General features: G+C 47.0%; 1 protein-coding gene across 1 annotated transcript; it reads left to right on the forward strand.

Annotated features, from left to right (window-relative positions):
- Nucleotides 1-13,283: 13,283 nt before the first annotated feature.
- LOC115082700 (deleted in malignant brain tumors 1 protein-like) lies at nt 13,284-59,847 on the forward strand (the record flags this gene model as incomplete). The annotated part of the gene is made up of 7 exons (XM_029586895.1): nt 13,284-13,377; nt 15,154-15,168; nt 28,573-28,611; nt 29,267-29,584; nt 32,527-32,541; nt 58,593-58,631; nt 59,530-59,847. Coding segments are annotated over exons 1-7 (838 nt in total), but the record flags the coding sequence as incomplete, so codon positions are not given.
- Nucleotides 59,848-63,858: the final 4,011 nt, after the last annotated feature.

Below are 63,858 nucleotides of genomic sequence, written 5' to 3' on the forward strand. Positions count from 1 at the left end.
CTATTTAACGCACAATCCATCACAAAAAAAACCTCCATACTACATGACTTACTACTGGACGACAAACCAGACATATGTGCCATAACTGAATCGTGGCTGAAAGACACCGATTCTGTCCTACTTAACCAACTGCCCATCAATACATATGACATCTTCTCCATCCCTAGACCCAAAAAAAGGGAGGCGGACTTCTACTTACTGCCAAAAAAGAACTAAAGTTAATCTCTTATCCTGTGCAAATCAACACGAAATTTGAAATTGGCCTGTTTTAATCACCCAACCTTCAGATCTGTCTTGTTTATATACCTCCAGGCATACTTGAAAAAAACCCCTCTCCCCTCATCGAATGTATTGCTCAAAATATCAAGTTTGACACACCAGCTATTATTCTGGGTGACTTCAACATACACGTTGATGCCCTACCTCTCTCACCTGCCTCTGAAACGTTTATTGCAGCCTTAAAGGCTATGGGATTTACTCAAATCCTGTCAGGCCCTACCCATCAAGCAGGCCATACTCTAGACCTGATATTCACTAACGACTCCATTAATGCCACCTCACCCATCTGCACCCCTATACCTTGGTCAGACCACCACCTCATTCACACCACCCTAACGTTCCAACGCAATGTATCTCAAAAAACAACAGAAGGTAAAACTATTCAGGTGCGCAAGCTATGTGCAAAAGATGAGCTTACCAATGCTCTCAACAAGGAACTACACAACCTTGACCTAACTGATGCTAACACTGCACTCGCAACATGGCACTCTCTAACACTGTTGCAACCAAAATTTGCCCTCTACGCACTAAGAAAATCAAACCCCCCAATACAACAAAAAAACCTTGGTACACTCCCGAAGTAAAAATTCTCAAATGCACCCTTAGGAAACTAGAAAGAGATTGGTGTAATGACCCCTCTCTCTCACGACGTAATGCTTACAAAACAATCTTAAACAAATACCGTGAACAAACTCACAATGCAAAAAAGGAATACTATGCCAAAAGAATTCATGATTTGCAATTTAACGCAAATGCGCTATTTACATATGTAGCCCAATTGACAAAACCCAATACTACACCCCACATGGACAAAGATGCTGAAAAGAGAAGTGAAGAACTTGCCAAATTCTTTCATGAGAAAATCGCAAAAATCATGACCCGATTTCCTAACAACAATCTTCCTGCCAAACCCATCCCCAATATACGGCATGCCACTTTCAATTCCTTTGATCTCACCGGCTTCCTTAGAAATTGAAAACACCATTAAAAAATGAAGCCAGCCACACATCCTAGTGACACTATTCCTACAAAGCTCCTCATATCTATCCCTGAATAATTGCTCCACACATTGCTAATATTATCAATTGCTCCCTTACCCATGGAGAAGTTCCTACACCAATGAAACAAGCCATCATTAAACCCATACTAAAGAAACCCCAAAGCTGAGCCCTCTGACCTCTCTAATTACCGGCCCATTTCCAATCTACCCTTTCCTAGCAAAAATCCTTGAAAAAATTGTAAACACACAACTCACAGATTACCTGGAAAGCATAATTTTCTCGCTCCCACTCAATTTGGCTTTTGTAAGCATCTTAGCACCGAAACCCTTCTTATCTCACTCACCAACGCCATCCTCACTGGGCTTGACAAAGGGCACTCCTACCTCATAGCCATGCTTGATATATCGGCAGCATTTGACACCATAAACCACAATATCCTCATTCCCGTCTCAGTGAAATAGGTATAGCTAACACCCCACTGCGCGGTGGTTTGAATCCTACCTTCAAGATAGACAATACAAAGTCTTCTTCAGGACAAAGAATCTCAACTATACAACATAAACCCATGGAGTACCCCAGGGTTCTGCCCTATCTTCTACCCTTTTTAATATATACCTCCTCCCCCTCTGTCACCTCCTTTCTGAACTTGGGCTCTTGTACTTCATCTATGCTGATGATGTACAAATTGTCATCCCAATTACTGACTCCCTGACCAATGCCCTCAAAAAATGGGAAACTGCCCTATCAGGATATAGCGCACTCCTCACCAGCATCAGCTTAGCCATCAATCCTGACAAAACCGAACTCATGATAATCTCCCCCAACAAAGGCAACACAATGAATCCTCCACAACTCTCACCTCTCCCTTTAGCCATCTCTACTGAACATGTCAAAAACCTAGGCGTCACAATTGACAGCCATCTTAATTTTAAAAACACATCAATAATACTATAAAAGATGGATACTTCAAACTGTATACCCTTAAGAAACTTAAACCCCTCCTATACCAATGTGATTTCCGCACAGTGCTGCAATCCCTACTATTGCTAAACTCGACTACTGTAACGCCCTCCTGTTAGGCCTCCCCAATTCCACCATCCTACCGCTGCAAATGTTACAAAATGCTGCGGCCCGTATCCTCACCAATACAGAAGGTCAGATCATATCACTCCCATACTTAAAGAATTGCATTGGCTACCAGTTGCTCAAAGAATCACCTTCAAAGTCCTATCTCTAATACATAAGACCCTATACACTGAGAACATGAACTGGCTCCAATAACGCCATACAGTTCCGCAAAACACTCCAGAACCCCCAGACCGCACACGCAGCTACACTCCAATTACCCCCCTCACAAAACTACCAGACTCGACACAACCAGAAAACGTGCCTTTGCCTTAGCTGGCCCCTCCTGCTGGAACAGTTTGCCACCTGACCTTCGTCAGGAACTATGCCCAAAAAATTCAAGCAGAAACTTAAACATGGTTATTCTTAAAGCCTTCACATAAAGCAACCACCTTCACTTCCAGCTACTCCCCCCTTGCTTCTCCCTGAGACCAAACTTATGTAAATTTGTAATTATGCATTATCCTTCGAGTTACATAAAGTACTCCTCTCTAATATCTCTATAAAGTTGATGCCTAGTAATCTATTATAACTAATTTATTAATTGTATTTATCATATGTATTAACGTTAATATATTCTTCTTAATTCTTCCTTTTATTTTCCCTCTCCCTCCCCTTCCCTGTTTGCATTCCCTGATCCAATTTTTCCTTGTTATAATCTCCTAATGTCCTTTCTAAGTTGAATATTAATTGTAAAGCACTGCCGCTATTTTCTATCTGTTCCAGCGCTGCTGCTAAAGTTTTGTTGAATGTACACCGACATGATGTTACTAACGAATGTCGGTATATAAAGAACCTCAAATAAATAAAATAAAAATCTAGGGCCCCAGCGGAGTTCTGCCGCCAGAGTTTTGAACTCTATGGCAAATTCAGCCAATGATCTGTTGCCTTGCTTCAATTCCACTAAAGCAGAATCGGCTTCAGACATTTGAGCAGGGTCATCGAAAACGGATTTAAATAAGTCCATAAATCCTTCTATGTAAAGGGTAAACAGTGGAGTGCCTCAGGGATCTGTACTTGGACCGGTGCTTTTCAATATATATATAAATGATCTAGAAAGGAATTCGACGAGTGAAGTTATCAAATTTGTGGATGATACAAAATTATTCAGAGTAGTTAAATCACAAGCAGACTGTGATACATTACAGGAGGACCTTGCAAGACTGGAAGATTGGGCATCCAAATGGCAGATTAAATTTAATGTGGACAAGTGCAAGGTGTTGCATATAGGGAAAAATAACCCTTGCTGTAGTTACACAATGTTAGGTTCCATATTAGGAGCTACCAACCAGGAAAAAGATCTAGGCATCATAGTGGATAATATTTTAAAATAGTCAGCTCAGTGTGCTGCAGCAGTCAAAAAAGCAAATAGAATGTTAGGAATTATTAGGAAGGGAATGGTTAATAGAACGGAAAATGTCATAATACCTCTGTATCGCTCCATGGTGAGACCATGTACAATTCTGGTCGCCGCATCTCAAAAAAGATATAGTTGCGATGCAGAAGGTACAGAGAAGGGCAACCAAAATGATAAAGGGGATGGAACAGCTCCCCTATGAGGAAAGGCTGAAGAGGTTAGGGCTGTTCAGCTTGGAGAAGAGATGGCTGAGAGGGGATATGATAGAGGTCTTTAAGATCATGAGAGGTCTTGAACGAGTAGATGTGACTTGGTTATTTACACTTTCGAATAATAGAAGGACTAGGGGGCATTCCATGAAGTTAGCAAGTAACACATTTAAGACTAATCGGAGAAAATTCTTTTTTACTCAACGCACACGCACAATAAAGCTCTGGAATTTGTTGCCAGAGGAGGTAGTTAGTGCAGTTAGTGTAGCTGGGTTCAAAAAAGGTTTGGATAAGTTCTTGGAGGAGAAGTCCATTAATGGCTATTAATCAATTATACTTAGGGAATAGTCACTGCTATTAATTGCATCAGTAGCATGGGTTCTTCTTAGTGTTTGGGTAATTGCCAGATTCTTGTGGCCTGGTTTTGGCCTCTGTTGGAAACAGGATGCTGGGCTTGATGGACCCTTGGTCTGACCCAGCATGGCAATTTCTTATGTTCTTATGTCCTGCAAAATGGAGTCCTTGCGTTCCCACAAGGTAGATGCCCAAGACAAGGCCCTACCATGCAGGTATGAAAGGATGTAAGTAGTCTTGGAGACAGCTGTAGGAAATAGAGATGGCTGTAAGGCAAAGTCCATGCAGCACTGGTTCAAAAAGCCCCGGGTCTTCTGGATTTCTCCGGAAAAGCGGATTGGAGCTGCCAGTGGTACAGCAGTCTTTAAAGTTACCTCCTGTAACTGACCTTCTTGGTTGGAGGCTGCGTCTTGAACCTTCTGTGTGTGTAGCTGAGGAAATGCTGCAGTAAGTTTCTCCAAGGCGTCTTGCTGCTCCATAATGCGCTGGGCCAGGCCCGGTATGGCCTGCAGGGCATTCAGTTGTGCTGGATCCATGGAGTTAGTAATCTGTTCAGTTCGGAGTTAACAGTCTGCTTGGGATTAGCAATCTGTAGTTATTTAGGAGAGTTGTGGGTGGATCCTTGGACCAGTGGCAGATGACCACGCCCCCGGGGGGGAAGATCCCGAGAGGGACCATCGGTCAGGCTCAGAGTATGGAGACAATCACCACTAGTTCTTTTAATAGACAGTATATATATATGTCTCATAGAAGCCCAGGAGCTGGAATGTATAGGCCCTCGAGGTTCCTACGAAGTCGGTTCCATAGTCGGAGCGCGTCTGGGTGGCAGAACCCCAGAGTTGAGCGTATACATGGAACCTTCTTGTCTGGTTGTAGATGTAGATCATTACAACTTTGCTGTCCATGTGAAGATGGACGGAATGAATTTGAATGTCCATTTCGGCTATCGTCAACTCCACTGTTTCTACTGCTAGCGTCACTCCACAGGATTCTAGATGTGGTATGGTGTGGTTAGGCTGTGGTGCTAGCTTGGCCTTGTCGTGGTTGAAGTCTCCACGCACTGTTCCTTCTGCGTCTTTCGCTTTCAAAAAGCCTACCGCAGCTATGGCCTTCACCAATGTGTCCGAGAAGATGCAGATCTCCTTGCGGCTGGCTGTATTGAGTGGTGTTGGAACGTGGGTGCGTGGTATGTGGAACTGTTTGAGCGCTTTTAGGGGGCTCTTCCATTTTTCCCATTCTGACTTCCTTGCTTGAGGTAGTGGGGTGTCCCACTTGGTGGCACTTGATGAAGGTTCTCTTAAGGCTCTTCCTTGTATCGTGGCTGGAGTCACAAACCCCAGTGGATCGTGCAGGCTGTTGATTGTGGACGGGACACCTCGGTGAGTGTACTGCTCACCTTGGGTCGAGACTGGGGATGTGAAGACGTCATTCTTTGGATCCCAATTTAACCCAAGGCTTTATTGGAGAGGAGGTGTGTCCACTCTCAGGTCTGAGTTCTCTGAATCTCTGGCATGATCTTCTGAAGGAGTTGCCTTTGTTACTTCAGGACTGTCGGAGGCTATTTCGTGGAGCCTTAGACTGGTGCTTGCCAGTATTGCTTCCTCTGCAGTGGGTAAGGACCTTAGCTCGTCATCAATGTAGAGGTCCTTTTCCACGAAGCGTCTGGCATCTGCGCCATACTCCTTATCTCCTTCTTGGGCTGTCCTTCTGAGCCGGGCATGGCCACTGCAGGTGATGGAATGTTCTCTACTGAAAGGGTAGGTTTGTCGTCATCCTTGGCGACTTGAAGCACTGGTCCCCTAGACGTTCTTCTACATCTGATGGGGGGGATGATCCGGCTGGTGGCTGAATTGAGATTCGGTCCTTTGCAGCTTAGGATCTCCTTGGTGCTTAGGTGATTAGGACACAGTTCGGATAGGTTAGGATTTCCATCCTCTGAGACATTCGTGGCGTATGTCTGAATGTTTGGTCCTCTTGTTCGCTTCAAGCCGACTTCGCCGACTATTACCCATCCCAAGGCGAGTCGGTAAGCGTAGGGACCGGCTTTTGGGCCATCACGCATCTCCAAGACCTTGGTCAGTGCTGGTGCGTCTCTGCCCAATAGCAGCAGGATTTCTGCTTCCGGATCTAGTGGTGGGAGCTGGTGCATTATGGACTTTAGATAAGGAAGGTGCCGAGTGGCTTCTGGTGTGGGAATCTCGTCTCTGTTGTCAGGCATCTGGTTGCACTCGATGAGCTTGGGCAAGTTTGACTTGTTGCTGCCATCCATCACTTCTATCACATATCCACCTGCCCTCCTCCCTGTTACACGGGTGACTTCTGAGCAGGTTTTGAGGTTGTACGGAGAGTAGTGGTGACGGATGTCAAACAAGTCGAAGAATTCCGGCCTTGCCAGGGATCTGTTGCTCTGCTCATCTATGATGACATTAATTTTGACTGCCTTCTCAGATGACTCTTCGGGATACACTCTGGCCAAGCATATTTTTGTGCAGGATTTCCCGTCGCTGTTTCTTCCATACACTTGTGTGTATTTGGGGATCACTTCAGGTTCTGGCATTCGCTCATCCTTCTCCTCCCTGCCATAGTCTGGACTGGGGTGTAAGGTTCCCGAAGGGTGAACTCTTGCTTCGCCGGGGTGTAGGGCGCTGTCGTGTTGGTTGCTCCCACACTCTGAACACTTAATGGCTCTTTCACAGTCCTTAGCCATGTGGTTAAATGAAGAACAGCACCGGTAGCAAATTCTGTACTTTTTCAACAGTTCTTTGTGCTCTTTCAAAGATTTCCCTTGAATCCTCTGCACTTTCTGAGTGGGTGAGGTTTTTCCTGTATTGGGCACTGCCGGTCTGGGTCCTCTGCCCTGTCCATATCGGGAAGTTGGCCTGATGTAGATGCTACAGGCAACACTTCCGTTTTGGGCACGGAAATGGGCTTCCTGCTGTCGCCGTGCTTCTTGGTTGGCCTTTCGCCCGCTCGGTGGCTGATTTGGTGTATCTCATGTGCGTTGCATGAGAAGCTAGGGTCATTCCTGTGCCTTGCTAAGTCCCATATGAACTTTGCGAAGACATGGAAAGGTGGGTACTCGTTGTTGTCTTCCTTGTACCATGCACCGTGAGATGCCCATTTATCTCGTATATCACTTGGCAATTTTTTTATGATGATGTTCGTGCCTCGTGACGTGTCCAAAAGGTTGAGACCCATATAAATTAGTTTAGCCTTCGCTGTCTCCACCTCTTGGAGGAGATCTCCCAGTTGTAATTTGCAGCTATCCTTCTGGATATTTCTGGAAAGTTTTCCATTTCCTCGAACCACGCATTCTCTATGTTGACTGGGTCTTCATAGTATTGCTCAAGTCTCTCTCATATCGCTTTTAGCACTGTAGGAAGATTATCTAGGTGGACGTCTTTTAATCTCATCACATGTTCGGTCAATTCACGTCCCAACTATTTCCTCAACAATTTCATCTCTTCGCTCGGGTTCAGTCTCAGATCCTTTGCGGCATCTTTGAAGTCAGATTTCCATGTCCTGTAACTCTTAGGGTGGTCATCGAACATGTAGAGCCCTGCGGTTATGAATTCTTGGCGGGTCATGTACCTTGCTAAGTCTTCTCTTTCTGAAGACTCATCCTGAAAGGTAGGCAGGTTTTGCTGGGCGGATGTCCTGTGGTTGACTATGCACATCACTCCTGTTGTGCATTGGCTCGAGTTGTGATCGGTTAACTGTCTCCAGTTTAGGCTCGGGGTGTTCAGCTGGGGCCCTTCCTGAGTGTGGCTGCCCAGTTTTTTTCTCATTCCCGTTGCCCATGAGATGTTGGGATCCACGGTTGCGTGGAAATGTTTAGCTTGGGGTGTGTGCTTGGCTCATGAGTAGGCTGCCATGTGTCCGTGCGATTTAGAGCCAATGGATCACTGTCCTGGCGTTCAGTTTTCATGGCAATTTGCGTTTCAGGTCTGATTTCTTTGTTCAAGGCCGCTATCTGTGAGGGGAGGCATGCTGCCTCCTGGTGCGAGGGTTGCTCTGGGGGAGGTGGCATTTTGGCGCCGACGTGAGTTGGAGGGTGAGCCATGACATAGTTCAGTGTTCGCTGGACCGTGTCCTGCTGGGCCATAAAGCTAAGTGGGTCCCCCTCATCGCCATGTTTCTGGGCCACGTCAAATACCTTAATTTGGGCTTCAAGGATCGCTGCTTCTCTTTTCTGCTGCAACAAGTCCAGGGTGATCTCTCGTTCAGCCTTTTGGCGCGCTTCTGCGGCAGCTGTAACGGCAGCTGTGGCAGTAGCTGTAGCAGCGGCTGTGGCAGTAGCTGTAGCAGCGGCTGTGGCAGCTGTGGTGGCAGCCGCCTTCTGTTGTTCCTCTATTTGGAGCCCTTCTCTTTTAAGGGCTGCTTCGTCTTCATCGTACTGTATGCGTGCTATAGCTGCTTGGGACTCTGCTCTCTTTTGGAGAATGATAGAGCTGAGTTGAGAGTGGCTCGAGTGCCTTGACCCGCGTGACTTTGCGGACCTTGATGTGCACTTGGAGGTGCGAGAGTGCTGAGAGCCGGTCTCGCTTGTTGGGTGATCCACTTCTGCACTGTTAATGGTGTCCATTGCCATTTCTTGGCGTATTTGGTACAAGTTCTGTTGGCGGTCCTTTTCTTCAAGGCTTTCTGGATTGTTAGTTCGTGTCAAGAACTCGAGATACTCTTTTGTGATGAGCTGATAGGTTTGGAAACGAAGCCACAGCTGTTCTATGTGGTGCTTGAGATGGGTGGGGCTTCCTAAGATTTTCTCTCTTTCTTGTTTAATCTAATGCCATTCTCTTTCTATACTGTTTTCATGTTGCCTTCATCTCTCCCTTCACCTCTCTCCCCCATTTGCTGTGTGTCATTTTCTAATTCAGTGGCTTTGGCTGGCTGTTCTGAGGTGCTCTGCTCTTCCAACTCAGCCATAATTCTTTCTGTGGTTAGGTCTGCTCAAGCTGAGCTCCTGGTAATTAACACTTCAAAGGTCTGTCCTTTGGTGATTGCTCTCTGTTTCCTGTTGCGGAAGCCTGGCAGGGGGAGGGAAGGGCTTCTGCCTTTTTGGCGGCAAGGTGTGTAACAAAGGGATGGGGGAAGAACAGAGCAGCTTTCACTATGTCCTTTCAGTCTCGGTCTCCCAAGTGGCGTGTGCTCAGTTGAATTCAGTCTACACACTCACCAGTGTTTTGCTTCAGAACCCTTTAATAATTCTTAATAAATCTCCACAATTATTCAGTTTCTTTTTGTCAGTCTTTACTGTTTAGTCAGTAAAGTTGGCAGAGCTCAGGTTACTATGACAACTGATTGCCCTCTGCCTGGAGCAGTGGTAGAGGGGAGGAGGGATCTGCTCCTAGAGGGGGAAGTTTGAATGGGCTTAAGTACCGTCGTTAAGTCCTTTTGTCTGAAACTGGCAGAAGTGCTCTGAATTTTTCCCCGCCAAGCTCAGGTTACACAAAGCCAAATGCTTCTTTACTGCTCCTAGTATTCCTTGCTTACAGCATGGGCTGACTTTTAAATCTGCGTTTGCTACTTAAATGCTTTGCAGACTCAAAGTTAGTCCTGTAGTGTAAACCTTTACATCTAGGGTTTTTTATGCTTGATTCTTCCCACACTGTGGGCAGGAGAGGCTTATTCAAATGTAAGGCAGTCTTTAACGATTCCTGTTCAATGCAAACCTTCTATAGCAGGCTGAAATCCCCGTTTCAACGTACTGCATATTTCCTAGAAAGGCTTTCAGTTCAACAAGTTTCACAGACAGTACAAACAAATTTTACTGAGTTTCTACTTGCTGTTTTCTCACTTGTTCTTATCTCCTGTATGATTTGAGATTTCACTTTCAAACCATTGGCGAGTTACAACTGAAGCTCTTGTAGATACAGTTTTCTTATTTGCTGTTATCTAATTAGCCTTTTTACTGTGCTGGCTCAATAAGAAATATACGAATTTCCCTCATCCAAACAGTTGACTCCTCCCCTTAATCAGGCATCAGGCAAAGATCTTTTAAGTTTGAAATATTTATTGCACAGATAATTTTCATTACTCACAATTGTTGCTACCAAACGTGTATATGCCCCAGGCATAGATCTTTGTAGCTGGAGATAGGCAGGAGAAGGGAGATGGAGTTTCTTGGGATTCAGGATGAGAAGGCAAAGGGTTCTGAAGCTGATTAGTCTTTAGAATTAAAGCGATGAGGAGAGGTGTAAAAAGGCTAATTGTATTTCAGAGGCTGCAGGCACTTCTAGCCCTTAATGCCACCTGGCTTAGATTGACTAACAGTCTTGGGAAGTGATTACAGGAAATGTCCCAACAAACTGTGGCTAGCGGGCGAGATCCCATGGTAACGAACCTAGGATCCATGTGACACGGGAGGAATGAAGGGCAGTTCCTTGAGCCAATAAGGCACTTAAGAAGACTCAAGTTAGATTGAGAGGGCATGCAGACCCTTCCCAATGAGAGAAGCAGGGGGGAGGGAGTTTCTCTTAAAGGCAAAACTCCCCTTAAAGGCAGGGCTCACAGGCTTTTATCATGGGTTACAAAGAAAGACCTACTAGGCACAGTTAAACTGCAATGTATATACAGATATCAAAATGTACCCACTGCTGGGGACAGAACAGTAATCTACCAATTTATCTCTAAGATAAGCCTGGAAGTCTGTGTCAGCAACTAGATGAGAAAGGAACCTCCACCTGTGTGGCCTACCGCCATCTGTTCCCCATTTCATCTCCATCCAAATCATGGAGTGATCAGAGAACTCTGGCAGTCCGATCTCTGCACGTTGTACCTGGAAATCTATCCAGGACATGGTCATGTGAGCCCGGGAGATATGAGTGTTGTCGGATTCCTCGGGGTGCAAAATTCTCTAGATATCTAGGAGTTGCAAATGGTTGCAGAGAAAGGAGATCCCTTTATTTTTTTTCCCATCGTTGCAACAGCCACCTGTGATGATCTATCCAGGATGGGATCAGCCACACAGTTAAAATCCCCCCGCTACCATCAAGGGACCCTGGATCACTCTTACAAGATCTTGCATGAGGGAGGTAAAAGATACATGCGAATAAACGTTGGGGGCATAAACACTGCACATAGTAATAACTCGACCACTAATTCTTCCCACTACTATGAGATAATGTCCCAGTGAATCCATGGTGGTGGAGATCCATTCCCAAGCCATCTTCTTCCCAATCAGGACCGCCACTCCCCCCTTTTCTATGCACTGCTGGAGCACAGTAAACTTCTCCCACCTTTGTCTTTCTGTAGTTTCCGATGTTCCAGTGAGGATAAATGTTTCTCCTGGATACAGGCAACCTGTGCTTTATGTCTACATAGGGAAGCTTGCAATTTCGTGCACTTCACCGGGGATCCGATACCAGCCACATTCCATGAGACTATCCGAAGATTTTCACCCACATTTAATCCAATACCCAAGAGACAGTGCAGACTTATATTGCCATTGTGAAATCAGTAGGTGCCACTCCCCCCAGCCTAGGAGCCGAACCTCATATAAACCTCCCATTAACCAAGACACAGTGAAAGAGGAGCCGTGCCCCCATATTACTGAACCACATCACAGATCCCCAATTCCTACCTCTCCAGCCCTCCCCCTTTGTCCCCTCCCCCCCCCACGTCCATGCTTACTCCCTGTTCCCCAATACAGAAAGCCTCTGTAAATTGGAGGTATGGAGACCACATTATTATCCGGACCAGTCTCTTCCCCCCCCCCCCCCCCCCACCTCAACAAGCAAAAGTAACCTATGAACATTCTCATAAAAAAAGAACATTTAGCAGAGATATTCAGAGGCTCTGAATATCTGCCTGGAAACAAGCACCCTAGAGGTACAGCGGGATCCTGAGCCATGGCGAGAGTCCTGCACTGGCAATCCGCTCGCGTGATCGGTCCTGGCAGCCCTGTTCATGTGTCTACTTGAGATTCCGAAACCTGCCGGGCACTGTCCGCCGTTTCGAACATGCGCCAGGCGCCTTGGTGCTCCAGCCTAAGAATTGCAGGATATTGTAACGAGAATTGAATGCGTTTTTCAAATAAGGTGTTGCAGATTTTTGAGTATTCCCTGCTCTTCGAGGATACTGCAGCAGAGAAATCCTGGAAAATCAGTATATTAGAACCGTCATATTCCAGGGCTGGTTTTTTTTCGGTAGGTTTGTAGGATGAGCGTTTTACGATCGTAGTTCATAAAGGGGCGGATTTTCAGAGCCCTGCTCGCGTAAATCCGCCCAAAACCGGGCGGATTTACGCGAGCAGGGCCCTGCGCGCCGGGAAGCCTATTTTACATAGGCCTCCCGGCGCGCGCAGAGCCCCGGGACTCGCGTAAGTCCCGGGGTTCTCCGAGGGGGGCGTGTCGGGGGCGTGTCGGGGGCGGGCCCGGTCGTTGCGGCGTTTCGGGGGCATGTCGGCAGCGTTTTGGGGGCGGGTACGGGGCGTGGCTACGGCCCGGGGCGGTCCGGGGGCGTGGCCGCGCCCTCCGTACCCGCCCCCAGGTTGCGGCCCGGCGCGCAGGAGGCCCGCTGGCGCGCGGGGATTTACGCCTCCCTCTGGGAGGCGTAAATCCCTCAACAAAGGTAAGGGGGGGGGTTTTAGACAGGGCCGGGCGGGTGGGTTAGGTAGGGGAAGGGAGGGGAAGGTGAGGGGAGGGGAGGGCAAAGGAAAGTTCCCTCCGAGGCCGCTCCGATTTCGGAGCGGCCTTGGAGGGAACGGGGGTAGGCTGCGCGGCTCGGCGCGCGCCGGCTATACAAAATCCATAGCCTTGCGCGCGCCGATCCAGGTTTTTAGCAGATACGCGCGGCTCCGCGCGTATCTACTAAAATCCAGCGTACTTTTGTTTGCGCCTGGAGCGCAAACAAAAGTAGGCTATTCGCGCGCCTTTTAAAATCCGCCCCAAAGTGGGCTATTACCACCCTTGGCCTAGCCTTGCCAGGCAGACATGCCCCTAGCCTAGGGCCCTTTCCATGACGCATTGCCCCCTAATGTTCTGGAGCCCCAACTCCTCTAACAGCCAGTCCTCCAAGACGGGGGCCAGGTCACGATCGGGAATGGAGTCAGGTAGGCCGATGAACCGCAGGTTGTACCTGCAGGAGTGATTCTCGAGGTCCTCTACCTTAGCTTCCAGGGCCTTCACCTGCTGTTCCATGATATTTTGTTGCTGCTGCTGTTTCCAGACCCACTATCCAGGTCAGAGTGTCCTCCACCTGCTTCCTAATTCCTTGTAAGGTTTCATTGCCCATTGATATTTGCTGTGATAGGGCTTGGAACCTGGCATCCAGCGCCTGTACCACTGCGATGGTAACTTCTTCCACCAAGGCACTAGTGGTGTTTGTCCCGTGCTAGCCCGGGCTCGGCGGCCCGTCGGCCATCTTGGAGTCAGCTGCCTTCCCCATGGGTTTCTTCTCCTGCTGTGACTTGCTTCACATTGCGTCGCTGGACTGCCAGAAATCTGCCAAGTGCTTTTGGGTCGCCATGAGGAAGATGGAGCACTGTTTTTTAGCACCGGGAAAGTGCTGAAAAGTGGCGATATTTGGCCCGTTGTGGAAGGGGGATCGGGAGCGGGTAAGGCGCACGTCTTACCATGCATCGGATCACGTGGTATCTTTCCTGTTATTTTAATGTGAAGGAGAGGTGTTTCCGGCAGTGGAAAGTAGATAGTTTTTGTTGAACTTGGCACTATTCAGCAGGTGGCAAGCACAGGAGAAAGCTCTTTGTGGCACCTGCTACTCCTTGATTGCTAGAAGGTGTAGGAGACAGACCCTTGTGGCTTTTGCCACTTCTCAGTGTGTGGCAGGCACAGGTCATAATAAAAACGTTTTCCAATACATCAAAGCAGGAAGTCAATGAGGAATTTGGTTTGACTGTTAGATGACTGAGGAAGAAAGGAAAAGAAATAAGAACACAAGAAATTGCCATGCTGGGTCAGACCAAGGGTCCATCAAGCCCAGCATCCTGTTTCCAACAGTGGCCAAACCAGGCCAAAAAACCTGGCAATTACCCAAACACTAAGAAGATCCCATGCTACTGATGCAATTAATAGCAGTGGCTATTCCCCAAGTAAACTTGATTAATAGCCATTAATGGACTTCTCCAAGAACTTAACTTATCCAAACCTTTTTTGAACCCAGCTACACTAACTGCACTAACCACATCTTCTGGCAACAAATTCCAGAGCTTTATTGTGCAATGAGTGGAAAAGAATTTTCTCAGATTAGTCTTAAATGTGCCCCATGCTAACTTCATGGAGTGCCCCCTAGTCCTTCTATTATTCGAAAGTGTAAATAACAGATTCACATCTACCCGTTCTAGACCTGTCATGATCTTAATGAATGTAAGGGGCCAGGATTTCTTACCCAGTCCTTCCCAGTGCCTCTCTAGGTCTTCTCCATCCTCCCACTCCCACTCCCCCCGCTCTCTTCAGGGGACAATTTGAATCGAGAGCCAGTGAGTTAGGATTTTCGAGAGATTGCTTGTGTCCCATTTTGATTTCTGCGACCTGTGAGATAGAGAAGTTGGGCATGAGGAAGTGGTCAGTTTTGGGGGGTTGCATTGTGTGTTTGTAGGGGTTGGGGCTTTGGCAGAGGAAGCGGCAGGCCAGGGTCTGCATTCAAAATGAAAAGGAAAATCCAGCATTATTGGGGGGTTTTCTCTTGAAATGGAAATTAATTAAAGATTGTTTCGCTGCATTTTTCTTCTCATTTCTCAAGATGATTACTTAAATGAAAATATTCAATGTGGGAAGTAAAATGCATCTCCTGGAAGACCTGGAGTGTGTGATTTTCCTGGGGAGGTTTCTCTGCACACTGACATTTTCTTTTCTTTTTATCCTAACAGCGTCTCAGCACTCGGGTAAGTGAAGGATTTAACATTAAGGCTTTTCCCACAGAGAAATCTCATCTTCTCTCCATCACAGGCTAGGATAGTGACCACATCATGAGCTTCCTAATCACTGGGGTCACTAAGCTACTTCTAGACAGGATGATGAAGGCCTGGTATTACCCTTTTGCATTTACATTTATATGTATTTTGTGTCTTTTTCCTTATAATAATAAATAAAAATAGTGTAAATAAATTTACCAAATCAGAATCCAACTTCTCAGCGTAAAAGATCATATGTACCACACACAATTTAGCACATAGGAGTAACGGGAAATGTTTATATTGAGTTGTGATCCTTTCATGGGCCTCTGGCTCGTCTTTCTGTGGATCACTAAAGGAATAGGTAGAGGAGATGTTGAGTGCACCTGACACAGAAATAAGCACAATATTTCCCAAGCTGGAAAGAGAAAACCAGAACCCTGTATCCCCTCTGTAACCCCCTCTGAGTGCTTTCCCATTCCCTCTGTATTGATACCGAGATCGGAGGAATCGCACCTTGAGATAAAAGAGGGTCTCACACAAAACATTATCATAAAACCGACAAATGTTTATTCTGGGATTCCAGCTGTCAGAGATTACAGGATATTTAAATCTGATTAGATAGGGGTTCATAGCTGTTGTGGGAATGCGGGCAGCGGACCCATCTCTGATTGTAACGTGTGCCCCTGTGCCACGACGCAGCTGCAGAGGAGCTCCAGCAAGCGCCGAGGCAGGTGAGAGGCATCCGAATGTAGGCTGGTGAAGCTGGACCTTGACCACCGTCGCACTTCTGCACAGTAGAGAGACCCAGACAACGCAATGTTTGGTCTCATGAGTGGTCCTCCGACTACTCCTAGCCCTTTCGGACCTGCCATGTGGAGCAGCAGCTGTAACAGGGCAGATAATGGTTGGAGGATGAAAACCTCAAAACGAAGACTAGATACATGAGCGCTTCATGGACACTTGATTGAAGGTTGAGACGAAGATGAAGTCTTGTATTGCTTGAAAAGTACTGGGTAGGTACTGTCACATCACGCGCCTTACTCAGACGATGAGAGCTGGTTGTGGACCATGCTGACAGGCACGCCCTACACAGCCAGTCAGGGCTGGTTGCAGACCACGTTGGTGATTCCCCGCTCAGGTTGGTTGGAGAAGGTGAGACAAGACTCAGGATGGTTAAGGAAAGTCCGAGGCAGGGCTCGGATGGGGTTGAAGAAGACCCTATCCGAGGTGGGACTCGGATAGGGTCAAAGAAGGTCTGAGGCGGGGCTCGGATAGGGTAAAAGAGGACTCCGGTTAGCTGAAGAGTCAGTCTGAGAAGGCTCAGAATTGATTGAAGATAGGGGAACTCTGAAAGAGTCACAATGTCCATAGTACTGTGTAGGTAAAGAGGACTCCGAAAGAGTCACAGTGTCCACAATAGAGATGAGCTTCGTTTTTCTGACTCGGGTTGGGTTTCGGTTCGGGCGCTTCGTGGGAAAACTTGTTTTCCCACTGATCGTTTTTTGCCAAAAACGAAACTGGAACCCAAAACCGGAAAAATGAATAAAAAATCACGAATCGGGATAAAAACTGCGAATCGGGAAAAAATCCCACCCCAACCCTTAAATTTTACTTACTTACACACCTCCAACATCCTGATCCCTCTCCAAGACTTACTAAAAGTCCCTGGTGGTCCAGCAGGGTCCCGTGAGCGATCTCTCCCTCCATGCCGTCGGACTGTCAGGTAGGAGCATGTGACAGGGGCTGACCAATGGCACCGGTAGCCTCTGTGACATCGTAAGGGCAAGGCTATCTGTGCCATTTTGAGTCATAGCAGGACCAACAGATGGAGGGAGAGATCGCTCGTGGGACCCCGCTGGACCATCAGGGTCTTTTAGTAAGTCTTGGAGAGGGATCGGGATGGTGGTGGGGGGGGGGGGGGGGAATGTAAGAAAGTAAAATTTAAGGATTGGGGAGGATTTTTTGTTGTTTTTTTTAATAAATGTGCCCCTCCCCCTGCACTAACCCGAAAAACAAATTTTCCCCGAAGCTCGGGGAAAATCCATTTCGTGGTTCAGGTCCCCCCGAACCACAACGAATTAGGCAATTTCGTTGAAATTGCCTAATTCATAATAAACGAATGCACATCTCTACTCCACAATGCTGCCTAGGTGGCCATGCTACGCGCCCTACAGAGGCAAGTCTGGCTGGTCACGGACTACGCTGATGGTTCCCAATACAGACTGTTTAGAAAATTCCAATGAAGACTCCAATGAGGCCTACTCCAATCAAGGCCAGACGCGGACTACACAAATGGAGCAAGTTTTAGAGCAGAGTTAATTCGTGATAACGGAGGCAGGTGCAGTAGGCTCCGGAGGTCTGGCAGGATATAGAAGGAAGGAAGCTCGGAGACGGGACTCGGAGCCAGGATCACTGAGGCGGGACTTGGTGAAGGAACATTGCGATGGGACTCAGTGCAAGGAGGATTAAAAGCCGGACGCTTCAGGAGGTTGTGCTGCCGAGGACATGACGATCAAAATACATGAAGACTGGATCTGAAGAGACCTCTGAAGAAGAATATTAAGTTATGTGAAGACATCTATCAATGAAGATCAGGATGTGAAGACATCAGGAGATTAAGGTCAGGTTACATGAAGACATCAGGAGATGAAGGTCAGGCTACGTGAAGACACCTGGCGATGAAGATCAGGATGTGAAGACATCAGGAGATGAAGGTCAGGTTACATGAAGACATCTGGCGATGAAGATCAGGATGTGAAGACATCAGGAGATGAAGGTCAGGTTACGTGAAGACATCTGGAACACAGAAGCTTGACGAGACAAGAGACCAAGGAACGAAGAACATCTAGACGAAGACACGGGATCCCACATAGAATGAAAGCCTTGAGAAGCTGGAAGACGAAAGTCCTAAGGAGGACTGGCTCCTTGCGAAGGCAAGGAAGGAATAAAGATGAGGCTCTTTTGTAGAGCTGAAGAGGCGACTCCCAAGATGACATCAGAAGTGGACCACTCCTTCGCTGTAGCTTTAAATGCTGAAGAGAGAGCCGGCCTCACCCCCTAGGAGGAAGCAGGAAGTGCAGGACCACGGACAGCGGTCCTGCTGTGAGGAGTGCAGCGCTGAAGCTGAAGTTAGGCCTCAGGGCAGGCCCTGGTTTCAGGGACGGCTCCCTGCCGCTGAAGAAGGATCGCTGGCAGATCCAGCCGCTAGGAGAGGCCGTGGATGCAGGCCCTCTTCCCGAGAGAGCATGGAGGTAGGTTGGTGGCCTCCGGCCACATGGGGATGTTGTAAGTGGCTCCATGCAGCAAAAGAAAGTAGCAGCGCGGCCTCCGGCCGCAAGGGAGGTGGAAGCGCGTCAGCGGTCTCCGGACCGCGCTGGGTGTAACAGCGCAGCTCCAGTCGTGAGCTGAGGGCATGGACGGCTCCGGGCTGCTTAAGGAGCAGAAACTCTGCTCCTGCCGTTAGGGAAACATGTTGGCGGCCTCCGTGCCGCATAAGGACGTAGGCAGCCTCTGGATTGCCGAAGAAGGAAGAGAAAGGGTGGAGATACTGCCCAGTTGGGGCAGAATCATAACAATGGCTCTCTAATATAACTGCTATGGCAGCTCTGCCCCCACATAAGAAACTCAAACAAGAGGTTTCTTATCAACTATAAATCTCTTATCCTCCAGAGAAGAAATACCTATAAGAGGACCTCTCACATTTCTCTGAATGCTCACTTGTCCCATAGACACCTCTGTACTCTCCCACCTGGGAAAGGTAGATCTGGTGTCAGTATAGAATACAATCTGGAATCCTTCCCAAACAGGATCTGGATTTTTTCTGGAGGTAATGGCAAAGGATTCCTCCGCGTCCCGTGCTCCCTCCCTGATATATCACAAGGTCTCCTGGAGGCTCATCCTGTCACTAAGACTTTAGCCCAGATCTAGGCCCAATTCAGCACCCTGGCTTGGGGGCCATATCTCGAGAAATAAGCATCAGCCTAGGGACAGGCTAAGGCATGGATCCAGGCCACACAGCTCTTCTAGGTCGGCATCTCCTAGGTTTTTTTTCTTTGTATTGATGCTGTGTGCTGTGGTCACAATCCCATACATCAAAATGGTGTTGTCTGCTGGGGTAAATGTGCTGGAGTTCATTAACTCTGGTAGAACCCCTGACCTGGCATCTGAAGAAAGAAGACCTGGTTCTGACCCTAGGTCGAGGCCAAGAATCATGACCCGGCCTGCTTGCCAGGCCCTGGTTTCGGAACATGCCCTGGGCCAATTCTCAGGTGTCAGAACCTGGCTTGTGGGGCAGGCAGCGGCATTGGGCCTTTGGTCATGCTCTGGCCCTGTCCAACACCCCGGAATTCAGACTCAACCTCTGGGCTGAGTTGCAGAGTCTCCCTAGGTCTGGTCTCTCTGGCCTAGGCCACGGCCCAAGAGTCGGCCTTGAATAGGCCGAGTTTGAGATTGCAATGATCTACCTTGGCCTTGGCCCTCACAAGGCCTAAGCTTCGGCCTAAGCCTAGGCCTCACAGGCACATCCCCACGGGACTTGCTAAGTAGGGTCCGGGAAGGGGGAAGATCCTGGCCCTAGATGTTTTCCATGTGGAGGCCTAGAGATTCATCATTTTATGTTTTATGTCTTTATTTTGGGGGGTGGTTAATCTTTGATTCAATTTTTTTTACATGAATGAAATTAATCAAAATATTTCATGATCCAAAATTTGTGGGAAAAAAAACTCTTGAAATTGAAACAAAAACCAAAAATGAATTCCTTTTCCCCTGAACACAAGTATCCAGAATCCTTTCCATTAGGAGAGGCATTCTGGGCACATTCTGGATGCTTCTGACACTCTTTATGCGAATTGGCATTTGGATTCAGATGACTTTTACATTCTCGGGTAATGATAAGCATGGGGGTAATGAGTAGAGTCAGTTACTACCCTTAATAGAAGGAATGGGGATTACTACACTTAACTGGCAATATTTGATGCTTTTGACGCAACTGCAACATCTTTCTCCACTTCAGCAAGAGGAATAAAAGGGGAATTGAATTCAGATGACAACCAACATAGGCCCTGACTTTTGCAATCTGTGTTACTGATAGGCAGACAGAAAGGAAAAAGCACAGGATTGCTTCTACTGCCGAGTCCAAAAGCAAAACAAATCAAGCATCATTGTCAGAATTTTCAAGAAGAATCCTCACTCAGTAAAATACCTGCTTATAGTAATTTTATGAGTTTGATAGTTGCTTAGTTTTGATTGTAAATGTTACTCCCTTACAATAAGGCTTGGGGTTAAACTGCACAGACTACCCTAGAGAAAATCATGGGGGTAAGCAGCCCGGCGTGGCATATAATACCCTAAGAAATTTGCTGGCAGACAGGATGGAGCATTTGGTCCTTTCCTGCCATCATTACTACGTTACTATGTTTGAGCACCAAGTTAAAAAACTCACTCCACTCCTTCTAGAAGAACCTAACTCATGGTTTCTTAAAGAAGACAAATAGCATTTCAAATATTACATGGAGGTATATCACCTTACAAAAGGTTATCAAGCATAAAGCTAAATGATACTCTCAACCTAATCTTTTACAAGACACAAAAGTCTGAGGTACAGTTGAATAAAGAATACAGTGACAAATCTTCTGACATATTCAAAGCTCCAAAGTTTGCAATCAGACAGTACTACAGAATTACTCATCACATTATTTAATGTATTTGTATTTAGAATCCTTTATATTCCACCCTACATGGACAAAATGTTATATTGTGGACCCTTAACCCGGAGAGAGAGACAAGCACCTGAGGAACCAGGTGCCTTACGCCTCCGGAAGGTGGAAGTTCTGGTACTGCAACCCCTCAGTACCCTTCGCTGGGCCTCAGCAGAACAGGGTACAGGCCAGAGATTATCAGATAAATGTCCAAGTTCCAGGCAGGGGTTCGGAGCAGTGTACCGAGAAGGTAGCGTGAAGTCCAATCCGGATTCAAGGCAGGCAGTAACCAAGGCATGGTTGGGTCCAATCCGAGGTCCGGGCAGGCAGCAGGCAAGGCAACGTAAAGTCCAATCCGAGGTCCAGGCAGGCGGCAGGCAAGGCAGGGTCCGTAGGCAGTCCGAGGTCCAGGCAGGCGGCAGGCAAGGCAGGGTCAGTAGGCAGCCCGAGGTCCAGGCAGGCGGCAGGCAAGGCAGGGTCAGTAGGCAGTCCGATGTCCAGGCAGGCGGCAGGCAAGGCAAAACAGGAACAAGGCAGGAGTCATCAGGAAACCAACCACAGCAACGCAAAAGACCTGTTGTGAAGGCGTCTGAGTCTTCATGGAGGGAGTTTAAATCTCCCTCCCTGCTGACGTCATCTCCGGGGCCGACCTCGTTTTCGCGGCCCGGCCCCTTTAAGGGGCGGGGCCAGCCGCGGCTCTCCCGATGCAGTCTTCTGATGGCAGGAAGCCGTCACGCCGCGGCCCGCGCTCCGCCAACCCCCAGCCAAGGAGTCCCATCCAGTCTGCGGGGAAAAGGTAGGGAGACCCGATCGCATGCGATCGCGATCGTGCCTCACAACAGTACCCCCCTTCTTACGCCCCCTCCTGGACGGACCTGGCTTTTCAGGATGTGCAAGATGAAATTGATGGAGCAGAGTTTTATCCAATGTATTGACAGACGGTTCCCACGAGTTCTCCTCTTGACCAAACCCTTCCCAGGCGATCAAATACTCCCATCGCCTATGATGGCGACGGATGTCCAAAATCTCTCGAACTTGATAGATGGAGTCTTCTTCGGAAGCAATAGTGGAAGGTGGAGATGGCGGTTCGTGAAAGGGGGAAGAGATCAGAGGTTTAAGCAGCGACACATGGAAAGAATTGTGGATCCGGAGAGTAGATGGGAGCCGAAGACGGTAAGTTACGGGACCCAAGCGTCTGCAGATGAAGAACGGTCCGATGTATCGAGGCGCAAGGCGCATGGATGGAACTCGTAGACGTAAATGACGAGTAGATAGCCAAATTCGATCTCCCGAATTGAACTGGGGAGCAGGTCTACGATGTCTGTCAGCCATGCGTTTGGCCGCTTCAGCCGCTCTATGAAGTCGGGCATTGGTGGTCTCCCAAAGCTCACGGAGTTGCTGCGCCGAGAATCGAGCAGCTGGGGAATCCACAGCAAGCGGTAGGGGTAGCGGGGGTCGTGGCTGTCTTCCAAAAACGACTTGAAACAGCGATTGACCAGTGGCAGAGTGTATATGGGAATTATGGGAAAATTCCGCCCAAGGTAAAAGGAGGGCCCAGTCATCTTGGCGATGATTCACAAAAAGACGTAAAAACAGTTTTAGGCCTCTGTTAACCCGCTCTGCCTGGCCATTGCTCTGCGGGTGAAATGCAGTCGTGAAGTCCAGTTGGACGCCAAACGTCTTGCACAGTCCATTCCAATATTTGGCCGTAAATTGAGGTCCCCTGTCCGAGGTAATGTGGAGTGGGAGTCCATGGAGACAGAAAATATGCGTTGAAAATAGATCCGCCAGTTCAGGAGCAGAAGGCAACTTGGGTAAGGGCACAAAATGGGCCATTTTTGAGAACCGATCGACAACCACCCATACCACCTGGTTCCCACCAGACAGTGGAAGGTCCACAACAAAATCCGTGGATATGCGTCCAAGGTTCTCGAGGAGGTGGAAGGGGTTGGAGGAGGCCCCAGGGTCGACCAGGTAAAGGCTTCTGCTGAGTGCATTTCGGGCAAGAAGAAACGTAGGCTTGTACATCTTTCTTCATCTGCGGCCACCAGTAGTAACGGGAGAGAAGTTCCCAAGTTCTTGTACGTCCCGGATGTCCTGCGGACAGTGAATCATGTGCCCATGAAAGCACCTTCGGACGAAGCCTGAGGGGAACGACCGTCTTACCAGGGGGTATCGTCTCGGTAACCGCAAGCATCAACTTAGCAGGATCGATGATATAATTAAGAGTCTCAGGAGAATCTCCAGTCTCATAGGATCTAGAAAGAGCATCAGCCCGACCATTCTTAGTAGCGGGACGGTATTTGAGTATGAAGTCAAACCGTGAAAAAAATAATGACCAGTGGGCCTGTCGGGGATTAAGCCGTTGAGCCTTGTTAGGATATTCCAAATTCTTGTGGTCCGTATAGACTGTAATGGTATGTTGGGCCCCTTACAACCATTGCCTCCATTCTTCTAAGGCCATCTTGATAGCCAACAATTCCTTGTCGCCAATTCCGTAGTTTTTCTCGGCAGGTGAGAATTTTTTAGAAAAGAAGGAACAGGGGAGTAATGCCCCCCGGACTGAATGCTGACTGAGGACTGTGGAGGTGGACCGCTATTTTAGAAGCGTCCACCTCCACAATGAAGGGTCGGTTGGGGTCCGGGTGATGAAGGCAAGATTTCTGAAGAAAAGCGAGTTTGATCTCCTTAAAAGCTTGTAGGGCCTCGGGTGACCATTCCTTGGTGTCCGCCCCTTTCCTGGTCAGAGCCGTAATGGGTGCTATAATGTGTGAATAATGTGGAATAAAATTCCGGTAGAAATTAGCAAAACCCAGAAATCGCTGGATGGCTCGAAGTCCTGTAGGTTGTGGCCAGTCCCGAATACAAGCCACCTTCTCTGGATCCATCAGAAATCCCGTGGTGGATACAATAAACCCTAAGAAGGGTATCGACTGTCTTTCGAAGAGGCACTTCTCCAGCTTCACGAACAATTGGTTCTCTCTTAATCGTTGGAGGACCTGTCTAACGTCCTTACGGTGGGTAGCCAGATCTTTAGAATAAATAAGAATGTCGTCCAAATAAATAATCACCTGTTTATATAACATATCCCGAAATACCTCATTCATAAGGTTCTGGAAGACGGCAGGTGCATTGCATAATCCGAATGGCATTACCAGATGTTCGTAGTGACCGTTACGAGTGTTAAAAGCGGTCTTCCACTCGCCCCTGGTTTGATTCGCACCAAATTATATGCTCCCCGCAAGTCCAGTTTCGAGAAAATTTTAGCATCGTGTAATTGGTCTAGTAATTCAGGTATCAGAGGAAGAGGATAACGATCCTTGCGAGTAATGGCGTTGAGACCCCTGTAGTCAATACATGGTCTTAGTGACCCGTCTTTCTTGGGTATGAAGAAAAACCCCGCCCCTGCCGGAGACGTGGAAGGACGGATGAATCCCCGTGCGAGGTTCTCCTGGATATAATCCGACATGGCCTGAGATTCTGGGCCCGAAAGTGGATAAATCCGTCCCCTAGGAGGAATGGCGTCAGGAAGTAAATTGATTGTACAATCGAATCTTCGATGACAGGGTAGGATCTCTGCTTTCTCTTTAGAAAAAACGTCCATGAAATCGGAGTATTGGGGTGGTATGGCAATCTTGGTGGCAGCGATCGAAATGGTAGATTGATGTGTCCATTGAATACAAGTCTTATGGCAGTCTGGGCCCCATGCCGCAATTTGGAGAGTTCTCCAACCAAGGGTAGGAGAATGTCGTTATAACCAAGGCAGACCCAGTACCACTGGGTGGACAGCTTTTTCCAAGACGAGAAAGGTAATCTCTTCATGGTGCAATACACCTGTGGAAAGGAGTATAGGTGCAGTGCAGGAGGTAATCTGTCCCGGGAGGTTCTCCCCACGAATGGATGAAACAAATAATGGTGTCTCCCGAGGGAGTGTCAGAATCTGTAGTTGATGGACCAGTTCTGCCAAAATGAAATTTCCCCCAGCACCGGAATCAACCAGGACCTGGGTGGAGAAAGGCCCCGCATCACCTTGAAGAGTCACAGGTACTACAAATTGAGGAGCAGGATTACTCCCTAGGGTCTGCCCCCCCCCCCCCAAGACACCTAGGACCGGTAGTTTCCCGGGCGTTCGGGACACTGAGCAAGAAGGTGACCTCGGTTGCCGCAGTATAGGCACAGCCCCATCTTCCTTCGTCGCTGTTTCTCTTCTGCTGTCAGCCAGCTCCTACCCAACTGCATAGGCTCTTCTTTAGTTTCCGTCGGAGCTTCAGCCGTACCGGGAGTCACCAACGGACGAGAAAAATTAGGAGCCAAGGAAAACATTCGGCGAGAGGATCTTGCTTCTTTGGCCCTCTGTTGGATCCGTCGGTCTATCCAGCTCGCCAGGTCAATCAAGGAATCTAGATTCTCAGGAAGATCTCTACCCGCAAGTTCGTCCTTGATGCGAGGGGATAAGCCTTCCAGAAAGATGCCCCTTAGGCAGTCTGGTTGCCATCCTACTTCCGAAGCCAGTGTACGAAATTCGATGGCAAAATCCGCTAGAGTACGGGGTCCTTGACGTAGGTTTAGTAGTTCGGATGAGGCAGTAGCTGATCTTCCTGGCTCATCAAAGACCTGGCGGAATGTGGCAATGAATTTGGACAAGTCACTCAATAGGGGATCCGTCCTCTCCCATAGGGGAGATGCCCACGCCATAGCCTTCCCGTCGAGCAGGGAGATGATAAATGCGGTCTTCGTCTGGTCGTTGGGGAATTGCTGTTCTTGTAATGAAAACCTAATGAAGCACTGGTTAATGAAGCCACGACACAACTTGGCCTCCCCGGAAAAACGAGGGGGAGCGGGCAGATGAGAAACTGAGGTAGAAACACTAGGCGGAGGCGGTGCAGGGACAGCGGCTTCGACTCCACGGGGTGTTTCCAGGTGCCGCACTAACCGATCCACTGTAGCTGTTAGTGCCTCCAGGCTCAGTTGTTGCTGTTGTTGCTGCTGACGCTGCTGCATCAACTGCTGGGCAAGGCCCGGAATTGCCTGAAGCCCAGACAGATCCACCGGGTCCATGGCCTTCACAATCTGTTATACTGTGGACCCTTAACCCGGAGAGAGAGACACCCACCTGAGGAACCAGGTGCCTTACGCCTCCGGAAGGTGGAAGTTCTGGTACTGCAACCCCTCAGTACCCTTCGCTGGGCCTCAGCAGAACAGGGTACAGGCCAGAGATTATCAGATAAATGTCCAAGTTCCAGGTAGGGGTTCGGAGCAGTGTACCGAGAAGGTAGCGTGAAGTCCAATCCGGATTCAAGGCAGGCAGTAACCAAGGCACGGTCGGGTCCAATCCGAGGTCCGGGCAGGCAGCAGGCAAGGCAGGGTCAGTAGGCAGTCCGAGGTCCAGGCAGGCGGCAGGCAAGGCAGGGTCAGTAGGCAGCCCGAGGTCCAGGCAGGCGGCAGGCAAGGCAAAACAGGAACAAGGCAGGAGTCAGCAGGAAACCAACCACAGCAACGCAAAAGACCTGTTGTGAAGGCGTCTGAGTCTTCATGGAGGGAGTTTAAATCTCCCTCCCTGCTGACGTCATCTTCGGGGCCGACCTCGTTTTCGCGGCCCGGCCCCTTTAAGGGGCGGGGCCAGCCGCGGCTCTCCCGATGCTGTCTTCTGATGGCAGGACGCCGTCATGCCGCGACCCGCGCTCCGCCGACCCCCGGCCGAGGAGTCCCGTCCAGTCTGCGGGGAAAAGGTAGGGAGACCCGATCGCATGCGATCGCGATCGGGCCTCACAACACAAAAACCCCAGGGAAGAGGTGAAAGACTCCAACTCCCATAATTCCTCTGAGTGTCCTACTCAAGTAAAAATTAGCAGAGTTTGGAGGCCACAGCACAGAGGTTTGTTCCATATTTATGGACAGTAAGCACATTTCTGGCGTTCTCCCCACAATATTCCATAGTAATCTAAGTGTATGTGAAGAATCCGCTATAAAGGACTGAACTTTCAAAAGAGAGGTCTTGAAATATTGACCAACAAATATTTGGCAGTATGCAAAGATACAAAAAAAATGGAAGGGAGTGATTTTAGGGATTAATGATTATGGAGTGCAGAATTATTTATTTATTATTTTTATATACTGACATTTGATCTCAATTGAGATATCACACTGGTTTACATTCAGGTACTGTGGGTATTTCCCTATCTCCAGAGAGCTTACAATCGAAGTTTTTTTTTGTACCTGAGGTAATGGAGGGTAAAGTGACTTGCACAAGGTCACAAGGAGCGACAGCAGGCCTTGAACCCTGGTCTCCTGGTTCATAGTCCACAGCTCTAACCACTAGGCTATTCCTCCTCCCTGATTAGTCCTGATATGAGTACTGAGAGGACAGAATCAGTAAGTTTTGCTTGGGAAATTTTTTTATAACTTTGGGATATATTATTTAGTGTGTTTGATTTATTATAAAGTTGCATTAATCTATAAAGTTTTTATTTTAGATCTTTTATATCCGGCTTGTACAGTTCCAGTTTGGAAAAGAGATTTACAGGTTCTTTTAATAGTCAGGAAGGCGACTAATATGCAGAAGTTAGTGTGTTTATTTTTAAATAGTCAGTCAGTAAGGTAGCTAATAAGCAGAAGTTATTTTGTTTGCATTTCCCAACCCTCCCAACTCTCTCCCACCCACCCCTAGCTCATCCTTTAGTTTATAGGCGGTTGCCACGTTCACCCTAAAAAAAAAAAATCAGCCTTTTAACTTCACTTCAAGAATTCCCCTGTAGGCCACAACCAGACATATAGTGAGTGCACTAATATGTTTAAAGGCCCCTACATATACACATTCCTACTCCCATAGCAACCTAAAATTTAGCTGGGAACCGAACAACTTTGAGATGAAGGCAGCAGTCCAGCAGCAAGTGGGGGGCCTCCCAGTGTTTTGCATCGAGGGGATTTAGAAATTAATGATTGATGGTACCCTCCAAATGACGGTATATAAAAATTTATAAATAAATAAAATAAATAAACGGAGTGCTGAATTATCCCTGATATGATGGTCCCACAGTTTGTTTTCTGGAAAGGAGAACGGTAAAATGGTTATGTATTAATTGAATGGGGCAAATTTTCTGTAGCACAAATAAAAAATACACTGTGTATAAAACCTTAAATTAACTAAAATGAATGTAGGAAGCTCTCCAGAACGACTCAGAGAGGAAGGCAGATTAAAGCAACTGAAGAATCTGATAAAAGTAGCTGTGGATAATCGCACCGTTGAAGGATCATCAAGACAGAGGAAAGGAAGGATCTTCAGGCTCTTCTTAGATTGTGAGAAGGAGGGAGCAGAATGCACAGAACGTGGTGAGAGCGGTTCCAGGCCGTGAGAGCCGCATAGAAGTAAAGCCATCAGTTCAGGGAGCTTGTTGGATCCACAAAGAAGAAAGGAGGAAGCAGAACCTGAAAATCTACTCGGAGTTGGATGTGAGGGTGCAGATAAGTGAAAACTGCAAGATAGAAAACAACTCCTCCAGGAACAAAAGAACCTCTCATGTCATGGTCAGAATATCTCTTCTGCTGAAATGTCCCAAATCTCCCGTGTCTCTCCTTCCCTCTCCTCTTTGTATTGTGTAAGAGTTGTAGGGTTGATGAATGTTATAAAAGCATAAAAGAGAATTGATCAAAACTCACCTATTTATACTGCTGGGTTATGTTTCCTTTTCATTCGTAGCTACTTCAAGACCCTCCCTAGGACCAACTTTTACAGCTGGTAAGTGACATTATCTCAGGTAATAATAACATTGCTCCTTCTGCCCTCGCCCCTTTTGAATCTGTGATACAAATCATGCAGCCTCACAGGACACCAGACGTCCCATCCCAGAGGTCTCTCTTCCCAAAGTGCTGAATTGTAAATTGGGATAGGATCCTGGGTCCCATGGATTGAGCTGTGGGTCCTCAGTTACGTTTCAGATCTTCTTCTTCTATGTAATCAGATGGCCTGAAGTGTTAGGGCCGTGTAGGAGCTTCAGGTTATTGGAGAACTATCTGTGCCTGCTTTTATCGGCATTGTCAGGAGGAGATCCCGGGGAGAGGAAAATATCCTGTGCATACTGCAATTTCAGATCTATGGGAGCAGTTTGAGAATTCCCCTCTGTATGATTATCTGATTATTGTTTCTACATTGCTGCTGCTGTTTGATTTATTATAAAGTTGTATTTATCTATAAAGTTTTTATTTTAGATCTTGTATATCCGGCTTGTACAGTTCCAGTTTGGAAAAGAGATTTACAGGTTCAGAAAATAAATAAATAGTTATTAGTCTCTAAAACTAGAAGCGAGGACTATACTTACCTAATTCAGAGCCTGTAGAATGAGAAAAATGCACCACATTTCTGCTTAAAACATTCGCTCCTCTTGTGCCTGTAGGTTCTATGCATGAGGTGCGGTTGGTGAATGGCTCACACAGATGTGCAGGGCGTGTTGAAGTTTACCATGCTGGAAAATGGGGAACGGTTTGTGATGACCTGTGGGATACAAATGATGCAAATGCTGTGTGCAGACAGCTGGGCTGCGGTTCTGCTGTTGCGGCTCCTGGCAGAGCCCATTTTGGCCAAGGCACAGGAGATATTCTTCTGGATGATGTGCAGTGCAGAGGAGATGAATGGTTCCTGGGCCAGTGCTCCAGCCGTGGATGGAAAGTGCATAACTGTGGTCATCATGAAGACGCCGGTGCCATCTGCTCAGGTACCGTTTCCTGTCTCCCGTCACATGAGATCTCAGTTACTCCTGTATGTGTCAGCGTAGCCTTTGAGCAGTATGGACAGTTTCAGAGAAGGACGTAGCTTTATTCCTTGTTCTGGAAAAGTAGTTCTTCTTTGGAGTAATCCTTGCCTCATGAAAGCTGATTAGATTGTGAAATTAGATCATTTAACACGTGGTTTGAATAAGATCCTGTAATGCTAAATAAGGTTTTAGTTCTCATAAGCTTCTCCCTGTTATGGATGGAGCTGAGGAGGCTCCAGATGCTCCTGATAGAGCAGAGAGATGGCTATTAGGGATGAAGCACAAATCAGAGCCCGTGGACTGATATGTCCATGTAATATCTGACATGCAGTCACGTCCCATAATATTTTTATAGAGATCTGTAGGCTCAGAGTGTTCCTTTCTCCAGAGCCAGAGTTGACTTCCAGGTACCTATAATGCAAACACCTTGGCCCTGGAGAGGAAACGGATCTGCCCAGGGACAGCAGGGTCAATGGACAATCCCAAAACATTATTAGCTGCAGTTTCATCAGACCCTGAAAAAAACTCCATGAATGGAGGGACGTCTCAAGGAAAGGGTGTTGGATGCCTAGAATGCCCTTCCAGAGGAGGTGGTGAAAGCAAAATCAGTGAAGGATTTGAAAGGGGCAGAGGATAAAGACTGATGATCCCTAAAGGTTAGAGGATGGAAATGAAGAAAAGAGTGCATGGGGGTAACTTGCTGGTGTGGGGGTTACTACCCCTAACCAATAATCCTTCATACTGTTGGTACATCTCCATTATTACTTTTATTATTATTATTTTTATTATTATTATTACAGCAGTGGGAAAAGGGGAATTAGATCCAGATAGCAACCAACAAGGACATTGGATATTATGGTCTGGGAAAACAAATGAGTATGGGGGTAACTTGCTGGTGTGGGGTTTACTACCCCTAACCAATAAGCCTTCATACTGTTGGTACATCTCCATTACTGCTCTCTGCTTGTACAGCAGTGGGAAAAGGGGAATTAGATTCAGATAGCAACCAACAAGGACATTGGATATTATGGTCTGGGAAAACAATGAGTATGGGGGTAACTTGCTGGTGTGGGGTTTACTACCCCTAACCAATAAGCCTTCATACTGTTGGTACATCTCCATTATTGCTCTCTGCTTTTACAGTCGTGGGAAAAGGGGAATTAGATTCAGATGGCAACCAACAAGCACATGGGATATTATGGTCTGGGAAAACAAATGAGTATGGGGGTAACTTGCTGGTGTGGGGGTTACTACCCCTAACCAATAAGCCTTCATACTGTTGGTACATCTCCATTATTGCTCTCTGCTTTTACAGTCGTGGGAAAAGGGGAATTAGATTCAGATGGCAACCAACAAGTACATGGGATATTATGGTCTGGGAAATCAAATGAGTATGGGGGTAACTTGCTGGTGTGGGGGTTACTACCCTTAACCAATAAGCCTTCATACTGTTGGTACATCTCCATTATTGCTCTCTGCTTTTACAGCAGTGGGAAAAGGGGAATTAGATTCAGATAGCAACCAACAAGCACATGGGATATTATGGTCTGGGAAATCAAATGAGTATGGGGGTAACCTGCTGGTGTGGGGGTTACTACCCCTAACCAATAAGCCTTCATACTGTTGGTACATCTCCATTATTGCTCTCTGCTTTTACAGCAGTGGGAAAAGGGGAATTAGATTCAGATAGCAACCAACAAGGACATGGGATATTATGGTCTGGGAAAACAAATGAGTATGGGGGTAACCTGCTGGTGTGGGGGTTACTGCCCCTAAGCAATAAGCCTGATACTTTGGATACAACTCCAGCATTGCTCTCTGCTTCAACAGCAAGAGGTAACGGAGAATTAGACCCAGACAGCAACCAACAAGGGACCTGACTTTGATGGTTTGGGGAAACCAAGTATGGGGGAGCCCTGTATGGTGCGGCTGGTGCTACCATTAGCTTGCTGGGCAGACTGGATGGACTGTCTGCTCCTTTTCTGCCTTCAGTTTTCATGTTTCTATGTTTTCTGTGTGAGTTTATTCCTATACTGGGGCCCGTGTGCATCTCCTTTTTTTCTGCAGCTTTTCTTAATAAAACCTTTAGCTTTCTGCTCAGGTTAATCTTAGGCACAAAAAAAAATTATCAGGAATGTGCTCGAAAAACAAAGCTGTTTCTTTTTTTCTCAAATTGTTTAATATCTCATTTGCTTGTTTCATTAACTTGAAATGAAATAAAAATCAAAAGGAAAAAGGAAGAAAGGAAATGAATGTAAGGGGCCAGGATCTCTTACCCAGTCCTCCCCAGTGCCTCTCTAGCTCTTCCCCATCCTCCCACGCCCACTCCCTCTGCTCTCTGCAGGGGCCAATTTGAATCGAGAGCCAGCGAGTTAGGAATTTCGAGAGATTGCTTGTGACCCATTTTGATCTCTGCAACCTGTGAGATAGAGAAGTTGGGCATGAGGAATTGGTCAGTTTTGGGAAGTTGCATTGTGTGTTTATGGGGGTTGGGGCTTTGGCAGAGGAAGCGGCAGGCCAGGGTCTGCATTCAAAATGAAAAGGAAAATCCAGCATTATTGAGGGGTTTTCTCTTGAAATGGAAATTAATTAAAGAATTTTGCTGAATTTTCTTCTCATTTCTCAAAATGATTAGTTAAATGAAAATATTCAATCTGAGAAGTAAAATGCACTGTCTCCCTTTTACCCTTGCATTCCTTGTTCTTATTGTTACTTGTCCCATGTAAAGGCTGTTGCTAGTTTTGTTCTTTGTAAACCGATGAGATGTTACCAACGTACGTCGGTATAGAAATGCCACTAAATAAATAAAAATAAATAAAATCTCCTGGAAGACCTGGAGTGTGTGAGTTTCCTGGGAATGTTTCTCTGGACACTGACATTTTCTTTTCTTTTTATCCTAACAGCGTCTCAGCACTCGGGTAAGTGAAGGATTTGACATTAAGGCTTTTCCCACAGAGAAATCTCCTCTTCTCTCCATCACAGGCTAGGACAGTGACCACATCATGAGCTTCCTAATCACTGGGGTCACTAAGCTGCTTCTAGACAGGATGATGAAGGCCTGGTATTGCCCTTTTTCATTTACATTTATGTGTATTTATTTGATGTCTTTTTCCCTTATAATAATAAATAAAAAGTGTAAATAAATTTACCAAATCAACCTCTCAGCGTAAAAGACCTCATGTACCACACACAATTTAGCACATAGGAGTAACGGGAAATATTTATATTGAGTTGTGATCCCTTCACGGGCCCCTAGCTCATCTATCTCTGGTTCAATAAAGGAATAGGAAGAAGAAATGTTGTAGTGCATCTGGCACAGAAGTAAGCACAATATTTCCCAAGCTGGAAAGAGAAAACCAGGAACCCTGTATCCCCTCTGTAACCCCTCTGTGTGCTTTCCCATTCCCTCTGTATTGATACCCAGATCGGAGGAATCGCACCTTGAGATAAAAGAGGATCTCACACAAAACATTATCATAAAACCGACAAACGTTTATTCTGGGATTCCAGCTGTCAGAGATTACAGGATATTTACATCTGATTAGATGGGGGTTCACGGCTCTCTAAAATAACTGCTATAGCAGCTCTGCCCCCACATAAGAAACTCAAACAAGAGGTTTCTTATCAGCTCTAAACCTCTTATCCTCCAGAGAAGAAATACCTATAAGAGGACTGCTCACATTTCTCTCAATGCTCGCTTGTCATATAGACACCTCTGTACTCTCCCACCTGGGAAAGGAAGATCTGGTGTCAGCATAGAATACAATCTGGAATCCTTCCCAAACAGGATCTGGATCCCTTCTGGAGGTAATGGCAAAGGATTCCTCCACGTCCCCCGCTCCCTCCCTGATATATCACAAGGTCTCCGGTGGTCCCGGGACAGTAGGACTCTCGATCTCTCTTCAATCTTTTGGACCAATTCCTGATCATCTAATAGTTTTCCCCCTTGAGAAAAAACAATCCCTTGGTCTTGGGTTTTACCCCTTGAAGTGAAAAGCCCCTGCAGAGTAGGGATGTACATTATGGAGAAAGCACAGGACAGCTTCTACGGACAGGTCCAAAAGCAAAGCATGTTTAAGCAGCTGCATTGTATGAATTATCAGGAAGGCTCCTGCGTCTGTGATAATGTTGCTAGCAGTTGATAGCTGATTGGAAATGACTTTTAATTTTTCTACCCTTAATATATGGCTTGGGGGTATCCAGTACGTAGCGGCGGTTACTACTCTCAGCAGAATCATGAGGTTAACCTGCACAGAACATAAGAACCTTGCTGGCAGACTGGATTAACCACGTAGTCCCTTTCTGCCATCTTTAGTATGTTGCTATGTTTCACATAAATTTCAATAATGCGACAATTAAGGGTAATGTGTTTCATTCGTGGACCCTGGAATATAAAGGCCTCCCCCAAATGAAAAGAACCTTATTCAACAAATTTGTATGAAATGAGTGCCTCAATATCAAGCCTAGGACAGAAGATGGGGTCTCGCCTATGGAATAGGCTGAGAGGAAAACAGGGGATGCAGCCTAGGCCTGAGCGCAATGCTAGTGTCTCGGCCTAGGACCAGGCTGATGCCGGGCCTCATCGAAGACCTATATGCCTGAATAGATTCTTCTGATCAGTCAGGTAGCCGATAGCCAGGCTGGGCCTTGCTGAGGCCTAACAACGGGCCCCAGCTCTGAGACCAGGTGACTATGCCTGGACCTCAGCCTAGTCTGAAAACCAGGCCCAGGTCCGACACAGTGGCCCAACTCGGAGGCTGGATCCCAATGCCAAAGCCTTAACATAGACCCAAGCCAGACCCCAGGCCCTGCCTGGAGACTCATCCTGTCACTAGGACCTTGGCCCAGACCTGGGCCCAATTCAGGGGCCTGGCTTGGAGGCCGTATCTCGAGACATAAGCTTTGGCCTAGGGTCAGACTAAGGCCTGGAGCCAGGCCTCGCAGCCATGTGGTCGATATCTCCTTGGTTTTTTTTCTTTCTACTGATGCTGTGTGCTGGGGTCACAATCCCATTTATCAAAATGGCGCTGTCTGCTGAGGTGAATGTGCTAGAATTCATTAACTCTGGTACGACCCCTGAAATTGGCATCTGAAAAAAATGTAGAAGAAGATGGCGACCGCTGAGCTGTGAGGCCTAGGATTTGGGCCTGGCTGAGACCCTAGGTCGAGGCCAGGAATCGTAACATGGCCTGCTTGCCAGGCCCTGGGCTAAGGCTCAGTTGTCAGAACCTGGCTTGAGGGCTGAGCAGTGGTGTCAGGCCTTTGGTCCTACTCCGGCCCAGTCCAACACCTCGGCATTAAGACCCAATATCTGGGCTGAGTCGCGGTGTCTCGCTAGGTCTGGCCTCTAGCCTCTGGCCTAGGCCTCACAGGAAGATCCCCCCGTGACCTGGTAAGTGGGGTCCGGGGAGGGAGATCCTGGCCCCAGCAATTTTCCATGTGGGAGGCGTAGGGATTCACCATTTTCCTGCTTTTTTGTCTTTATTTTAGGGGAGGGGTTAATCTTTAATTTCATTCATGTAAAAAAAATTGAATCAATCAAACATTCCTTGAACCAAAATTTGTGGGAAAAAAACCTCGAAAATGAAACCAAAAAAACAAAAATGAATTTATTTTCCCCTGCACATCCGTACTGCAGAGTCCTTTCCGTGAGGAGAGGCATTCTGGGCAACCATCCTTCTGGCGCATACTTCTGACACTCTTCATGCAAAATGGCATTTGGATTCAGATGACAACCCATGGCCCCGACTTTTACATTCTCGGGTAACGATAAGCATAGGGGTAACTCGTAGTGTCTGTTACTACCCTTAATAGAAGGAATGAGGATTACTACCATGAACTAATAATCCTTGATGCTTTTGACACAACTGCAACATCTCTCTCCGCTTCAGCGAGAGGAATAAAAGGGGAATTGAGTTCAGATGACAACCGATATAGGCCCTGACTTTTGCAATCTGTGTTACTGATAGGCAGACAGAAAGGAAAAAGCACAGGATTGCTTCTACTGCCGAGTCCAAAAGCAAAACAAATCAAGCATCATTGTCAGAATTTTCAAGAAGAATCCTCACTCAGTAAAATACCTGCTTATAGTAATTTTATGGAGTTTGATAGTTGCTTAGTTTTGATTGTAAATGTTACTCCGTTACAATAAGGCTTGGGGTTAAACTGCACAGACTACCCTAGAGAGAATCATGGGGGTAAGCAGCCCGGCGTGGCATAAAATACCCTAAGAAATTTGCTGGCAGGCAGGATGGAGCATTTGGTCCTTTTCTGCCATCATTACTACGTTACTATGTTTGAGCACCAAGTTAAAAAACTCACTCCACTCCTTCTAGATTAGAAGAACCTAACTCATGGTTTCTTAAAGAAGACAAATAGCATTTCCAATGTTATATGGTGTATAACCATACGAAGGGTTATCAAGCATCAAGCTAAATGACACTCTCAACCTCACTTTTTACAAGACACAAACGTCTGAGGAACATCAGCTTTCCAAACGTTGTATAGAGGGTACAGTGACAAATCTTCTCACATATTCAAAGCTCCTAACAGTACCACAGAATTACTCATCAAATTATTTATTTTATTTGAATTTAGAATCCTTTATATTCCACCCTACATGGACAAAACCCCCAGGGAAGAGGTGAAAGGACTCAGACTCTCATTATTCCTCTGAGGGTCCTACTCAAGTGACAATTAGCCGAGTTGGGAGGCCCCAGCACAGGGGCTTATTCCATATTATGGACAGTAAGCACATTTCTGGCGTTCTCCCCACAATATTCCATAGAAATCTAAGTGTAAGTGAAGAATCCTCTATAAAGGACGGAGCTTTTGGAAGAGAGGTCATGAAATATTGGTCGACAAATTTTTGGTTGCTCTAGTATGCAAAAATACAAAAAAAATGGAAGGGAGCGATTTTAGGGTTTAATGATTATGGCGTGCAGAATTAGTCCTGACATGATGGTCCCCACAGTTTCAAACTTTCTACACTAAGGACATTTTTTCTGGAAAAGAAACTGGTAAATGTTGCGCTTCCCGGCTGCGTTGGTGCCGCGGCCTGGCCTGCTCACCTGGAGGAACAGACTACCAGTTCCTATCTCAACCCCAGCGCTGCTCGACTGCAGCTTCCTTGAGCATCCCCAGGCCCATCGGGGCCTCCTTCCTCGCAGCGCTCCTCGCACCGGGGCTCGGCTTCCTCCTCGATCCCGCCCCCTAGCACACACGCGGAGCTCTCTCCACTTTAAAGGGCCAAGCACAGGAAACTCACGGGCAGCACACGATTCTGACGTCACCTGAGCCCTGTATTTGTAGCAGGGCTCAGCACCTAGCTCACTGCCTTGGCAATCGGGTCGTACACTCTGCTGTCTCTAGTTTGCCTGTTCCAGCGTCTCCTATTCCTTCGTCTCCTGTTCCTGGTAGAACTCTTCGGACTGATCTCACGGTACTGACCTTTGCTTGCTCTTGACCTCGTCTGACCACTGCCTGGAACTGAGCTCTGCCTGCCCACTGACCACGTCTGAGCGCTGCCTGGAACCGACCTCTGTCTGTCCACTGACCACGTCTGACTGCTGCCTGGAACCGACCACTGTCTGTCCACTGACCACGTCTGATTGCTGCCTGTAACGACCTTTGTCTGAGCTGACTTCTCCCAGATTGATTACAAGTACTGACCCCTGCTTCGGCTGACCAATCTGAACTGTTACTCTGGCCTTGATCCTCGCTATACACTCGACACTCTATTCTGGCCTCCTGCGACTTGTGCATATTCTTGCTTGAACATTGACTGCACACCCTTGTTCATGGTGGGCACGCCTCTGCGCTTCCTCTCTAGGAGACCCTGTGAGGCCCACCTAAGACTAGGCGGCCCGGGTACCCAATGGCTCAACCAGCGGAAACCCCGGGTTGCTATTGGCGAAGCTCCATCTAGCCTTTGTCTCCTCCTGTGCTCCGCCTCCTGTTGGCAGACGCTCTCTGGGTCCGACCAGAGGGCCGTACCAATTCTGCACCAGGCCAAGGCTCCACTTCCAGCGCAACAGGTTGCCAAGGCAATGGACTCGGCGGAGTCTCCCGTCTTGCAGGCCATCTCTGGCCTAACTGCTCGTGTCCGAGAACAACAGCGAACCCTGGAAGCATTAGCTTCATCCTTGGAGAGACTACGGTCTCAACTAGAGAATTCTGTTATGGCCAGTTCAGGGGGTCTGGCTCAAACCCTGCCCCAGCTTCATCCCATTTCGATGGGGATCTGCGCCGCTGCCGAGGCTTCATCAATCAATGCTTTATGCAATTTGCATTGCAGCCTTCGCTGTTTTCCAATGAAACAACCAAGATTACTTTCATCCTCTCACATCTTGAGGGGAAAGCCCTGGCATGGGCTTCTCCACTTTGGGAATGTTCTGATGTCATCCTCCGCCATCTCTCCCATTTCATGTCCGTTTTCAAGCAGACCTTCGAGGATCCCGGCCGACAGACAGTTGCGGGTCCTCATCTTCTCCACTTCTGTCAAGGCTCGCATTCACTCACCGAATTCACTGTGAAATTTAGAACACTGGCCACAGAACTGGGGTGGCAAGAGCACGGCCTATGGGCGCTCTACCTGTCTCCGACCCTATTACATTCCTGCCCCATACGTCCGGGAAACTGCAAAGCCTGAGCCTGGCGGGGGTCCTGAGCTTGGGCACTACTGTTGCTGGCTCCCAATTACTACTTCCAGTATCCCTCCATAGGGATGCCCGCTCTTTTGCCACTACCACACTCGCGGACACTGGGGCGAGTGGCAATTTCATTCTGGATGATATCTTCACCCTACTCCAGATTCCACTTCAACCACTGGAAGTACCTCTCCGCATCGCATCAATCCAGGGAGAGCACCTCCCCGGATGCATTACTCATCGCATCGTGGCCTTTCGCCTCACCATGGAAACCCTCCATGAGGGTTCTGGCCTCCTGTGACTTGTGCATATTCTTGCTTGAACATTGACCACGCAAGATTTCTCTTTTTGTTTTAAAACGTTCCATGTATCCTGTTTTCCTAGGACTTCCTTGGCTCCAGGTACACGCACCCCACTTCGACTGGCAAACCCTACAGCTAACTCAGTGGGGACCCCAGTGCCAGGACCGCTGTCTGCGACAAGTCTCCCCAGCGGTTATTGTTCTGAACTCTACACCCTTACCAGGTTACCTGCTCTGTATTCTGAATTCAAGGATGTGTTCTCCAAACAAAATGCTGACATCCTGCCTCCACTCCGAAAATTCAGTTGTCCCATTGAACTCCTACCGAGTACCATGCCTCCCAAGGACAGAACCTACCCCCTCTCGCTCCCAGAAACCCAAGCTGTGTCAGAGTACATTAAAGAAAACTTGAATAAAGGATTCATAAGATCCTCTAATTCCCCGGTAGGTGCCGGATTCTTCTTCGTGAAGAAGAAAGATGGCAGTTTACGTCCTTGCATAGACTACCATGGGCTGAGTGCCGTTACTCGCAAGGATCGTTATCCTCTGCCACTCAATAGTGAACTATTTGATCGCCTGCAAGGAGCTCAGATCTTTACAAAGTTAGATCTCTGAGGGGCATTCAACCTTGTATGAATCCAACCAGAGGACATGTGGAAGACCGCTTTCATTACAAGTAGTAATGCCTTTCGGAATCTGTAACGCCCCTGCGGTCTTTCAGCACTTGATGAATGAGATCTTCCGGGACCTACTATACTCATTTGTCATGGTATATCTGGACAATATACTGATCTTTTCCAAGGACCTGAAGTCCCACCACTCACATGTTCAAACAGTCCTCCAACGCCTTAGAGACAATCACCTCTACACAAAATTAGAGAAGTGTATCTTCGAACAGACCCGTCTTCCATTCCTGGGCTACATAATTTCCTATCGTGGCTTCACCATGGATCCTGAGAAGCTCCAAGGAACTTGAGATTGGCCCCAGCCAGTAGGCCTCCACGCCTTACAAAGATTCCTTGGATTTACAAATTATTATAGGAATTTCATTGCGAGCTACTCCACGCTAGCTGCTCCACTCACGGCCATGACTAGTAAAGGAAGTAACCTTAAAGTTTGGAGCCCCAAGGCTCAATCTGCTTTCCACGCTTTGAAACAGGCCTTCTGCACTGGTCCATGTCTATATCATCCAGATCCTAACTGTCCCTTTGTTGTCGAGGTTGACGCCTCCGCCATTGGAGCAGGGGCGGTCCTGAGCCAATATTCTTTGAAGGGGGCCTTAGTACCCTGTTCCTTCTTCTCACACAAATTGGGGACCATGAACCTTTAGCTGTGAAACTGGCCCTTCAGGAATGGAACCCCTGGTTAGAAGGAGCACAGCATAAGTTCACAATATTTACAGACCACAAGAACCTCGAACACTTAAAGGAAACCCAGGTACTGAATCCCAGACAGGCCCACTTGGCACTGTTCTTTGAACACTTCAAGTCTGAACTCTGCTACTATCCAGCAGCAAAGAACCTCCATGCGGATGCACTTTCTCGCTCCCTCGAGCCAGAAGATACGCCCGAGACTCCTAGGCACATCATCGACCCAGCCTGAATATCCCTTGCAGTTACCAACATGGTACCAGCTGGGAAGACGGTGGTCCAACGCCGTCTTCGGGAGCACGTGCTCTGCTGGGCCCATGACTTGAAGTTGTCCAGGCTCGGACCCTCGAGATGCTAAGAAGACATTATTGGTGGCCTAATATGGTAAAAGACTCCCGCAATTATGTGGACTCCTGCCCCATCTGTGTGCAGCAAAAACCCCCAACTGGCCATCCATGGGGACTCCTCCAATCTCTTCCGGCTCCCACTGAACCCTGGTCAAGCATCTCTACTGACTTCATTGTTGATCTGCCTCCATCAAAGGGCAACACGGTCATCTGGGTCATTATAGACCGCTTTTCAAAAATGGCCCATTTTGTTCCACTACATAGTCTCCCCTCGGCTCCTGAACTGGCTAAACTCTTCCTAAACAATGTATTCCGCTTACATGGGTTACCCATAGAGATCATCTCAGATCGTGGGCCACAATTCACTGCCTTTGTAGGAAGCTTGATATTACCCCTGACCTGATGTTGGCCTATCACCCCCAAGCGAATGGACAAACCATTCTCTGAAGACATTCCTACGAGCTTATGTCAACGACCAGCAGGAAAACTGGGCCGACCTCTTGCTCTGAGCCGAGTTATCCCACAATACCCATTTCGCCTCTGCCACTGACGTCGCACCCTTCTCAATGGTGTTTGGTCGCCAGCCACGACTGCTTCTACCAGTGCCGCCTTCCATACCCTCGCCTGCAGCCCAGTCTTCGGCACAGATGATTCGCCGTCCTTGGAACCAGGTCAAGGAGAGACTGGGTCTGGCTGCCGAACGAGCTAAATGCTTCACGGACGTTCATCATCGCACTGCACCCCTGTTCCAGCCTGGCCAGAAAGTCTGGCTGAGCACTAAACATATCAGACTACGTCTCCCTTCACAAAGACTGGCTACCAGATTCATCGGACCATTCCCGATCATCCGATGCATAGGAGCGGTTACCTACTAGCTGCAACTTCCTGCTTCCATGGGAATCCACAACACATTCCATGTGTCCCTATTAAAGCCATTAGACTTGGTCTGGCCTTCTCAAAGGTCTCCTGCACCTACTCAACTTGCTGCTGAACCAGAAGACATCCTCCAGGTGAAAGAGATCCGGGATGTCCGGTGCCGGAGAGGCCATTGGGAATACCTCCTGTCATGGGAGGGCTTCGGGCCGGAGGAAAACTCCTGGGAGCTCTCCCACCACATCTACAACAAGGACCTTCCCGCTGAGTTCCACCAGACCCATCTTGAGAAGCCCAGGCCGGTAAGGGGGAGGCCTAGAAGGGGGGGGGGGAGGTACTGTTGTGCTTCCCAGCCACGTTGGTGCCGCGTCCGGGCCTGCTCAACTAGCACGACCGTCTACCAGTTCCTCTGTCAACCCCAGCACTGCTCGACCGCGGCTTCCACAAGCATCCCCAGGCCCATCGGGACTTCTTCCTCGCACTCTCCTTGCACCAGGGCTCGGCGTCCTCCTTGGCGTCGGTCCCGCCCCCTAGCGCACGCGAATCTCTCTCCACTTTAAAGGGCCAAGCGCAGGAAACTCACGAGCGGCGACTGATTCTGACATCACCTGAGCCCTTTACTTATAGCAGGGCTCAGCCCCTAGCTCACCTCCTTGGCAATCGGGTTGTACACTCCGGTGTCTCTAGTTTGCCTGTTCCATTGTCTCCTATTCCAGCGTCTCTCCATTCCTGGTAGTACCCTTCAGACTGATCTCATGATACTGACCTTTGCTTGCTCCTGACCTTGTCTGACCGCTGCCTGGAACCAACCTCTTCCTGTCCACTGACCACGTCTGATCACTGCCTGGAACTTGACCTTTGCCTGACGTGACTACTCCCGAATTGATTACAGGTACTGACCCCCTGCTTTGGCTGACCATTCTGGACTGTTACTCTGGCCTTGATACTCACTATACACTCGGACACTCTATTCTGGCCTCCTGCGATCTGTGGACATTCTTGCTTGAACATCAACCGTGCATCGTGGTGGGCACTCCCCTGCACTTCCTTTCTAGGAGACCCTGCGAGGCCCACCTAAGACCAGGCGGCCCGGGTACACAAGGGCTCAACCTGCGGAAACCCCGGGTTGCTACTGGTGAAGCGCCAGCTAGCCTCTGTCTCCTCTTGTCGTCCGCCTCCTGGTGTCAGGCACTCTCTGGGTCCGACCAGAGGGCCGTACCAATCCTGCACCAGACCAAGTGTCCACTTCCAGCGCAACAATAAAATGGTTATGTATTTATTGAAAAGGGCAAATTTTGTGTAGACCAAATAAAAAGCCACTGTATATAAAAGCTTAAATTAACTAAAATGAATGTAGAAAGCTCTCCAGAATGACTCAGAGAGGAAGGAAACAAAAAAGGTGATAAAAGGCAGATTAAAGCAAGCTGAAGAATCTGAAAAAAGTAAGAACATAAGAACATAGGAAATTGCCATACTGGGTCAGACCAAGGGTCCATCAAGCTCAGGAAGCTGTTTCCAACAGAGGCCAAACCAGGCCACAAGAACCTGGCAAGTACTCAAACACTAAGTAGATCCCATGCTACTGATGCCAGTAATAGCAGTGGCTATTCCCTAAGTCAATTTGATTAATAGCAGTTAATGGACTTCTCCTCTGAGAACTTATCCAACCTTTTTTAAACCTAGCTACACTAACTGCAGTAACCACATCCTCTGGCAACAAATTCCAGAGCTTAATTGTGTGTTGAGTGACAAAGAATTTTCTCAGATTAGTCTTAAATGTGTTACTTGCTAACTTCATGGAATGTCCCCTAGTCCTTCTATTATTCGAAAGTGTAAATAACCGAGTCACATCTACTCGTTCAAGACCTCTCATGATCTTAAAGACCTAACCTCTTTAGTCTTTCCTCATAGGGGAGCTGTTCAATTCCCCTTATCATTTTGGTAGCCCTTCTCTGCACCTTCTCCATCGCAATTATAACTTTTTTGAGATGCGGCGACCAGAATTGTACACAGTATTCAAGGTGCGGTCTCACCATGGAGCGATACAGAGGCATTATGACATTTTCCGTTCTATTAACCATTCCCTTCCTAATAATTCCTAACATTCTATTTGCTTTTTTGACTGCTGCAGCACACTGAGCCGACGATTTTAAAGTATTATCCACTATGATGCCTAGATCTTTTTCCTGGGTGGTAGCTCCTAATATGGAACCTAACATCGTGTAACTACAGCAAGGGTTATTTTTCCCTATATGCAACACCTTGCACTTGTCCACATTAAATTTCATCTGCCATTTGGATGCCCAATCTTCCAGTCTTGCAAGGTCCTCCTGTAATGTATCACAGTCTGCTTGTGATTGAACTACTCTGAATAATTTTGTATCCGCAAACTTGATAACCTCACTCGTCGTATTCCTTTCCAAATCATTTATATATATATTGAAAAGCACCGGTCCAAGTACAGATCCCTGAGGCACTCCACTGTTACCCTTTTCCACTGAGAAAATTGACCATTTAATCCTACTCTCTGTTTCCTGTCTTTTAACCAGTTTGTAATCCACGAAAGGACATCGCCTCCTATCCCATGACTTTTTAGTTTTCGTAGAAGCCACTCTTGAGGGATTTTGTCAAACGCCTTCTGAAAATCCAAATACACTACATCTACCGGTTCACCTTTATCCACATGTTTATTAACCCCTTCGAAAAAATGAAGCAGATTTGTTAGGCAAGACTTCCCTTGGGTAAATCCATGTTGACTGTGTCCCATTAAATCATGTCTTTCTATATGCTCTACGATTTTGATCTTGAGAATAGTTTCCACTATTTTTCCCGGCACTGAAGTCAGGCTCACTTATCTATAGTTACCCAGATCGCCCCTGGAGCCTTTTTTAAATATTGGGGTTACACTGGCCACCCTCCAGTCTTCAGGTACAATGGATGATTTTAATGATAGGTTACAAATTTTAACTAATAGATCAGAAATTTCATTTTTTAGTTCCTTCAGAACCCTAGGATGCATACCATCCGGTCCAGGTGATTTGCTACTCTTTAGTTTGTCAATCTGGCCTACTACATCTTCCAGGTTCACAGTGATTTCATTCAGTTCATCTGACTCATCACCCCTGAAAACCATCTCTGGAACTAGTATCTCCCCAACATCCTCATTAGTAAACACGGAGGCAAAGAATTCATTTAGTCTTTCTGCAATGGCCTTATCTTCCCTAAGTTTTATATACCATTATACGGTTGAGCCATCATAACGGTTTACAAAAGTATACATTTATCTTGTAACAGAAAAGCAATATGAACATTAAACATATAGGGGTTGATTTTCAAAGGGGTACGCGCATACCCCCCGAAAACCTACCCCAAACCCCCCCTGCGCGCCGAGCCTATTTTGCATAGGCTCGGCGGCGCGCGCAAGCGCTGGGACGCGCGTAAGTCCCAGGGCTTGCATGGAGGGGCGTGTTGTGGGCGTGTCGGGGGGCGTGCAGCGAGTGATGAGGTGTTTCGGGGGCGGGCTGTGAGTGACGCGGCGTTTCGGGAGCAGGCCCGGAGGTGTGGTGCCGGCCTGGGGGCATGGTCGAGGCCTCCGGACCAGCCCCCGGGTCGGGTGATGGCGCGCCAGCAGCCTGCTGGCGCGCACAGATTTACGCCTGCTTTCTGCAGGCGTAAATCTGCCAACAAAGGTAGGGGGGGTTTAGATAGGGCCGGGGGGGGTGGGTTAGGTAGGGGAAGGGAGGGGGAGGCGGAAGGAAAGTTCCCTCCGAGGCCGCTCCGATTTCGAAGCGGCCTCGGAGGGAACAGGCAACGCGCGCTGGGCTCGGCGCGCGCAGGTTGCACAAATGTGCACCCCCTTGCGCGCGCCGACCCCGGATTTTATAAGATACGTGCGGCTACGCGCGTATCTTATAAAATCCAGCGTACTTTTGTTCGCGCCTGGTGCACGAACAAAAGTACGCCCGTGCGTACATTTATAAAATCTACCCCATTCTTAGCAGTTGAGCAACAGTAAAAACCATTTAAACAATATCAGAAATAAGCATATCAAATCCAGAGAGCATTATTAGGTTAGATGGGGAGGGTATGCAGGTTCAAGGAGAAGAGAGTGAATTAAGAGGTATACAATTGAGAGTTCAGTTGAGAGTTGAGATGATTAGACGTTTGAAAGTCAGTGAGGAATTTGCGGAACTTTAGTGTTTTTAGGTCCTTTTTGATAGTTTTTAGGTCATGTTGAGTTCTCAGGAATTTGGTTAGGGTGTTCCACAGTTTAGGTGAGGCAATTGAAAAGGCTCTTTCTCTTGTGGGGAATAGGGGATAGGGGGAATGTTTAAGTAACCTGAGTTATTGGAGCATAGGTTTCTTGAAGGATTTTGAGGGATTATGTTTAGGGAGTTAAGACCTTGATGATCATTGTTTAGGATTTTGTGGATTATGGTCATTGATTTGTAGGCAATACGTGCATTAATAGGGAGCCAGTGAAGTGAGGTCAAAATTGGTGTGATGTGTTCACTTCTTTTTGTTCCAGTTAGGACTCTGGCAGCAGAGTTCTGCAGTATTTGGAGTGGTTTGAGGGATGAAAGAGGTAATCCAATTAGTAAGGAGTTGCAATAGTCGAAGGTGGAGAAGATAAGAAGTTGTAGTACAGTTCTGAAATCGTAGGGGTTGAGAAATGGTTTTAGGTGTCTTAGGGTTAGGTATCCTTCCTTGGTTTTATTTGTTATTTATTTATTTATTTTGATTTTTTTATATACCGACATTCCTGTAAAGAATACAGATCACACTGGTTTACAGTAAAACAGAACCTTCGCTGGGAGGCGATACATAAAACATTAGAGCATTATAACATTCAAAAACATTTCGAGGAACAAGGAACATTTGCGAGCTGAAAGAAGCTTCAACGTAGTGTGAATAAAATACATCAATATAGTATAAAAATAAAACAATTGGTTAAGATGCTTGGATTAGGGGGTAAGAGAGGAGGGAAAGAATGGCAAGAGAGGGGTGGGAGGAAGGGTAAGGGGCAAGAAGGAGCGAGGGGCAGAGCATATGGCAGAAAGCAGAGGAGGAAGAAACACAGATGAGGCCTGGGAGGGCTATGTGGAGAATACGGCGTGCCCATTTAACCACTAGTCTTAGTCCTTAGTCCATGTTCTAAGAGTGGCGTCAGAGAGATCTTTGGTTTCCGGGGAAAGCTTGACTGAAAAGCCAAGTTTTTAAATCTTGTTATGTGGTTCCTGTAAGAAAGTTCCTTATCAATGGTAACTCTGAGGTTACTGGTGTGGTTGGTAGGGAGTATAGTTATGATTTGTTTGTCAAGTATTGTCAGGGGTGGCGGAGTTGGATTTGGTTTTTTATCCATGAGTATTATTTCAGTTTTGTCAAAGTTGATTATGAGTTTAAGGGAGTTTAGTAGATGTTTGATTGAGATAAGTAGTTCTGAGGTTTTCTTGTAGGTGTCATCAATCGAATTTTGTATGGGAATGAGGAGCTGAATGTCATCAGCATAGAGGAAGTGTGTGACTCCATATTCTTTTAGTAGTTGGCAGATGGGGAGAAGGTATATATTGAAAAGGGTGGCTGATAAAGCTGATCCTTGAGGGACACCGGTATTGAGGTTGATTATTTTTGATAAGTTGTTGTTGATTAATACTTGGTATGTTCAATCAGATAAATAGGAAGAAAACCAACGTAAGGTATTGCCAGTTAAACCAATTTGGGATAGTCATTCCAATAGTATTGTGTTGTTCACTGTGTCGAAGGCGGCTGAAAGGTCAAGAAGAATGAGCAGGAATTTTTCTTGTTTGTCAAAGCCTCTTATGATAATGTCATTTAGGGAGATGAGGAGAGATTCCGTGTTTAGGTTTTTTCTAAAACCATATTGGGATGGAGATAGGATGCTGTTTGTCTCCAGGTAGTCATCTAGTTGAGTGTGTATGACTTTTTCAATGTATTTAGCTATGAATGAAAGGTTTGATATGGGACGGTAGTTGTTAAGGATTTCCAGATCTAGGTTGTTCTTTTTAAGGATTGGTTTGATGACAGCAGATTTGAGGCATTTGGGGTAGTTGCCTTCGTTCAGTAATAAATTGACAATTTTGGTGATGGTTTTTGATATGGTAGGTTCGATTGATTTGAGGGTTGTTATCGAGATGACGTCCAATGGATTGCTGGCGGGGTTCATTTTATTTATTATTGATTGAATTTCAATGGTAGAGGCAGTGTCAAAGTTTGACCATGAGTTTGGTGTCTTGGTTGTTGTTGGTTAAGTTGGATTGGATTAGAAGAGATATTTTGTTGTTGAAGAAATCAGCAAAGTCGTCGCTTCCATGTTTGGTGCATGAGGATTCTTGGGTGGTTTTGGTAAGTTTCTGAACTATTGTGAATAACATTCTGGGGTTATGATGAAATTTGGAGATTTTGTTGAAGAATTCCTTTTTCACATTGTTGATGATATTTTTATATTGAGCTAAGTTATTCCGATAATTATTTAGTGTGGTAGTGTTTTTGTTTTTTCTCCATTCTCTTTCTTTTTTCCGGAGTATGCATTTAGCAGTTCTGATATTTTCGTTATACCATTGGTTGTTGTGTTTGGGTTGTTTAGTTTTTGTAATGATGGGATTAATGTTGTCTGCAACTTGTTTTGTGATGTATAGCCATGATGAGGTAGCGTTCTCAGAGCTAGATAGATTGATGTTGTTTAATTCACATTGGAGATTTTTTTGTAAAAGTTCAATGTTGAATGGTGGACGGTAGGAAATTTTGATTGGGGTAATGTGAGGAGGTTTTAGGTTGATGTTGGTATGAAGGTTAGCTTGGATGAGGTGGTGGTCAGACCAGGGAATTTCTGTGGTGTGAGTTGAGTTTGATTTCCAGATTTCAGTGTTGATAAAGATGAGATCAATGGTGTGACCAGCTTTATGTGTTGGAGATTGAATTATTTGTTCTAGATTTAGAGTTGATAGTGCATCAATGATAGTTTGGCAGGTTTTTGAGTGGGAGGATAAGTTGAAATGGATGTTGAAGTCACCAAGGATGATGATGGGTTTATTGAGAGAGATGTCTACACTATGGTCGACCTTATCTCCTATCGTTTACTTGTGTAAATTAATAACCTGTCCTTTCTCTTCCTCTAAGCCAAGTTCTTATCACCTTGTTATATGTAACTGCCTTTTCAGCACCATTGTTATTGTTATGTTTACTTTGCACCCCTGTTTTATGTGAACCAGCATGATGTGACTGCTGTCTCGAATGCCGGTATATAAAAAAATCTAAATAAATAAATAAATAAATAATGTTATTCATGATGTATTCAATAAGAGGGGAGCAGTTTTTATCGAGTGCTCCTGGAGGACAGTAAACGAGGCAAATTTGAAGTTTTGGAGAATCAAATAAAGCTATTTCAAATGGTGGGGGAAAGTTAGATGGATGAATTGATTGAAAGCTTTTTTTTAGAGATGAGCATTAAGCCACCACCTTTTTTGTTTTTTCTGGGAATTGAAGAGGTAATGTAATCCTGGTTGGATAGTTGGTTTATTATGATGGAATCTGTGTTTTTGAGCCAGTTTCTGTGATTGCAATGAAATCTGGTTTGAGGTCCGTGAGGAGGTCATTGAATAGAGGGATATTTTTATTATTGAGCGGGTATTGACAAGTATGAATGAGAGTAGCATATAGTTTGATAGTTGGATATGTTTGTTGTTTTTGTTGTTGCTTGGATGTTTTAATTTGTGCAGAGGTTTTGAAGAAGTATGTTTCGTTTGTGCTGAGTGTTGATTATTTGGTGGTGAGATTTTGTTATCCATCTTTTTTTTTTTTTTTTATTAAATGTTGCACGGGTCTGCTTACCTCGCTAGCTCCTCTGCAGGTCACGGGTTGGCTTCCCAAGCGGCAGTCGCGAGCTCCTTCAGGCCTTCCACTATGTACCAGGCCTCACGCCAGAGTTCAGCGTCCTCAGTGGAATTGGCCATGCCCCTATGGGCATGCTTGCGGACCGCCCGGTCTCTTGTAGGGCCAGGGGCGGGTCCTAGCTCCGTGGCGCGTCCTGATTGATCGCACTACTTAAGGAAGTTCTTGCCTGCACTTCCTTGCCTTGGCAATCGGGTCGGCACTGCATGTGTACTAAGTTTGCCTCCGCGTTCACAGTCTAGTTCCAGTCTCGTTCCAGCGTCCTCCTGTTCCAGTGTCCTCCTGTTCCAGGTGAGCTCAGTCGGCCACAGAGGACGTGGCCGACTGAGCTCACCTGCTCCAGCAGCGGCCTGCGGTCCTCCGGGACTCTAACGCCGGGGCCATGGGTACGTCCACTTCCCCCAGGGCCTGCCCCAGTGTCGGGAGGCCTTTTTCGGCGGCAGGAACACTGCCACCGCTGAAGCCCCACCCCCGACGTCCTCTAAGACATGCGCAGCAATCCCGGCCCCTTTCTTAAAGGGGCCAGCGCAGGAAACCCTGGGCAGCGCCCAGGAGGGACTCCACCCCTTTTGGAGTATTTAAAGCCTCCACAAACCTACCACCTTGAGTTAGCAAGGACTTCTGTTCAAGCTTCTCTGACTGTTCTAAGCTGCTCGCTTAGACACCTTTAATTACTCTTTAGGATTTCTTTAACTAAGACAACCACTCCTCAGGGGTCTTTCTCTCATTTTTACTTTCAGGATTGGACTACCAGGTACTCACTCCTCGAGGGCCTACCGGTCTGCTATCCTGCACCTCGGACCTTCAGTCCCACCATCATCTCTACCAGAAAGACGGCGCACTACGCTCCCATGAGTACCTCTACGATCTGGTGCTCCAACTCCATCCACCAGGCTTGGCGTTTGCCCGCACCACGGGTTGCTGACTATCTAGGACATCTGGGTGAGAATACATCATCAGAGACTGTTGAACGTATTGGCACTTTGCGGATCAGTGCTTTACCTTTCTGCAATACCATCTATCTACAGTAGTACAATAAAGCTTTCCACCTTCAGTGTCAGCTTTCTGAGATCAGCTTATCGCTGTGGTTCCCCACGAGGCCCCTCCCCGTAAGAGGAGTCATCTCCACAGTGACCAAGAGTCCACTATTCACCCAGTTTACACTACCTGCTTCCTTGACCATTCTGATCGCTGCCTGGATCCTGACCTTTGCCTGCCTTGTTGACCTCATCTGACCTCTGGAACCTGACCCCTGCTTCGTTGACTACTCTTGGACTGATTCCTGGTATTTGACCCCGGCTGCCATTGACCACACCTCCTTGATTCTGGCTCTGTCCCTTGCCTTGTCATCGCCTATGCTGTACTGGCCTTCCGTGATCCTCCAGGCCTGCAGCCAAGAGACTGACTGCGCTCCCTTGGTACTGGTGGGCACACCTCTACCCTTCCTTTCTGGGAGACCCTGCAAGGCCCACCTAAGTCCAAGCGTCCAGTGTCCCCAAGGGCTCCATCCGGGGGGACTGCAGGCTTCCAGTGGTGAAGATCCCTCTAGCCTATTTCTCCTCCTGTGCTCCGCCCCCTGGGGGCAGGTGCTCCCTGAGCCCGACCAGGGAGCCATCCGACACTTCTCCAGGACAAGGGTCCAAGCGCAACAGGTTGCCAAGGCCATGGACTCGGCAGAGTCTCCTGCCTCCAGGGCCCTACCGGGTTTGGCCACAACAATCCTAGAACATCACTGAGCCTTGGAATTGCTCACCTCTTCAGTAGAAGAGCTTCATTCCCAGTTGCGAGATACAGCTCTGGCCAATCCTGTTGGCCTATCGGCCTCTATGCTACCCAGAGCATCCTTGGCACTCCCAGCACCTCCACGATACAATGGAGACCCACACCTCTGTTGTGGCTTCCTCAACCAGTGCTTCATGCAATTTGCACTGCAACCCTCCTTGTACCTGAAGGAAACAACTGAAGTGACCATCATCCTTTCCTGCCTAGAGGGGAAGGCTCTTGCATGGGCTTCTCTGTTGTGGGAACGCTCCAATCCCATGCTTTCCAAGTTATCTGAGTTCATTGCTCTCTTCAAGCAGACCTTCAGAGACCCAGGCCGCCAAGCTGTAGCCAGCCATAATCTACTCCACCTCCATAAAGGGTCTAGGACCCTCTCCGAGTACACGGTAGAATTCAGGACTCTGGCTATTGAGCTCGGGTGTCAAGAGGATTGTTTGCAAGCCATCTTCCTAAATGGTCTCCCCAGTGCTCTCAAAGATGAACTCTCCGTCCTTGAGACTCCCATGTCTCCTCACTGAGAAAATTGACCATCGACTCCGGCAACGGCGCCTAGACATAAAGGCTTCTTGCTCTCCTATGCCACATCCCATGCATGTCGAGAGTCCTCCAGCCAAGACTCCTTTATTACCACCTCCTCCTCCTGTAGAACCCATGGAAGTGAACCGTGGGCAAATGTCTCCAACCGAACGTCGTCTTCGGAGGAAGGAAGGTCTTTGCCTTACTGTGGCGCCTTTGGATAACTTCGGTAGTCTTGTCCAGTCCGTCCTGAAATCTGCAACGCCTGAGCCCGGCAGGGGCCCCAAGCTTGGGTGCTACTGTCACCAGCCCCCAACTTCTGCTTCCAGTTACTCTGGGCATCAAGGCCCACTCCTTCACCACCACTGCTCTAGTCGATACAGGAGCAAGTGACAGCTTCATCATGGATGACATCATCAAACTTCTGAACATTCCTCTCCAGCCACTAGAGGTGAGCCTTCATATTGCCTCTATCCAAGGAGAACATCTTCCAGGGCTCATCACCCATCGAACAGTGGCAGTTCGTCTTACCGTGGGCACTCTCCACGAGGAGGAGATGTCCTTCTATGTGTTAAAATGTTCCACACATCCAGTCATCCTGGGGTTGCCCTGGCTCCAGGTCCACGAACCTCAATTCGATTGGCATTCCCTGCAGTTGGTGCAATGCGGTTCCAAATGCCAGAAGTCATGACTATGTCAAGTATCTCAGCAGTAACCGTCTTGAAATCCACCACTCTGACAGGGTTGCCTTCCCAGTATGCCGAGTTTGAAGACGTCTTCTCGAAGCAAAAGGCGGACACGTTACCTCCGCTACACAAGCTGAATTGTCCCATAGAACTTCTGCCTGGCAAGTCACCTCCCAAGGGCAGAACTTATCCTTTGTCTCATCCAGAAACATTAGCCATATCTGAGTATATTAAAGAGAATTTAGAAAAGGGTTCATTAGACCCTCCGACTCTCTTGCCGGAACGGACTTTTTCTTCATTAAGAAAAAGGACGGCGGATTACACCCTTGTATTGATTATAGAGGGCTCAACGCCATAACCCAAAAGGACTGGTACCCATTGCCCCTTATCACTGAGTTGTTTGACCGCCTCCAAGGGGCTTGGATCTTTACTAAGTTGGATCTGAGGGGTGCATACAATCTGATACGCATCCAACCTGAAATTATTTGGAAGACAGCATTCAACACGAGGGATGGTCACTATGAATACACAGTGATGCCCTTTGGTCTCTGTAATGCCCCAGCGGTCTTTCAACGCCTCATGAACGAAATCCTCCGAGACCTTTTGTATTCCTTTGTAGTCGTGTACCTAGACAACATCTTGATCTTTTCTAACAAACTTGATTCCCACCGAGATCATGTTAAGCTTGTACTCCAACGCCTAAGGGAGAACCATCTCTATGCCAAATTAGAAAAATGCCTCTTTGAACAAAACCGTCTACCCTTCCTAGGGTACTTTATATCCAATCGAGGATTCTCTATGGATCCAGAGAAACTCTAGAGTATCTGAGGCTGGCCTCAGCCAGTTGGCCTTTGGGCCTTACAACACTTCCTTGGTTTTACTAACTATTACAGAAGCTTCACTGCCAATTAATCTACTCTAGCTGCTCCACTCACTGCCATGACCAAGAAAGGGGCTAACACCCGTGTGTGGACTCCCAAAGCACAAGCTGCCTTTCAGACGCTAAAAGAAGCTTTCTGCTCTGATCCTTGTCTACAACACCCAGACCCTAGACGCCCATTCATCGTAGAAGTCGACGCCTCTGCAATCGGAGCTGGGGCCTTAAGCCAGTTTTCTCCAAAGAGTAACTGATACCCTTTCATTCTACTCACACAAGTTCTCTCCCACAGAGCAGAACTACACCGTCAGTGACCGAGAACTTCTAGCTGTCAAGCTGGCGCTCCAAGAGTGGCGCCCCTGGTTGGAAGGGGTGCAACATAAATTCACCATTTTCACTGATCACAAGAATCTTGAGCACCTCAAAGAAGCTCAACTCTTGAACCCTAGACAAGCCCGATGGGCACTCTTCTTCGAGCGGTTCAATTTTGAACTGCGTTATCTCCCGGCTTCCAAGAACCTCAATGCTGATGCACTATCTACATCCTTTGAATCAGAGGATGTTCCTGATGTTCCCAGGCACATCATTGATCCTGCCTGCGTATCTCTTGCCGTGACCACTACAGTTCCAGCTGGGAAAACTGTCGTTCCACGTAGATTATGTGAACGAGTTCTGAAATGGGCTCATAATTCCAAGTTGGCAGGATACCCGGGTCGTACCAGGACCCTCGAGATGTTGCGGAGATATTACTGGTGGTCCAACATGGTGCAAAACTCCCGTAAATACGTAGATTCATGTCCAGTCTGTGCCCAATAGAAACCACCTACCGGATGGCCTTGGGGTCTACTGCAACTGCTTCCAGCACCCAACGAGCCATGGTCCAGCATCTCAACGGACTTCATTATGGACCTGCCTCTGTCACAGAACAATACCATGATCTGGGTCATCATCGACCATTTTTCGAAAATGGGTCACTTCATTTCCTTGCCAAGCCTTTCATCGACTCCAGAATTGGACAAGTTGTTTTTAAAACATATCTTTCATCTCCATGGACTCCCAAAGGAAATCATATCCAACTGAGGACCCCAGTTCGCTGCAAGATATTGGCGCTCTCTATCTAAAAAGTTCAACATCGTCTTGGATTTCACTTCGGCCTATCAACTACAGGTCAACAGCAAAGCTGAAAGGACCAATAGGACCTTGAAGACATTCCTTCATTCCTATGTGAATGACCAGCAGGATAACTGGCCCGACTTGTTACCCTGGGCTGAGTTGATCTTAGTTGTTTCATAATAGATTTTTTGACTATTATCCATTCATTATATTCGATATGTTCCATGTAAACCGCCTCCCCGGCGATAGTTATTTCTGTTAAATGTGAACCGGAGTGATATGTATTGTATACAGGAACTTCCGGTATATAAAAACCAAAAATAAAATAAAATAAATAATACCTATGTCGCTGCTGCCTCCGATGTATCACCATTCTCCGTGGTATTTGGGCAACAACCTTGGCTACCACTGCTAGTTCCTCTTACAGTTCCTTCTCCAGCTGCATAATTCATGGCCAACACCACTCTCCAGGTGTGGAATCAAGTTAAAGAACACCTCAATCAGGCCGCTGAGCACTCCAAGCGCACTTCTGATGCCCACAGATGTCCCACTCCACTTTTTCATCCTGGTCAGAAGGTGTGGTTAAGCACCCAACACATAAGGTTGAGACTGCCTTCTCATCACCTGGCTCCTAAGTTCATTGGCCCATTTCCAGTCCTCCGGAGAGTGGGAGCAGTGCCTTACCAACTTCAACTACCTTGTGCCATGGGCATTCACAACACATTCCATGTCTCCCTTCTGAAGCCATTGGTCCTCGTCTGGCCCTCTCACAGACATCCCTCGCCATTTCAGGTCTCCGCCGAACTCGATACCACGCTCCAGGTAGATGGGAATACCTCTTATCCTGGGAGGGTTATGGGGCCAAGGAGAATTCATGGGAACCATCCCATAATATCTTTGACAAAGAACTCCTCAGGACTTATCCTGAAAAGCCCTGGCCGCATAGAGGGAGGCCTAGAAGGGGGAGTACTGTTGCGCATGGGCCTGCTTACCTCGCTATCTCTTCTGCAAGTCATGGGTCGGCCTCCCCAGTGGCAGCCGAGAGTTCCTCCAGGCCTCTGTGTCCCACGGCGGCGGTCGCCGGGCCTTCCACTACGCCCCAGGCCTCATGCTGGAATTTGGCGTCCTCAGTGGCATTGGCCACGCCCCTACGTGCACGCGGACCACCCAGTCTCTTGTAGAGCCAGGGGCGGGACCTAGCTCCGCGGCGCATTCTGTTTGAACGCACTACTTAAGAAAGTTCCTGCCTGCACTTCCTTGCCTTGGCAATCAGGTCGGCATTGCATGTGTACTAAGTTGGCCTCCGCGTTCACAGTCTTGTTCCAGTCTCATTCCAGCCTTGTTCCAGCATCCTCCTGTTCCAGCGTCCTTCTGTTCCGGCGTCTGTCTGTCTTCCAGGTAGTACCTTCGGACTGACTCTCTAGTACTGACCTCTGCCTGCTTCCTTGACCATTCTGATCGCTGCCTGGATCCTGACCTTTGCCTGCCTTCTTGACCTCGTCTGACCTCTGGAACCTGACCCCTACTTCATTGACTACTCTTGGACTGATTCCTGGTATTTGACCCCGGCTGCCATTGAACTTGCCTCCTTGATTCTGGCTCTGTCCCTTGCCTTGTCATCGCCTACGCTGTACTGGTCTTCCATAATCCTCCAAGCCTGCAGCCAAGAGACTCCCTTGCTGCTGGTGGGCACACCTCTACCCTTTCTTTCTGGGAGAACCTGTGAGGCCCACCTAAGTCCAAGCGTCCGGCGTCCCCAAGGGCTCTACCCGGAGGGATCGTGGGCTTCCAGTGGTGAAGCTCGTTCTAGCCTCTGTCTCCTCCTGTGCTCTGACTCCTAGGGGCAGGTGCTCCCTGGGCCCGACCATGGAGCCGTCTGACACTGCTCCAGGACAAGGGTCCACCTCCAAACGCAACATTAAAAAGCACCGGTCCAAGTACAGATCCCTGAGATACTCCTCTGGTTACCCTTTTCCACTCCTCTGGTTATCCTTTTCCACTAAGAAAATTGACCATTTAATCCTACTCTCTGTTTCCTGTCTTTTAACTAGTTTGTAGTCCATGAAAGGACATCGCCTGCTATCCCATAACATTTAGTTTTCTTAGCTGATGCTAATCGCACCATAAGAACATAAGAACATAAGAAAATGCCATACTGGGTCAGACCAAGGGTCCATCAAGCCCAGCATCCTGTTTCCAACAGTGGCCAATCCAGGCCATAAGAACCTGGCAAGTACCCAAAAACTAAGTCTATTCCATGTAACCATTGCTAATGGCAGTGGCTATTCTCTAAGTGAACTTAATAGCAGGTAATGGACTTCTCCTCCAAGAACTTATCCAATCCTTTTTTAAACACAGCTATACTAACTGCACGAACCACATTCTCTGGCAACAAATTCCAGAGTTTAATTGTGCGTTGAATAAAAAAGAACTTTCTCCGATTAGTTTTAAATGTGCCCCATGCTAACTTCATGGAGTGTCCCCTAGTCTTTCTACTATCCGAAAGAGTAAATAACCGATTCACATCTACCCGTTCTAGACCTCTCATGATTTTAAACACCTCTATCATATCCCCCCTCAGTCGTCTCTTCTCCAAGCTGAAAAGTCCTAACCTCTTTAGTCTTTCCTCATAGGGGAGTTGTTCCATTCCCCTTATCATTTTGGTAGCCCTTCTCTGTACCTTCTCCATCGCAATTATATCTTTTTTGAGATGCGGCGACCAGAATTGTACACAGTATTCAAGGTGCGGTCTCACCATGGAGCGATACAGAGGCATTATGACATTTTCCGTTTTATTCATCATTCCTTTTCTAATAATTCCCAACATTCTGTTTGCTTTTTTGACTGCCGCAGCACACTGAACCGACGATTTCAATGTGTTATCCACTATGACACCTAGATCTCTTTCTTGGGTTTGTAGCACCTAATATGGAACCCAACATCGTGTAATTATAGCATGGGTTATTTTTCCCTATATGCATCACCTTGCACTTATCCACATTAAATTTCATCTGCCATTTGGATGCCCAATTTTCCAGTCTCACAAGGTCTTCCTGCAATTTATCACAATCTGCTTGTGATTTAACTACTCTGAACAATTTTGTGTCATCTGCAAATTTGATTATCTCACTCGTCGTATTTCTTTCCAGATCATTTATAAATATATTGAACAGTAAGGGTCCCAATACGGATCCCTGAGGCACTCCACTGTCCACTCCCTTCCACTGAGAAAATTGGCCATTTAATCCTACTCTCTGTTTCCTGTCTTTTAGCCAGTTTGCAATCCACGAAAGGACATCGCCACCTATCCCATGACTTTTTACTTTTCCTAGAAGCCTCTCATGAGGAACTTTGTCAAACGCCTTCTGAAAATCCAAGTATACTATATCTACCGGTTCACCTTTATCCACATGTTTATTAACTCCTTCAAAAAAGTGAAGCAGATTTGTGAGGCAAGACTTGCCCTGGGTAAAGCCATGCTGACTTTGTTCCATTAAACCATGTCTTTCAATATGTTCTGTGATTTTGATGTTTAGAACACTTTCCACTATTTTTCCCGGCACTGAAGTCAGGCTAACCGGTCTGTAGTTTCCCGGATCGCCCCTGGAGCCCTTTTTAAATATTGGGGTTACATTTGCTATCCTCCAGTCTTCAGGTACAATGGATGATTTTAATGATAAGTTACAAATTTTTACTAATAGGTCTGAAATTTCATTTTTTAGTTCCTTCAGAACTCTGGGGTGTATACCATCCGGTCCAGGTGATTTACTACTCTTCAGTTTGTCAATCAGGCCTACCACATCTTCTAGGTTCACCGTGATTTGATTCAGTCCATCTGAATCATTACCCATGAAAACCTTCTCCATTACGGGTTAGAGGAAAGGAAGGATCTTCATGCTTTTCTTAGATTGTGAGAAGGAGGGAGCAGAATGCACAGAATGTGGCGAGAGTGGTTCCAGGGCCTGAGAGCTGCATGAAGTAAAGCCATCAGTGACGGGAGCTTGCTTGGGTGCCCAAGGGAGAAAGGGATAAGCAGAGCCTGAAAACCTGCTTGAAGTTGGGTGTGAGGGTGCAGATAAATTAAAACAGCAAGAAAGGAAACTTCACCTCCAGAAATAAAAGATCCTCTGAGGACATGGTCAGGAAATCTTGTTTCTTATTATTTATTTATTTATTTATATATTTATTTATTTATTTAGAATTCTTATATACCGACATTCTTGAAAGAAGATATCAAATCAGATCGGTTTCCATTAAAACTGAACTATCGCAGCTGTGGCGTTACATTGAAACAAGTTATCATAAACAATAACATTATGAGTAACATTATAAGAAAACGTTATAAGTAAAGAGTAAAAAAAGTAAAAATCAACAACATTATTATTCTTAAACTGCCAAAATGTCCCAAATTTCCCGTATCTCTCCTTCCCTCTCCTCTTTGTATTGTGTAAGAGTTGTAGGGTTGATGAATGTTATAAAAGCATAAAAGAGAATTGATCAAAACTCTCCTATTTATACTGCTGGGTTATGTTTCCTTTTCATTCGTAGCTACTTCAAGACCCTCCCTAGGACCAACTTTTACAGCTGGTAAGTGACATTATCTCAGGTAATAATAACATTGCTCCTTCTGAATCTGTGATACAAATCACGCAGCCTCACAGGACACCAGACGTCCCATCCCAGAGGTCTCTCTTTCCAAAGTGCTGAATTGTAAATTGGGATAGGATCCTGGGTCCCATGGATTCTGCTGAATGTCCTCAGTTACGTTTCAATTCTTCTTCTTCTATGTAATCAGATCATCTGAAGTGTTAGGGCCTTGTGGGAGCTTCAGGTTATTGGAGAACTATCTGTGCCTACTTTTACCTGCATTGTCAGGAGGAGATCCCGGGGAGAGGAAAATATCCTGTGCATACTGCAATTTCACATCTATGGGGGTTGGTTTGCTTTTGAGTTGTTGAGCACAAAGAAACAGACGCAAATACCGCAGCTAGATTGTCCTGGCAGCAATAACCAAAGGAAAAGGAAACGTGAAATTTTGCACTAATTATTGTCTTCAGCCTGGCGTGGGAAACATCCCTGCAGTATTTGCACCAAAGAGGGCAGATTGATTATTGCCCCCTTTAGGAGTATTTAAAGCCTTTTACATGCATTAAAAATAGTTTGTATACGCAGATGTTACCACTAAGGGGATAGTTTGAGAATTCCCCTCTGTATGTTTATCTGATTATTGTTTCGACATTGCTGCTGCTGTTGTTTGATTTATTATAAAGTTGTATTTATCTATAAAGTTTTTATTTTAGATCTTGTATATCCGGCTTGTACAGTTCCAGTCTGGAAAAGAGATTTACAGGTTCAGAAAATAAATAAATAGTTATTAGTCTCTAAAACTAGAAGCGAGGACTTTACTTCCCTAATTCAGAGCCTGTAGAATGAGAAAAATGCACCACATTTCTGCTTAAAACATTCGCTCCTCTTGTGCCTGTAGGTTCTATGCATGAGGTGCGGTTGGTGAATGGCTCACACAGATGTGCAGGGCGTGTTGAAGTTTACTATGCTGGAAAATGGGGATCGGTTTGTGATGACCTGTGGGACACAAATGATGCAAATGCTGTGTGCAGACAGCTGGGCTGCGGTTCTGCTGTTGCGGCTCCTGGCAGAGCCCATTTTGGCCAAGGCACAGGAGATATCCTTCTGGATGATGTGCAGTGCAGAGGGGATGAGTGGTTCCTGTCCCAGTGCTCCAGCCGTGGATGGAAAGTGCATAACTGTGGTCATCATGAAGACGCTGGTGCCATCTGCTCAGGTACCGTTTCCTCTCTCCCATCACGTGAGATCTCAGTTACTCCTGTATGTGTCAGCGTAGCCTTTGAGCAGTATGGACAGTTTCAGAGAAGGACATAGCTTTATTCCTTGTTCTGGAAAAGTAGTTCTTCTTTGGAGTAATCCTTGCCTCATGAAAGCTGATTGGATTGTGAAATTAGATCATTTATCACGTGGTTTGAATAAGATCCTGTAATGCTAAATAAAGTTTTAGTTCTCATAAGCTTCTCCCTGCTATGGATGGAGCTGATGAGGCTCCAGATACTCCTGATAGAGCAGGGTTACATAAGAACATAAGAACATGCCATACTGGGTCAGACTAAGGGTCCATCAAGCCCAGCATCCTGTTTCCAACAGTGGCCAATCCAGGCCATAAGAACCTGGCAAGTACCCAGAAACTATTCCATGTTACCGTTGCTAGTAATAGCAGTGGCTATTTTCTAAGTCAACTTAATTAATAGCAGGTAATGGACTTGTCCTCCAAGAACTTATCCAATCCTTTTTTAAACCCAGCTATACTAACTACACTAACCACATCCTCTGGCAACAAATTCCAGAGTTTAATTGTGCATTGAGTGAAAAAAGAACTTTCTCCGATTAGTTTTTAAATGTGCCACACACTAACTTCATCGACTGTCCTCTAGTCTTTCTATTATCCGAAAGAGTAAATAACCGATTCACATCTACTCGTTCTAGACCTCTCATGATTTTAAACACCTCTATCATATCCCCCCTCAGCCGTCTCTTCTCCAAGCTGAAAAGTCCTAACCTCTTTAGTCTTTCCTCATAGGGGAGCTGTTCCATTCCCCTTATCATTTTGGTAGCCCTTCTCTGTACCTTCTCCATCACAATTATATCTTTTTTGAGATTCGGCGACCAGAATTGTACACAGTATTCAAGGTGCGGTATCACCATGGAGCGATACAGAGGCATTATGACATTTTCTGTTTTATTAACCATTCCCTTTCTAATAATTCCCAACATTCTGTTTGCTTTTTTGACTGCCGCATTATACTGAAACAATTTCAATGTGTTATCCACTATGATGCCTAGATCTCTTTCTTAGGTTGTAGCACCTAATATGGAACCTAACATTGTGTAATTATAGCATGGGTTATTTTTCCCTTGCACTTATCCACATTAAATTTCATCTGCCATTTTGATGCCCAATTTTCCAGTCTCTCTAGGTCTTCCTGCAATTTATCACAATCTGCTTGTGATTTAACTACTCTGAACAATTTTCTAATCTGCAAATTTGATTATCTCACTCATCATATTTCTTTCCAGATCATTTATAAATATATTGAAAAGTAAGGGTCCCAATACAGATCCCTGAGGCACTCCACTGCCCACTCCCTTCCACTGAGAAAATTGTCCATTTAATCCTACTCTCTGTTTCCTGTCTTTTAGCCAGTTTGTAATCCACGAAAGGACATCGCCACCTATCCCATGACTTTTTACTTTTCCTAGTAGCCTCTCATGAGGAACTTTGTCAAACGCCTTCTGAAAATCCAAGTACACTACATCTACCGGTTCCCATGGATTGAGCTGTGTGTCCTCAGTTACATTTCAATTCTTCTTCTTCTATTTAATGCCCACTCATCAAGAACTCCCACTCATCGAGAAAGAACTCAAACCATCATCTAAGCAAAAAGCACCATGGTACACCCCTGAATTTAAGAAGACCAAACACCTGTTAAGACAAACCAAAAAGAAATGGAGACGAAACCCCACTCCCCAGCTGTGAAAGACAGCTTCAGGACCATACTTTATATTTACAAAACCTACATTGAAAAAGCTAAACGCGACTACTACGCTGTGAAAATACTTAACCACCAATCCAACCCTAGAACCTTTTCACATATGTCAATAACCTCACCCAACCAATTCAAAACTCACCCAGAACGGCCAATAAGAAAAACACCAGCAATGAGCTAGCCCCATTCTTTAACAACAAAATATTAAATCTAATCACAAAAAACCCATCACAAACATTGATTTCACAACAGAACCAAGCACAAACGACGATAAATGGACACATTTCGAAAACGTTGCATCAACCGAAATTGAAGCAATCATACAAAACATCAATCCCACATCTCATCTCATTGACCCAATTCCTATAAAATTTCTTAAGCAAATACCGAATCACATAGCCAAACCAATAGCACACATAATCAATCTATCACTCGATCAAGGCATATTCCCTGATAATCTAAAATGAACCATCATCAAGCCGATACTCAAAAAATTACAACTCGAAAAAACCAATCCAACAAACTTCAGACCAGTCTCGAATCTACCCTTCATAGCCAAGATCCTTGAAAAAATTGTGAATCGTCAACTCTCCAAACACCTGGTGTTGGGTTCGTGGACCCTTGGGCCGGTCGGAACCCTGGGATGAACCGCTGGGCGAGATGACAGCAGAGGTCCCGACCGGGAGGCGGCAAGGACTGAGTAATGGATGACCGGGGGAAGACTCTAGGGAGCCCTATGCGACCAAGGGCTCTGGCAAGGTAGAAGGAAACGGTGGAACAGGCGCAGCGGTGAGAAGATCTTCGCCCTGGAAGCCGATCCTCCCCCGAGAGGAGCTCATAGGAGTTCGGCCGCTGGGACTTAGGAGATTCACCCTGGAAGCCGGAGTCCCCCCAGGAGGAGCCCGTAGGGACCCGGCCACTGGGACTTAGGAGGGCCCGCGGGGGCTGAGTCAGATGAAGTCCAAAGTCGAGTGCCAGAGAATCGTCGCTTGCCAGTCCAGAGTCGTGTACCAGGGAATCGTCGCTTGCCAGTCCAGGATCAGGAGCCAAGGGATCGCCGTAAGCCAAACCGAGGTCAGAAGCCAGAGAATCGTCGTAAGCCAGTCCGGGGTCAGAAGCCAGAGAAACACTGTAAGCCAGTCTGGGATCAGGAACCAAAGGGGACCAAGACGACAGGAACGCAGCAACTGAAGACAGGAAGACCTGGAACCTCGTTGCAAGGCAAGGGGAAAGTCTCGGTGCAGGGTTTAAATACCCTGAGGGCGTCTGACGTCATCCTGGAGTAGTGCTGCCATTTCCCGCGCTGGCCCCTTTAAGAGCCGGGGCCTGCTGCGCGCAGCTAGGGGGCGGGGCCTAGCTGCAGAGAACGCCGGCAGCCAGCACGGCGTGGGAGCAGCGTTCTCGGGGCCTGCACGGCCCGACCGCGGCTTAGGGGAGCCTGGAACCGGGTCGGGACAGGAGAGAGACCATGTCGGGGTGAGTGGCGATCCCGGGGACGGCCCGGGATCGCAACACCTGGACACCCACAATATACTATCCCCTGCCCAACATGGATTCAGATTATCTCTCAGCACCGAAACACTAGTACTCTCCCTCTCAGACAGCATCCTCAGAGAACTGGACTGTGACATCTCTTATTTACTCATCCTCCTTGACATCTCCATGGCATTTGACACTGTAAATCACAAAACACTACTACACAGACTAAATGAAATCGGACTTAAAGGCACAACGCTCAGCTGGTTTAAATCCTACCTATCCAATAGGTCATACAAAGTCAAATTCAACGACACAGAATCCAAGCAGATCCCCCTCCCCCACGGAGTACCACAAGGTTCCTCCCTTTCCTCCACACTGTTAACATTTACATGACCCCTCTGTGCAAACTCCTAAATGAAATAGGACGGCTTCACTATGTATATGCCGACGATGTGCAAATTCTACTCCCAATTAAAGACTCGATTGAACACACCCTAAACTATGGAACTCTCACCTTACATCAATAAAATACCTACTCTCTCAACTATCCCTCACTCTCAATCACAATAAAATAGAAATCCTATACATATCCAACAAACCTACCCCACCTCCCTTCACTGACCCCTCCACACACCAACACACAAACCAAACACTCTCCACAGTAAAAAGCCTTGGCGTCATCCTAGACAGCCAATTAAACTTCAAAAACCACATTAACAAATACTAAGAGACAGATTCCACAAACTCCAAATCCAAAG

Source organism: Rhinatrema bivittatum, unplaced genomic scaffold (assembly GCF_901001135.1).
Source record: "Rhinatrema bivittatum unplaced genomic scaffold, aRhiBiv1.1, whole genome shotgun sequence".
Taxonomy (NCBI): domain Eukaryota; kingdom Metazoa; phylum Chordata; class Amphibia; order Gymnophiona; family Rhinatrematidae; genus Rhinatrema; species Rhinatrema bivittatum.